The sequence below is a fragment of the Sceloporus occidentalis genome, unplaced genomic scaffold, assembly GCF_023333645.1.
Source record: "Sceloporus occidentalis isolate IW3139 unplaced genomic scaffold, rSceOcc1.0.p SCAF_30, whole genome shotgun sequence".
Taxonomy (NCBI): domain Eukaryota; kingdom Metazoa; phylum Chordata; class Lepidosauria; order Squamata; family Phrynosomatidae; genus Sceloporus; species Sceloporus occidentalis.
This window is the reverse complement of record NW_028317010.1, coordinates 10,474,943-10,547,031: the sequence shown is the minus strand read 5'-3', so window position 1 is coordinate 10,547,031 and position 72,089 is coordinate 10,474,943. Positions and strand designations below refer to the sequence as shown.

Below are 72,089 nucleotides of genomic sequence, written 5' to 3'. Positions count from 1 at the left end.
GGGAGGGGGGAGGAGGCAGAGTGGAGTATGGGAGGGGGGAGGAGGCAGAGTGGAGTATGGGGGTATAATGAATTTCAGAGAGGTGCAGGGCATTTATGGGGGGACGGAGTGGCATATCAGGGTGCACAGTGGCATATAGGGAGTAATAAGGCATAAATGGGGGCTAATGGCATATTGGAAGTTATGAGGCATATCAGGGGGCACAGTGGCATAAGGCATATCGATATTAGGCATATCAGGGGGGCATAAGACATATCTGGGGGTAAAAGGTATATCAGGGGGCTCAGTTGATATCACTGGCTTATAAGGAGTATAAGGCATATCGGGGGCACAGTGGCATATCAGGGGGCACAGTGGAATCTCTGGCATATAGGAGGTATAAGGCATATATGGGGGAAGAGTGGCAAGCTGGGGGTCAGATGTGCAGTTTGGTAAATAAAAATATAAACAAGGCTTTTTTCTCATAGCTTTTATTAAATATGAAAAATAGTTATCATATGAATTAATATTTACTAATAACTTTGTATTAAAACCTAGTTTGAGAAACACTGAGAGGCCATTACAATAAAGAGATGAAAGTGTAAATTGTACGTTTTTTATTACATTATTTGAACCCCTTAACGACCTTTGCCGGTTCAGGACCGTCACGGAAAAACAGTCAATTAACGACCTTTGACGGTCCTGAACCGTCAAAAAATTAAATAAGCTTAGGAAGTGATCAACGATCACTTTCTTCGCTTAAACGGCATTGCTGTAATGCCTCGATGTCGAGGCATTCAGTAACGCCGAGATCGGCATCGGGGGCCATGCCTGGCCCCTCCCTGGGGCGTCAACAGCCGCCATACAATGTATGGTGGCGGACGCCCGTTTTAAAAGTGTTTAGGAGGCGATCAACGATCACCTCCTAAACTTAAATGGTGTCGCTGGAATGCCTCGATCAGGAGGCATCCAGCGACACCAAACACTTACCTCAAGACGGGCTGTGACCGCTCCGTAGAGCGGTCACAGCCGCCACTGCCGGTGATCTTCACCATCAGCAATGTGGCAGCCGCCCTGTAAAAAAAACAATCAAGTTTTAAAAGTTCGCTAGACGGTCTCCAGACCCTCTAGTGAACTCTGGCTCCACTTGCAGGTTGAATACAGGTACTGCATTTAACCATGCAAGTCAATAGAGCCCAGCTTTCTAATCACAATGTGATTAGTAAAATATTCAAAAAATAAAAAAAAAATGGAAATTTAAAAAAAAAAAATGTGCTAACATTTAAAAATAATTATGCAGTGATGTCACTAGAGGAATCATCCCGTACCAGCAAAATGTGTAAAAAAAATATTAAAAAAAAGTATTAAAAGAAATAAAACAGTTTATCAAAAATCTCAACAAAGAGTTAAAATAAAAGCACTTCAAATACCCAAGGGGTGTCTAATATAAAATGTGGCATTTTAAATCTCACACGACAAACCCATGCATGTGGGGTATCACCGCACTCAGGAGATGTTCCTGAACACACATTGGGGTGTTGTTTGACAGTGACATATACCAGCACCTGTATATCTATAACTAAAGTACAATTTGTGTGAAAATAAAAATAAAAAAAATTACTATTACAAAGTTTGACAGTGTGGTTGTATAATGGGTGCAAGGAAAGGGTTAAAATAACAGCATTTGAAATACCCTGGGGTGTCTAGTTTTCAAAAATATATGGTTTGTGGGGTTAAATTGAGTTAACCGGATTCAAAGATATTCCAAAGAGGAGATGGAGGCAGAATGACCAGATGCTAAGTCTGTGTTGCCTCAAAAGTAGCCCTTTACCAGCCAAACAATCTGACAAACCCATGCATGTGGGGTATCTCTGTACTCAGAAGATGTTCCTGAACACACATTGGGGGGGTGTTTGACAGTGACATATACCAGAACCTGTATATCTATAACTAAAGTACAATTTGTGTGAAAAAAAATAAAAAGAATTACTATTACAAAGTTTGACAGTGTGGCTGTATAATTGGTGCATGGAAAGGGTTAAAATAACAGCATTTGAAATACCCTGGGGTGTCTAGTTTTCAAAAATATATGGTTTGAATGGGTTAAATTGAGTTAACCGGCTTCAAAGATGTTCCAAAGAGGAGATGGAGGCAGACTGACCAGATTTGTTAAAGGTTTGGAAATCATAAAACGCTGCTTGTATTTATTGCCCTATAACTTACAAAAAACAGCAAAAAAACATAAAAAAAATTGGGTATTTCTAAACTCAGGACAAGTAGTAAAATCTATTTAGCTAGTTTTTTTACTTTTTTTTAGGTGAGTAAAATATTTTTCAAATAAGTCATAAAATGTTTTTTTTCAATTTTTCACCAGGTTTTTTTTCAATTTTTTTATAGTAAATCTGATATGATCAAAATATATGGTATCTGAAGCCCATCTTGTCCTTAAAAAAACAATATATAATTTATGTGGGTACACTAAATGGGTGAGGAGAAAATTACAGCTGAACACAAGCATCACAAAAGTATTAAAACCGCCTCGGTCCCACAGGGTACAAAAAGAAAAAATGAGCCCGGTACTTAAGGGGTTAAATTAAAAAAAATTGCATTTTTTTATTCGATTAATCGGCCAACTAATCGATTATTAAAATAATCGTTAGTTGCAGCCATAATATAATATATATATATATATATATATATATATATATATATATATATATATATATATATATATATATATATATAAAAATCGTGGCCTATATAAAAAAAATCACTTTCACCCGTGTAAACATTAACATGTAGCGCATCTTTAAATCTGTTGTCCACCATAGCAAACTTACATCTCTTTCCTGGTTAAAGGGGCAAATTTTCATACCTTACTCGCATGATGTACACCATGTTAAATTTCTATACCAATTTATTGTAAACTGCTTCATCTTAATACCAGCAGCTTATGGTTTCGAGTATTACAGTTCAGGGAATCCATCGTTTATTTGGTGGTGAGCTTGCACAGTCCGCTTGCTGTTTGAATGGACAGAATCCCAGTAACAAATGTCCTTAACAGTGAAACCCATTCTGACTAGGGAATGATGAACTGTGCAGGTACCTAATGTTTCATTTTTTTTTTTTTTTTAACAGCTCAATTATGAGTGGTTCCTACAACAACTTCTTCAGGATGTTTGATAGAAACACCCGTCGGGATATCACATTGGAAGCCTCACGAGAAAGCAGCAAACCGCGTGCCATCTTAAAGCCACGTAAAGTGTGTACAGGTGGTAAGAGGAAGAAGGATGAAATCAACGTTGACAGCCTAGACTTCAACAAAAAGATTCTACATACAGCATGGCATCCTAAGGAGAACATAATAGCTGTTGCCGCCACCAATAATTTGTATATATTTCAGGACAAAGTTAATTAAAGATGGCTTTTTTTGAGGACAAAGTCTTGTTCTTGCATAGTTAAGCCTAGTTGTTTACCTGTAAAAGATCAGGCCATGTTGTCCTCCCAGTAAAGACCACATGAATGCACTTCCCCCATGTAGAAAGAGGAAAGCTGACCTGGATTTCATTTCATGGTAGAGCTCTGTCTTCAGTAAGGAGGAAGGGAGGGCACAAGGTTCACTTCCCAAAATGAAAGCCCGCTAGATGCAGAAGTGATGGACATCGTTCATAAAAGACCAGTGCTCAATATGTATTTAACTCCGAGCTTCCTTTCCGGTTCATAGACCAAAAATTCTACACCCGAAGACAGACTATCAATGTGATTTCTCTTTCTGCTGTACTGTTTGGGCCTTTGAAAAACAATTTTCTTTATGCCTGTAACATTCCTCTTCTGGCCTTCAGTTAGGCTTAGGTGTTTGTACATTTGAGCACTTAGGTAGAACACAAGTTGGGTCAGACAGGTTTTTTCCATGTATATTTACTCTCTGTATCTATACACACCCTCCGGTGTAAACCACTTAATAAAAATAACCAAGTATAAAAAGTGTTTTTAAATCTGAAAGTACGTATTCAGTCTTTTCATTCTTTTTTTTTTATTGCATGTAGCTGAACATTGTGAGACTTAGTTTGTTGAAGACACATCCAGGCTGTGTATATCCATGCAGTATGATTCCTCTTTCCTCCAAATTTGCCATTTATTAAATTCCGCAACTATTCCAGGCATGAGCTCAAATCTGTGGCCTAATTGATCTAAATATATATTCTCAGACAGGGATTTTACACAGTATTATGTTGAGACGTTTCAATTTTTACCTACATATTTGTTGACAGACTATACCATATGTGCATTATTTTTTTACATTTTTCTAGATTAATTTTTTTAAATACCTGTTTTTGCAACTCATATCCAGCATTTCTTAGTTATTTTTAATTAGATTATGCCAAACCCTCATTCCCCCCCCACACACTTTTTTGTGAACGTTTCACTACTTAATGAACAAATAGGTTTAACTACATGCAGCTGCTTAACACTGAGCATCAGTTTCCTAAAGCTAAGTAGGGATTGTGAGCATTAGTTGTAGGAAGCGTAGACACCTGCCAAGTGGGATTGATTGATTGCAAGAATTCTTTGTGCCTCATTGATGACATCAAATGTGTTGACTTTTTTTTTTTTTAAGGAATCTGGTCAATTATGGTAATTCTGACAGTAATATGCAAGAACAAAATGTGTACCTCATCCTTAATGTCAATAGTGCCGCTATTGTTCACAATAGGCCTAGCTCAAAATAAATTCCTTTTGTAGAACCTCAAACGTTTAAAGGAAATTAAAAAAAATAAATAAAAACCTAAACTATTACTGTATATTAGTTGTGACACTATTTCCAGAAGCGGAGTTGTGGAAAGTGTTGGCCATAAATCTAAAGATCTGGCCACAGACACAAATTCAAAACAGACCTTATACAACAGGATTGTATATATTTGTTCAGTTATTTTGACCAAAAAAAAGTTTAATAAATTTTAAATGTTTACCTGAAGTTTAATTGTGTAGCTTGATAAATGTATTTCCAAGTTATTGTGTTACGTTGTGTGGACATAAAAAAAAAAAAAAATCAAGAGGACCTGGTTTTGTAGTGATAGACCTGTCTCCTTTATGGTTATTACCAGTATGATCCATATGACATGGAGTGCATCTTTAGAGGAAGAATGTTTATTAACCATTTCAACAAGGATACAATGCCTCATGCCTTTACTTTTGATGAACGATCAAGTGTTGCGTGACAAATCTTTCCAAGTTTTTAACTGTGTCCCCTTAGAGTGCACCAGTAAGTTATTAAAGCCTGTGGCAAAAAGCACATTAGAATGTACTGGTAAATCCTCACGTTGTTGTTGGACAGCCTGGACCTTTTCCGTCAGCAGAAGCCAGCATCGTGCGTATTGAGCACCGGTACATCAGGCCATTGGGCATTCCCTGCTGGCTGGTGTCACTGCTGACACCCACTGGAGGACATGAGAGCCTCAGAGGAGATCCTGCTGGGCTATCCCGCTGCTCCCCCTGCTGGCTGATTGCACATAGTGTAGCTATAAAGCCTTGCTTGCTGATCAGCAGGATCAGCACAAATATCAGGAGGAAGAGAGAGAGTTTCTCCCCTTTCAAAAATGAAAGAAAATGAATAAAATTGATAGGGAGCCCAGTGATGTCACCGACATAAAAAAATGTAAGATTCACAGAAGGGATCTCAAGCCACAATGCACGGGGAACAGTGCAAAAAAAAAAAAAGTACTATTAAAGGGCACTATGTAAACTATGGATTTGGCCCTCGGACAGAAAAACAAATACGACTAATCAGATGTTGCTAAACATTGGGATCGTTTAGTTACGGCCCTTATAGTATAGAGGAAAACTTAAGCGCAATTGCAAAACATTTTTCTGTTATCTATTCCCGAATTGTTTATATGGTTTTAAAAGAAGGCCTTACTTCTGAACGTTATATAAAATTTGTGCAGGTTGATCAAACATGGAAAAGGGGGATCAAGGTTTAGCAAACATTATAAAAGTGACAAAAAAAAAACAAATGGGTCCTTAGGTTACCAAACAACCCCAGGCCTGAAGGGGTTAATGCCGCCCCACCTTTATGTTAGTAGTATAACCGTACTTCTGTACATCTGTCTTTCCATTTTGCTACTGGGGACATTTATTTGAATCGCATGCATGCACTAAATGTATTTCATTTCTGTGTCAATACAGCGTTTACAAGAGATCTCAACTTTTAAATGCATTGACAATAATTTTTATGCTTTTTTGTGCAAAGCAAAGATGACGGCACCTATTTTTTCCCCATTTATGCTCACTGTTCTGTAATGAAGGAGGTATTAAAAAAAAACCAAACAAACCCTATTTTCACCCCAAATAATATAATTACAATATAATGCATGTTGTGCCCCCAAAAACCCATAAGCGTACACAATGTATTTCTATTAAATGAGTAAACAACACTTTCAGCATTCGTTTTAAAAACGTTTATTTCAGAGATGTACATAGATAACGTTTATTGTGTACTTGCAATAATCACTGCTAGGTTAGATCACAACATGAGGAACTTAAACATTAAAAACTTAACAATGACATAAATACAGGTATTACAAGAAAACACAAGCTTAATACATTCTTACAAATGACTTTGGCTTTAACAAGGAATCATTTCTTAATCATAAGGATGTTTAATTACTTTATGTACAGTGATCAATAATTTAAGGTGAAGTTTACAGTTAAGCTGCAAATTAAATATAAATAGCTGGATTCATGTGCAAATGTTTAAATATCCAATACATTGTAATTTGGGCTTTTGCCATTGGTTAAAGGGATATATTATATATATATATATATATATATATATATATATATATATATATATATATATATATATATATATATATAATATAGCAGTAAGACTGCTTTAGGAAAATGGGAAATCTGAACATTCTTTCACGTTCGGTTGCTTAAACCTGTTCGGCAATTGTATACAATGTACATGATATAATTATAACAAGTGAATCTGGCACAATATTGGAAATTATATATATATATATATATATATATACGACAAAATATCTAAAGCATGGGAAAAGGCAGCGTGTTTCTTTTTTTTTGCTGTAAAAATTTGGATTCCAAACAGCACTTGGAATAATAAAAAGTAACTGAAACATCCTTTTTTTAGGTTTTTAGGGTTCCATAACTTTTGTGTAATCCTTTTTTCAGATTTCGCACCTTGCTTGACGTTTGACTGGTTTTCACTCCCTCCCTGTAAATAAAAGGTGCTGTATTTTCCGTAACAGCGATTAGATAAGTACTTAAATGCTTTGACAAATTAACTTGGTGAATTACGCTGAGCATTTAAGCAACATTTCCAGATCTTATCTTTAGGTCCTTTAAGATGTTTCCGTTACTCTGTGTTATTAATGCCCCCAAATCATGTGACAAATAGTGAAAAATAATAATTAAAAAAATTCAAACTATAGGGGAGTCTTGTAAAGATCAAGAATAACAGCAGACGTTTTAATTTTTATCATATTACACCCTGTGTGGTTATTACAAAGAGTGTACGTTTCACCCCATTTAGATCTTTTTTCCCTGGGGTTTTCACAGAAGCCGTGTAGGCAAAATGCAAGTATTGTACTGGCCCAGATATAATCCACTTCTAGTTACAGTCTGCACACTTAAATTTGGAGGTATTTAGGAAAACAAATATTGATATGCTAAAAAGGTGCTAATAGATTTCACATTCTTTTTTGATGAAGGGTAAATATGGAAAAAGGCTAACCCTTTTTCAGGCCAAAATAGTATGTTCCGCAATGGAATGGCCAGAAACAATAAAAGTACATTTTCTGCATTCAAATTTAACAAAATGTGTAGGTTTGGAGATACCCACCGTATTGCAACACCCCAAACTAATGTCCCTCAAGTCATAAGCAAAAACAGCTTTTATTATTATTTTTTAAAAAAAGTCAAACTGGAAAAAGTCCAAAATGGAAGCTGGAGAACCAGGACTGGGCTCCAGCTCTGAGACATAATTAAGTATGCAGAGTGATGAAGGTATGGATGTTAGCCATTAAGGGATGAGTAATGCTGGGTCTTCTGTTATCCGATTTTCCAATTTCTAACACTAAAAAGGGTACTACATAAATGACAACTTTTTTGGGGGGGGGGGGGTTGTGGTGGTTTGACACCATGATGTTGTTAAAGGCTTTGTATGGGCCAATTCTGCCCTGATAAACCCAACGCTAGGTTGATGAAACTTAGTTTTTCTTTTTGTTCATGCCGTGCCATTTACTTATGTATTATCTACTTAGTGTTAGATATTAGGGACTGGGTTTTAGATGCGATGGGTTCAAGCTGCATGCTTAGTTGGGCAGCAATGCCCGCAGCTTTACTTAAGGTCACTAGTGATAGAATTTGCTCCTAATCTATTCTGGACTTTGTAGGTCTTTTCATTTCTTCTTTTTTAACTATAATCAATAAAAGATATATTTTATACTAACCATATATTTTGTTGGGACATCTTATTCTTGGTAATTTTTTAATATTATATTTAGCGTTTGGCACCAAACCTTTGAACATGCATTAAATAACAATTGCTCTGACATATGGTAAGGTGTATCTCAAGAGATAATCTCTTTAATACTAGTGCAGGAACCTCCTTCAGCGTTGAAGTTCTGGGACATCTTTTGAACACCACTACATTATTATTTTTAACCAATGCCAATTATATTTACATACATCGGACTAAATGACAACAATAAAATAGTATTTTATTGTTCTGTAAAATAAAGTTCTCCAACACAAAGAAGCCAAGAACAATCTCAGAAGTGACACTTCACAGCAGCAAAGTATAACCATAGGCCAGTTAACATACCATGAGTTCCAGAATTACTTCTTCATATTATTTTTAAAGCATGCACAGTCAAATAACGTATTAAAACTTGCCTTTGCAGGAAGCTATGGTATTTCACAGTAGAGGAAAATGCATTCTATACACTCACTGATCTGAGCAAAAATGGTGTCTTAATTCTAGAGGTTGACAGCCATCTATACGCTTAAACTTTATGAACAATATTCATTTGCAGAGCGAAAGGAAGGTGTAATGTTTCTCACTACAAGAACTGTGCTTCTGTAATCTCACCATTTTTTCACGCTCAAAGCTTTTTCTGCTTTCTCGACCTAAAACGTGCCAGTGGAGGTTGTCAGACGTCTTCCAATAAAAACCCTTTAAAAATAAAAGCACAAGCGCATATTGTACAGTTTAACATAGATTTGTCAACAGGTTTGAAATTTGTTGCACCTCCTTTTTGTAACACTATAGTATACATAATAATTATTCTGGATTGTAGCAGTTCTTTGATGTGGTTACATGGCACCAGGGATGGAACCAACACTTTTCCCTGTGAGTTATAGAGGGGCTTGCAGTTTGGCCCGATCATTTTTAATGCTCTATATTCAAAACGTAATGACTGGACAGAGCCATTCGAAGGATTACAGTAACGGATACCACCAAACATGGCCAACATTGTCAGAGGTGGATGCCTACAAGTTCTATATTTCTCTCTCTCTTCAACCTGGCAGTGGAAACTCCTTCACTTGGACACCAGGTTCCAGCTGCATGGACTGTAATGGACCATACCATTTCACCCGAGATATGCATTTCATGTGCCAATATGAACAAAGTTTATGATGAGTGATCAACAAAAATAGTTTATTGTAAGCGAACATACTACTCAGAGGGCCATATGCAGAATATGTAAAGATTGTGTTTGACTTTTAACATATATTGCTTTTTAATGTCAAATGCAGGGCTTCTAGCAAATATTTAACTAATAATGTGTGTCTGGAAAATAAGATATACAGCCTTTCTCTCTGCTTGTCCCAACATAACCTGAACAGGCAAAGACTACCAGAGGGTACTTAAGGACAAATGTTGAGAAACACTACGTACCAGAATATCCATGTCTGATCACATGTGATTATAAATAATGTGCAAGTTGCTACAGGGCCGCTAATAGTCTGGCATCATCTAAATGTACAATAATTGGAGGACCAGTGAGCCCACAACAGGCTAAGTGTGGGCTCCCATTCCACCATCCATTCTAACATAAGCACCTGAAGAAGTAATATAGAATACACTGAAAGAACGCCCTGTACGATCCTTATTGGTAATGAAATTTCAATTTACTTTACTCTCATGTAATCAATATTATGGTGCATAAAACAGTATTATACACAATATACACACAAAGCATGCTTTGGGTAACTATGTTTTGCATATTTAATACACTTATACAGGAATAGAGCAACTGCACACATAAAAAAATACTGTTTTTATACAGGCAACTATGCCTATATAATTATCATTCTTTAACAGCTACATTCTTTTTCCCTTTTGTTGAACATATTTTTTCTTTTGCTTTTGTTAAAACCAACAAAGCCTTTTGACATTTATAATAATATGAAGTCATATTTTGATCAAATGATTTGTTTATATAGACACAAAGCGTTGAAGCTGGATGAAGGTTCCCTAATTATGGTCATTATTCGTACAATAACTTTATTAAAACTATTTAACAATATAGAGAATGTTTAGTTACGTTAGACAGGTGGATCACTCAGAAGAGTTAATTTCCATAAATTATAGTATATAGATTGAGAATAATTTCACTTTTCATCATGTATTTTGTTCCCCTATTTTTAGTTACTTACCCCAATCCGATAGCGAGCAGATGGGAAAGAAGCAAAGATGGGAGAAAAACCTTTAAAAACTCAGCTGAAAAAATCCCACCTTTCTTCATGACGCTTGTGTTCCTCATGCTTAGAGCTGAGCTACGCTTTGGATGTTTGAAAATAAATTCTCTATTGGGAAAAATATATATATATTTAACAATGTGAAAAACCAAAACCTACCATAACTACAAACATAATGAGAAGTAATCTTACTTAGGAGGGATATTTTCAGGTCTGCTAGACCAGTCCCATATCCAGTCTGAATTCTTTTTTAATATATTTTCTAGCTCCTTCCGTCGTTCTATGTAGTCTTCTTCTGACTGCGGAAAAAAAAGAAACATTAAATTGTGAACGTTTGTGACACATTCTGAAAAAAAAAAAAACCACAACAAACAACACGAGGGGAAGAAATAGAACAATTGGGAGGTAAGGATAAAGGAATAAGTTTGATTGCCAACAAAATTAACAATAATTCTTATAAAATACCATAAATAGCAGTAGTTATAGGGCTTCAAATACTATAAACTATAGAAACTTGACTACTTGTGCTTGACGAACTTGGCTGTCATAGCTGTGTTTTCAAGGGTCAGTAGGAAAGAACAAAAGAAAGGATTTTAAAAAACACAGGACATTTTTTTTTTTTTTTTTTTTGCATTATTACGGCTAAATAGCCCTCCTAAAAAGGGCTTATTTTCTCTATGGTCCTGGGACCCTACAGCCCACTTAGTATCTCAGTCCTCGGACCCGGCAGCTGAGTAAGTATCCCAAACGTTACATTGTGACTCAGAGCATAAGATCTGGGATCAAATATTTACTCCTAAAGAACACTTTTCTCTCAAGCGCTGGTTTTGATCAGCACCCAGTCAGAATATTCCTCTGCTTATCATGCGTGGAAGGGATGTTGTTACACAAAAGGATACAGAATCTGCTATAACAGGGGCGTCCAACATGCCGCCCGCGTGAGATCGGCAGCCAGGATCACAAGAGCCCTGCTGCTTACTTGTGGGAGGGGCTATTCTCTGCTCCAGCTGCTTCCTCTGTGGGGAGAACGAGGGAGGCCGCGCCCCCTGCTGAAGTCTGTGAGCGGCATCGAGAGCTGTAGAGCAGGTAAGGGGGTGGGGAAGGTTGTGTGAATGAGTATGTCTGATTGAGGGAATGAATCTGTGAATGAATGAATTTGTGTGTGTAAGTGCTGGAACCTAGGCATGATGGGACTGTGATTGCTGTTAACAATCCCACTCCTATCATGCCAAGTCAGCCAGTACATGCTGAAACCTGGCTAGCTGCCCCCCTTGTGTATTGATGCTGCCAGCAGTATGGGGTCTGCACTTACAGCCACCCTGTACCAGCATGTACTGGCTGATTTGGGATGATAGGAGTGGGATTGCTAACAGCTAACAGCAATCACAGTCCCATCATGCCTAGGTTCCAGCATTTACTGGTTGCCTGGGTATAAAAAGAGTGTGTTTGCTGTTAGCAATCACACTCCTATCATGCCAAGTCATATTGTTGATTTTTTTGTCCAATTGTGGTGTGTTACTTTTAATAAAAGTGTGGTTACACACTAAAATTGGAAAAAAATACAATGCCCAGCCAACCAGTACATGCTGGAATCTGGGTATGCCTGAGATTGCTGTTAACAATCATAATATATAATTTGTTGTACAATTTTGGTGTGTAACTTACTTTTATTAAAAGTGTGTGTGGGGGGTCATTTTCAGTTTCGGCTAAGTGAACCCTGAATTTTCGGTTTTGGTCCAGAATTTTCATTTTAGTGCATCGCTAAAATAAATAGAACTATTTTATTTTTACTTATACAGAATCCTGCATTTGTAGGCCCGGAAATCCCAGAAATCAGTGAGAGGAAAAGTAAAGGTTTTGTGTCATTTACTTTTTTTTAATCTGCATATCTTATTAAAGGCCATATTTTCTCACAGTGAAAAATGAGTGCGGCCCGCGTACGTATACAATTCTGATGAAGTGGCCCACTGCAGAAAAAACTTGGACACCCCTGTGCTATAAGCTTCACCTAAGTGATTTATCATTATCATGCATTAAGTTATGTATCAGTCTGACTGTCAAACTTATTTTCTGAAACTTTAAGTACCCTAAAGGCACTACAAAAAAAATACGTTCACTACTACTACTAATTCGCTACAGGATTACAAAACCAAAATTTACCTGAGAACTGCTCTTTTCTTTGCTGCTTTGGTCACTTTCAACTGATCTCTGGATACTCTGCGGTGTCTGAGACCGAGGAGGACTTTATTGGTTGAAAAAGTTAAAACAAGGAATTGAAAAGTTTATACTTGTCCATCAACTTTTCATTTCTACAACTTACATAGTTACATACATGTAACTCTGTGCAATATGTGCATTTTTGAGTCCAGCCTAGGAGAATTTTTCTCACTTGATATCTGCTTCTATTCAGTAATATCATGGATACATTCACACAGACAAAATGTAGGAATGTGAAAAAATTGCTCTGTTGGCAAAATATTTTAAGTAACGATTTGCTCTATGTTACGGTGTGTGTAGCTTGTCTTTTGGATTTGACCACACAGGCCAGCCTTTGCTCCTCACTAGCATCAATGAGCCTTTTCCTTCCTTGGACCACTTTTGATAGGTACTGACCACTGCAGATCGGGAACAGCCCGCAAGAGCCTATTTTTCCTGGACAAAATGTTAACTTGCTGCCTAATATATCCCACCCATACATACATATACATATATATATATATATATATATATATATATATATATATATATATATATATATACACATACACACACACATCATGTGAAAAAAGTACACCTTCTTTGAATCACCTGTTCCTTAGTAGGTCTAAAAATTAGGTAAATACAACATATGATATATTACACCATATCATGATTTATTCAACAAAAATAAAGCCAAAACGTAGAGGCCATGTGTGAAAAAAGTACACCCTATGATTCAATAGCTTGTAAAACCAACTTTAGCAGCAATAACTTGACATAGTAATTTTCTGTATGACTTTATCAGTCTCTCATATCGTTGTGGAGGAATTTCTTTACAGCATTGCTTCAAATCATTGAGGTTTGTGGGCATTTCTTTACGCACAGCTCTCTCAAGGTCCCACCACAGCACTTCAATTGGGGTGAGGTCAACTGGGCCTTTGCAACACCTTAATTATTTTCTTTTTTTCAGCCACCCTGTTGTAGATTTGCTGGTGTGCGTGGGATCATGTTTCATGTTTCTGTTCCATGACTCAATTTCAGCCAAGACAGAATCTAGAATATTTTGGTATACAGAGGAGTTCATGGTTGACTCAATAACTGCAAGGTTCCCAGGTCCTTTGGCTACAAAACAAGCCCAAATCATTACACCTTCACCAAACATCTCCACTTTGATCTCGTCTGTCCATTGTTTCAGAAGTCTTGTGGTTTGTTCAGATACAACTTTGCAAACCGAAGCCGTGCTGCTGTGTTCTTTTTAGAGAGAAGATGCTTTCTCCTGGCAACCATTCCAAACAAACCCTATACAGTCTTTTTCCAGTTGTACTGTCATGAACTTTTGCATTCAACATGCTAACACTTGCTATGATCGATTAATCAAAGGCATTTGAATAGCAGCACCTTCTGCTACTTAGTATCTTAATTCCTATGGAAGCAGTGAGGATGTACACAATTTTTTCTATGCATGGCTTCTCCATTCTGGCTTTATTTTTGTTGAATAAATCATGATATGGTGTAATATGTCATGTGTTGCAATAGTTACCTAATTTTTACATGCTAAGGGGCAGGTGATTGTTGTTATGTCTTGATATGTAAAACCATAGAATTCAAAGAGGGTGTACTTTTTAACACGACTGTGTGATATATACCGTATTGCCCGAATATAGGCCGCACTTTCCCCCCACACTTTAAGTCTTTAAAGTGGGGGTGCGGCGTATATTCGGGGTCTGGCGCCCGATGCATGTCCCCGCAGCGGTGCAGGGGACCCATATCCTACTCTCTGATACGCTGAGACAGCCTCCCCTGCCAGCACTTCCCACAGGGGGAGTGCCGACACGGGAGATTGTCTAAACGCATCGCGCAGACGTTCACCAGTCTGGTGGGTGGGTGGGGACAGAGTGGCAGCATATCTCGGGGGGGGGGTAGAGTGGCAGCATATCTCGGAGGGGGGATAGAGTGGCAGCATATCTCGGGGGGGTACATCTTCGGGACAGCGTGGCAGCATATCTTGGGGGGGGCAGAAACTTTTTTCTTTAAAAAAGCACCTAACTTTTAGGCTGCGGCCTATATTCGGGTGCGGCCTATATCCGAGCCAATACGGTATATATACACAAATAACGTTTCATCACAACACCCCAAAAAAACCTTTATACATATAAAAATCTTCACATTATATATGATCTCCTTTGATTTGTTACTTTCCTTTTTCCTCTCAATCTTACTTTGTCATGCATGATAGTAGCAGTGGTAATAATAATCAGAATAATAATAAACAATGCTGCATTATAGCCCATTATGGCCCATATACATATAATATATGGTGGCAATATAACAACTTTAAAATATCCAGGGAGATTTTACATACCTATCACAGTGGGAACTTTCTCTAGAGCTACTTCTTCCGGATTCATGTTGTGCGTCGAGTAAAATTTTTTCCATATCGCCGTTGTGAATGGAAATTGAAGCAGGCCCCGGCTCTTGACCCGGGAGCTGCATGGAGGCTCCATTCCCATTACCGCTGAAGTGCAGTTCTACCCAAGACCCTGCTGGCCAAATAACAAGCAAATTCATATATATCTCTAATAATATTATTCAAGAACAAAAGAATAGAAAGTACAATAAGGAATGTACTATACAATGCACCATATGCATGTACGTGTTATGTTGCTGCTTATAGATTCTGGAAACAAAGGTTACTTAAGTGCAGTTTCCTGGTAAACATTAGGTGCTTTATTATTAACCTGCAAACCCATGATGTTATTTACTTAGGACAAAGAGAACTCGCTTCACGTCATTAAGCCGCATACTTTGTACAGTCATCTTGGGTGTACCAGTCCGACTAAATGTATGTCGAAATTGCCTTCCAGTCACATGACTTTCATCTCCATTTCAAACCAAGACAACAGAACAAAAGTGGAGTTAAAAATAGAAATACAAGATGACCTGCGCTGTCCTCGAAAGTATAATCAGAAAAAAAGAAACTGTAAACAAGAACTAGTTGTTTTTTTGCGGTGGTTATCTCTATCTTCGCAGTTCTGTTCATTTTAGAAATTCAAGCTTTGTGTTTACTGAAATATGCAGATTTGAGAGAGATCCGCATGCTGGTGGACAAACATATTTATGCAATAGTATCAGCAGAGCGAGCCAAGTAGAATAACGGACTGTTGTCGACATTTCCATTAAGCAGTGTTGTAATAAAAATAAAACGTTTCACAATAGGCACGCAGAGTGCTGTCATCTGCTCAAACCTCGAAACATCACAAAAGTGCCGCACAAAAATATTATGAAAACAATGACATCATTCCACATTATTCTTAATTGCCCGGTGGCTTGGACTCCGCTTCCTGCTGGGCATGACAGAGTAATAAAGTAACGAATGAGGTCCACAGTAAGTGGATGCTTAAAACAATCACTGCCAACACAGTCAGAGCCAATAGGAACTAAACTCAACTCCAAAACACAGCAGCCAACACTAGAAAGGACTGTGAGTCCTGTCTCCTCCGAGAACATCCTGTCCTACGACGTAACTTTAGGATCCACAAGCGAGCATGTCCTCCAAATAGGGATTTTCCAGCTTTGGTTCAGGGAGCTGTATACAGAATGTGTGGATAATCACGATACGTGTTTAAAGATTTAGTAATCTCTAAAACCAGAAGGTCTGAAGCTTCGTAATGAAGTTTTACTTTACTGAGAGGGTGGCAGATAAGTGAACCAGCCTCCCAGCAGAAGTGGTAGGGGCTAATACAGTGAGAGAATTTAAGCATGGATGAAATAGGCATAAAACTATCATGAAAGACGAGACCAAGGACCGAGTCTTGGCATCAGGAAAAATGGGCAGACTACTGATTCTTATCTGCCGTTACGTTCTATGTTTTGTTTGCTCGCAAATATGACATCATATTAAATACTAGCGGGATGAGTCCGGACGGCCTATATTATAATAAAGTAAACAAACATGTGATATGTCAGATGGCTTTACTTTCTGATTACGGTCGCTCCAATTAACGCGGGTCTTCCATCTTTGTTAAAAGCCGACATGTCTATGCACAACACAGACAAGTCTTTGGGATTGATCAGGTTTGCTACACCCTGTTTGAGGCTGATGCTGCCCCCCCCCCCAGCAGAGGAGGTGCAGATTAACATATACATGTTCCTTTTAAACCATCGGCAGCTAAACCTCAGCCCATGTGACACGGGGAGAGTAAGGCATGTTCAGACATACCCTGACTAGATTCACTTCATCATCCTATTTAAATCCAATTCGTGATGTCACAACTGCATATTGCATGTATGTCTCCAATAATATTTATAGACCTTTTAACTTTTTGTAGCTCAGCGTTCTAATAATTATTCCTTTATTTAGTCTGTAAAACCCCCCTTTTCCCCAAATACCACATTCGAGGGTCAACATTACTAATTATCATTTATAGTTTTATATAGTGCCATCATATTCCGCAACGCTGTACAATGGGTAAACAGGACATAACTCTGTAACATAACAGCCTGACTTACAGAAATAAGAGGAGGGTGAGGAGCTTACAATCTAGAGATTTTCTATACATTTATTATTAGTTTATAGACCCAAACTATAAATTAATGGCAATTAACTAAATTAATGACAAGTATAGTAAAGTTCACGATTACCTGTCCATCGCCTTACAATCACGCATACAATCGTTTTATTCCTTAGATGGAGAATGAGGATTCTCATGGAATCCCAAATGCCGTTACGACAGTGAATCGCGGTCGCGCATGCACACTTCTACAACACAAACAAACCCTCCTTAGAATAACTCTAGCGGTCAAAGCCAACGTGTCTGTTATAATTAGAGCCGTCACTTGCCCCGTAAATATTTATTGTGATGATAACAACATCAACAAACAGATGATCAGAATATTTTTCCATAATTTTTTTTTTTTTTTTTAACCCTTGATACATCTCCATTATATGCACCCGGCCAGCAATACTCTACTAAAACTCACTTGGCTTTAAAATGAATAGAATCATAAAAAAAGACCCCATTGTACAGCGCAGCAGCATATGATGGCACTATATAAAACAATAAATAATAACAATGTTTGTCTCACAGTTTCCGCACAATATTACATTTTTACCACTGTATTTTTGTTATAGTTTTTAGGCCTCTGTCCTACTGTAATAAACTGCTCTGCAGCCTTACTTTAGATTCTGCTGAAATACAATACTACAAAGTAACTTCACACTTTTTAAACTAAAAAAAAGTGGACAAAACAGACCAAAGGAACTCCTTTGCTGTGTAGCACACGGACCGCACAATAGGCACGCCGCAGGTCCATAACTGCAAATCACGCTGATTATCTGCTGGCCAGGGCCTGATGGGAGTTGGAGGAATTCACAATGGAAACATTTGGCAGCTGATGCCGCATTAAGAGTCCAGATAGACGTCACAACTCATACATCTAACCGACGCCGCGCATGGAGAGCTAATAATAGCTCCATAATAAATAACCCCTAAACGACTGGTGACATGCTTCACTTGTATTTAGAATATCACTGAGCTTTTTGTCTCTAGTTACACAATCCCATGCGCAGCAACATAGTATACAGTATTCATAAATAAAAAATAAAACACTGTAACAATAGATCATGTTTATCAAACAAACCCAACTTTCCCGTCTATATCTCCCGCATTCAGTCCTATTACCTTTAGAATCAGGATTTCTGAACAGACTTTTGGGGGCAAATCACCATGGAAACCAACATTTACTTGCATGTTTTTTTTTTTAATATTGCACTTAGAGTTTAACACATATGACGACATAGGATACGGAGTGAGTACTACCAATCCTACTATGCCCAGCCAGCATTAGGAATTGCGGATTACACTTGCATGGCGGGTGGCGCTAACCGCAGCTTCAATTATTGTAATAGTATTGCGAGGGCCAGTTTGATCTCGGGGCCGGGGGTGGAAGAGCAATGCTTAGAGTATCCTTGAGGCTATAAAAGGGTTAACAAAGCTGATGTCACCGGTGAAGTCACACTCAGTCTGGTGACTGCGAATAACACTATGATGGGCTGACTCCCTGCTGGGGCGGCTGTGCTTTCTATGTAAACAAAGCCTGGGAAACGCAATCACACCGATGTAGCCAACAACTGCCCCGGATCCTCTAACAAACACCGTAGGCCGACCACGGGTCACCAAACCCGCACACAAAACCATTAGGGGCTATTCACTAACAGCTCATGGCTCTTCTCACCACCTTAACTGTGCTTAGGGAGGGCTAACCTCACGCTGCTTGCAGAACATCACCAGAGCTGGCCTTTCCAAGGCATTCGAAATAAGACTTTTTCCTCTCTGCTAGCCACCTACACCTCGCTCCTTAGTGAATAAACCCCTTTTCTACCTTAAGTACATACCGTTTGGGGGGGGGGTATGGCACTGTCACAGAGATCATGGCAGGAGTATCCCAGTTACGCCTTTTCACCCTACACACAACATTAGGACCATTCGGTCTATGCTTTTCCTGATAAAGTCTCAGACCTTAATCAGTCCTTGGTCTATTAATAGTCAGGATAGCCATATGCCTACCCCATGCATGTTAACATTCCTGTCTGTGTTTGCCTCTGCTGGAAGGCTGTTCCATTTACCCACCACCCTCTAAGTAAAAGAAAACATTACATGAAATCCTGTGACCCTCTAGTTTTAGATTATGATCTCTTCTCCCTCTTTCATCTCTTTCATCTCTTTCCTCTCTCCCCAGGAACGCGTGTAGAGATCCCTTACCCTGTAAGTGTTCATCCTGCAGGTTTTCTGCTGTCTCCATTGTGCTTTCCCTGTTTGCTCAGCAAGCTGTCACAAACACACAGCAACAGCAGCTGCCTTTATCACTGGACTTGTTATTGTTATTGCTCTAAGCTCCAGCGATGACGTTGCTCACGTAGCCGCCCTCTGATTGGCCAGCAGCGCATTCCTCCCCACTGTGATAAAAAAGGCACGGTTCCAGAAAGGCCGCTCCGCCTGCCGGGATAGGCTGCCTCCGGGCTACGTGCAGCGAGCACGAGCTGTGTGTGTCAAGTCGTTAATGATTGGCTGCTGATAAGAAGCTTATGATTGGTTAAAAGTCTCCTGCTGCACGTTAGTTCGTTAGATCTTGGAATCCGCTTCTTGTGCGCTTGAAAGCCTTGTCTGTATTTTAAAGGTTAATTCATTCGGTTTAAGTAAACATTCTAAATTGATAAATTATCGGCCGCATTGTTAATGTTTCCAAATAGAACACAATCACAGCCCGGATCTCGTTCTGTATTCTCGGTAAATGAATCAGAGTTCGTGGTTAGGTGAACCCCGTTGGCTCAGGTTATAATACGTCTAAACATGACGTGGAAGTGCCCATCGTGCCAGCAAACGTCAGATCTACTGAATAACAAGGAGCTCCGTGTTTCCATTACTCTGCTGCCGTGTTTACGTGATCGTTGGCACACCAGCGTTATAATGTCAAAGGCCGCTCTGGGTAAATGTCTGTACTTGTGCCAGTCAACGGGGAGGGGGAGCTACAACAGGGGGCTACTTGGAAGGCTTCATCAGGGAGAGCTAGCATTGGCTTTAAGTAAACAGGGGCTTTAAAGCATTGGGACATCACATGTCACCCAAACAGCACTGACAGCGTCAAACATATACATTGCACTGATTTGTTTGCATTAGCCCATATAGTGAGGCATTGTGTGCATATGATCCCCCACTGTATGGACCTATGATTATGATTGTTATGAAGCAAGCACTTGTTTTCTGATCGGTTGGTACAATGTGTAGATATTTAATTAAACGGTAGGGAAAGTGCACGTAGCGGATCGCCGGTTTCTGTCACTTGCCCTGGAAACTCACTGATTTTAATGTGGAATTGGAGAAATCCAATTGTTCCTGCCCGTCCCTGTCAACAACTACTGACATCGTGGAATAGTGAATAAACAGACGCTGTTACATCATGACAGTTTTACAACAGAGAGACAGATCCAGAATCCGCTCAGTACTGATTGTTGCTGTACTTTGTACTAGTAGTAATTAGGGTTCATAGATGACAGCAATTTGGTCACCGATGATGTCATGCCACTACTTTGTCCACACAACATAGTGAGGTGTAATGCCATGTCCAGCTCTGTCCACTTTCCATGCATGTATCGTGACATTATATCCATACCTGGGAACTCTACAGGCTCCACAGACTCTATGACCCTGAGTCTCAGGGTTTGTGCCCAAATCTCAGGGTCTCTTGGTTGAAAGAACACATTCTAACAGGGTCTGGAACCGATTCCTTATTCTACACTGCTGTGATCATACGTAAGGCTCCTAATCGGTGCTTTTGCTGTCAGTATGTTACCTTTGATATTCCTTCTTGAATGCGAGTGACTCAAGTGCCTTTAAATAACAAGGAGTCAAGGTTTCAGTGAAGACCGCTATTACAGGCGCTTGGTGAGTAACCATGTAGAATCTTCTCGATCGGCTATTAAAAGGGTTAATATTTCAAAAAGTCTTAGGGTCAGCTCATTTAGAAAGTCCCCTGGTATAATTTCATCTTTACGTCACTAAAATCAAATTGGGCTACCTGCTTTTTACAGACACCATCTGAATGCACACTTTATTGGTATATATATATATATATATATATATTTTAAAATATAGGCTCACATGGCAGTAAAGCAAAACCGATTCCAGGCATTGATGTTTTCAGTTAGGGATTACTTTAAAATGCCTGTTACACAGAAAGTAGAGTGTTGGCAATGTCTTTTGCACAATAACACACAGCTTACTAAAATTGCTTAAATATGTAGGGTATATTGTGGCAAATAATAAATATTCACAAAACAAATCACAATTATTTTATTATTTTTACAGTTACAGGCGTAGCAGAAGTGGTGGATGACAATACTTTGAAATAATTTAAAACACACCTTTCACATTGGGTTACTTTAAACTACGTGGGTTTTTTTGTACGTAAAAGTCCAAATTTCTGCTAATGTAAAGTTTTGCATCGTTACCATACCTGGGAACGCTGTGGGTTTTGCCTGGAGACTCCAAGTGAAGGTCTGCTTCTCTGGGTCACTACGGGGAACTCTGGGTTATCGGAGCGGTGTTGTGGCATGCCCCATTCCCCGCGTACTTCCCCCCCAACAATGGTGTGTGTCCCACGACGTAAGCGGGACCGCCCACTGATGTCAGGGGGATCGCACACTGATGTCTTTGGGATCCCACAATGAGGTCAGTGGGATCGCACAATGATGTCAGAGGGATAGCACAATGATGTCAGCTGGACCTCACACTGATGTCAGGGGGATCGCACAATGTCAGCAGGATCGCACACTGATGTCATCGGGATCCCACAATGATGTCAGGGGGATCGTGCACTGATGTCAGCGGGATAGCACAGTGATGTCGGCGGGACCTCCTACCAGCATTCCAGTATCTGGTAGCCAGGAAGTTCTCAGGAATGGACATAACAATTAGTGCATAACATAACAATCTGACTTACTGAACAAAGAGGTAAGGAGAGTCTACTTTTTCATGGCTATATTGCTTCCCAAGAGCTGCATCAGTGGAAGCTTGAAAATTCCACTCTAGTTATTATTATTTATTGTTTTATATAGCGCCATCGTATTCCATAGTGCTGTACAATGGGTAGACAGGACAGGAGTAATTTACATCGCTAGGGATAGCAGAAAACAACCAGTCAGCCCTTATAGTCTGCCTTTTTAAATGCCTTTTAGTTCTTTAAAATAGCTCTATGCAGATCACAAGCTTTCTGGGATTCTTTTGCTGGATCACTCTGTACTGCTTTCACTTGGAATCTCTTCCAGGTATTCACTACTTATTGCTGCGAAGCAGAAATGTGTACTAGAGAAAAGAATCTGTTGCATGTTGAATCTGTTCACGCTATATATTCACGGGGCATCAATTGCTTAATAGGATCAGACAATTGGAGACTGACAAATAAAATCAAGATTTCATGAAGGTCTCACTTGATGGGATTGACTTAGAAATGCCACATTAACTGTTTTCAGACAATTAAACAGAAATGTGGATAATTTTTTGCTCATTTATATCTAAAAAAAATAAAATGGGGACATGACTGCCCCTTTTAAGAGTCACTTTTAAGGTGGAGGGGGGCATAAAAAAACTACACTGCGTATCTGACTAAGGAACTGGAAGTCTACAGATGACAAACTGTTCTGTACAGCAGCAATTTCCAAAACACCCTCCAGAGTCTGGATTCAAACTCCTATTATCCTCAGGCAGATTGGGAGTCCCAATGCAATAATGGCAGTTAACACATGTGATTATGAAAGGAGTGAATCCAGTGATACAGGCATCATGTTATGTCCACTGTACTGCAGCTTCCCCACACAGTATTAGGTATGGATGAGACCTCTGCCTAACATCTTGCCTGTGGCTTCCTTGCCCGGTTCTCTGGCTGCAGATGAGGAGGCTTTGCCATTTATAAGTGTTCATTTGATGACGTGTTAGCACTGGGATCTGGCTGCAGTGACACTGCAATGTCTGATAGGAGGGCGATGAATGCTAGCAATGAGCTCATTCTCCCAGGAGGGAGCTGGACCACAGAGCATCACTGGGAAACTGCATCTTCCCTGTGCAAAGCCATCCCCAGCATCCTCTCTCCCTCTCGCCTGACTCCTCACTTTGTAGGCGTGTGTATGGTGAGCATTTTTTTCTCCCTTTACATTTTTTTTAACCTGCTTTCCTGGATTGATTTAATGATTCCAATCTCAGCATTGGCTCTAGACCCAAAATAGGATCTGCACACAAATCACCCCCCCAGGCGGAATGGAATTGTTTCTATGTAGTGGGGTTTGCACAGAGAATGATGAAATCTCTTTAGATCTGCTAGGAAGAGCCTGCTGCTTGTAGAATGAATGGTGCTGCAAGCCAGGGATGGGGCTGCTCTCAGATAATGCAGTGTGCCTTATGAAGGATCAGGCATGCAAGGTTAGTCATTTCTATTTTTATTTGTTTTACATGCTTTACATTACATTACATTTCGGTTCTGCAAACCTTGTGCCCTGACTGTTAAAATACATTTCCTTCCATTCTGTTGCATGGCGCAGGCCTCTTCTGCTGTTCTGTGATTATCTGGTGGAAGTCTGCAGCTGTTCCACCCATCTGCATCTCTCTGTGCAGCAACAATTTCAAAATGCATCCTAAAAAAACCTTTGAGGGTCAAAAAGGGAATGCAAAGGAATGTGTCGCTCCGCCTCGTGGTGTTTAAAGGGTTAAAGCTTACGTTTTATTTCGATTAACTTATGACCTGATTTATCTACACTAAACACAGAATATCCTGTCTTCCATTGAATCATATGTTGGATATATTAGAATATAGGTAGTTATTTCCCTATCAATCGACTAAGATAAAGCATTATATATAATGAATAAAGAACCTTTGGCAGTCCAGCTGCTGTTGATTACAACTCACATCATGCTTAGACAATCAAAAGAGTTCCAGTACCATCCATATCATTCTCTGTCTTGCTTATAATTGATAACAATTTGGGTGTGTTAGTAAAAAGGAAATGCTATTTTTGCCTTTATTGTTAGATCTGTTATGCCATGGTAAGGGCCATATATTAAATACAGTGGTTGTCATGATACACGTATGATACACCTATGCATGTGTGGGATGAATGGATTACCCATTGTGCAGCGCTACGGAATTTGATGGCGGTATATAAAACAATAAATAATAATGTAGTAAAGAATACGTTTCCTGCCTGCGTCTTGATTTGCTGTAAACGTGAAGAGATGCTGGCTGGCATCATTATTTTGATATATGTGCAGATGTGATTCATATGACCTATGATACGTGTATTCATCTCATTCACTTACATGATGTAGATGTATTTTATCCAGTGCTACAAAGTTGCAAGAGAAAATATTGTGGGGGGAAAAAACCCAAAATATTATCCAGTATTCCAAAATATGAGACAAATCAGACATTTAAAAAAAGTAATTTTAAAACAAATAATCTGCTTGGTTGGATGTGGAATACACAGACATTAAAATATGCAATTTGTGTTATTTATCATATATTAAAGGGGACGTGCCATGGAAACAAATATTTTTCTCCTTGATCACAAAATACACGCTGTATACAGTAATTTAGGTTAGCGTTAATGTTTTTGATTGATGTTATGCAAAACCTAGGACTGTTATATAAAAAAAAAGAAAGCTGTACAATATTTTTGAAATATTAATCTGATGCTAATAATGATATCATTCGGTGGGGGTTCTGTTTTAAATCCAAGCTTTGTTTCCTAAAGGTAGGACAATGAGACCCTCTGGACTTAATAGTCACAAAACTAATTATTCGAATGCATGCAACTGGTTGTGCTGCATAACTTTGTTTGTATTTGGTTGCATTTGGTTGTATGCAAATGAGCATGAGTATACACACACACATATATATATATATATATATATATATATATATATATACATTAAAAAAATATTATGCATTCTCGGGTGACCAAACAGCATTTTGTATGCACCTATATAAGATTTCCCATAAGATTATTGCACACTAGTGAATATATATAAGTATATATATATATATATATATATATATATATATAAAAGTATATATATAATTAGGCAGTTAGTGACCTGGGTTGAGCACCACGTTTTGGGTAGCCATTTGAATTGAGCACAAGAACACTGGCAAAAGCTGGATCTAAACAGGAACAGGTAGACATGCCGAAAACTCATGTCCGCACAAGGTAGGCTGAGAACATGAAAAATTTCTAAGAATGAAGTATCATGAAAGCAGAGCAGAAGATATGGCAGTAGGATAAAGGCATAATGATGATGAGCAAGTGCAGGAGGACACATGCAGCCCAAACAAGTACAAGTGGCAGGCACATGGAAAATACAATGAGCATGAAGCCACGCACAGCAAAACCCAAGGACAAGCCACAAGGGGCAAATTACAGAAAACCAGGAATTGTCTAGCACAGGGAGAAGCGATGACTTCATAATGTCAAACGCAACACAAACTGCAGGTGATCTGCTAATAACACAGTTAATGAGCTGGAAGATCACAGATTATATAACTATACTGTCAGACATCACACTACACTACATTTTATTTTAATTCTTAACAAATCATTGAAGTAAAGTTTACTTATGTTAAATTGAAGGTTTGCACTGTTGTTATCTTAAGAGATCACTTGGTGCCATGTGGTTTTTTGGTGCTCCTGTGAGACGAGCCGGGCACCGGCATTACAGAATTGTGTAAGGCTGGCTTGGTCCTTTCAGGAGAAACATGGCCTTCATAGTTAAAGTGAGTTCAAATGTTTTAACTCATCTCCAAACATTCAAATTACTAATTAAAGACCTTGGGTTCCAGGTGATACATAGCACTTTAGCCTTTAGGTTGTAAGGGACATAACCGTAACTTAATGAATAAAACACATGACAACACATTTTGGATAAAACAGGACGTGGTCTTTTATTTAGTTCACCAACAAAACAATAACCGAAAAGCGCTACGGAATTTGATGGCGCTATATAAAACAATAAATAATAATAATAACGATTATATACACAAGCTCTTGGCCTATACCCAGAGCACCTAAACTCAATTTAAGCCCCTTGCCAACCGCCCTATAAGCCAGAAGGCATCACTTCACAGTTCACCTCTTGTGTCATAGGGTAACTTTACCTATGAATCCAGAATGTTAATTTAAGTTTATGTACGAAGACTGCTTAACATCTAGTTTGAGGGAATGGAAATATGCAGAGAAGACATTGGAGTTTCCTAGGATATATTATACAGATTTGAAAAGCCTTGGTGGATGTGGACAGCTGTTTGGATCTTTGAGCATTGGAGCCTTGAATGAGCCACGTGTGAACGATCTTTATAGCCTCTGCACTCGATCTAGTGGTTGAGCGACGATTCGGGTTTAATTTCCCAGAAATAATTATTTAATTATGTAACATTTTGCCTAACTATTAATTTTGCCAGGATCACATAACTGACATTTGATATAAAATCAGGCAATCGATAGGCTGTCATCATCGAAACGGCAAAATCTTCTTAAAATATCTGTTTTGTTACGCGATTAAACTTTCAAAGTAAAATAACAGACCTATTGCGGTTAATTTGCTTGCTAGTGCAGGGTTCTTTACATTTTGGGTCGTGGCGCAATACTAGGTCATGGGATGCCTGTAATGCGTTCCGCCACAGCGCTAACACTACTCTCACTGTAGTGAGCACTGCACTGTACAAAAGCTTTAAACACTGGAATTGCTGTTATAAAGAATGCCCTGGGTAGTGAAATACAAATAAGGAACAGATTGACTATTGTCTTCTAAATGTGTTTAATGGCCTTGCTTCATGGCCAAAAGTTATCTGCCTCCCCCTGTAAGCGCTCAGATATGAGTCTATGTGATATTAAGCAACTTGGATACTGTAAAAAAAGATTTAATGACTGCTATGCTAGAGTACAATGAATGTTTTAGAATTGTCGCAGAACACGATTTACATTTTAGTGCAGTGACCTTTCTACTGGGGTGGTTTTTTTATATTCAAAGCATTAAATGTGTTCTTGATCTTAACCCCTTCAATCCCAGGGGTTTTTGGTACCTCAAAGCCCAGAGCAATTTTGCCATTTTTGGGGTATGTCGGTTTAGCGATGATTCTCTTTTCCTGTGAATAGTGTACCCATATAAACTATATATTGTTTTTTCAAGGAGAGATAGAGCTTTCGTTTGATACCATAGTGTGATGATTAGGTGAAAATTTAGAATGAGAAATTTAGTAAAAACTAGCGAAGATTAGAAAAATAACCTAATAATCCTAAAGTGATGGAAAATCCCCTCCAAGTTTATTAATTCAGGTGTCCTGATTTCAGAAATACCTAATTTATATAGATTTTCCAGACTTTCCCAGCACTAGGGAGCATACTATAAGGTGTACAATTTTGTATAATTTTTATGCCTATGGCTTAACGGGTTTGGGGGTTGTGAACGGGGGCAGACAGGTTATACTGGCTAGATGTTATGCTAGGGCAATGGGAAGTAAGGTTTTTTAATAATTTTTTTATTATCTTTTTTTATATCTTTTTTTTAAATTTATTTTTAATTTTATTTTTTTTATTTTTTTTTATTTTTTATATATTATTTTTACACAGAAATGGTTAGAGGTCCTCCTAGGGACCTCCTGAACATGCCAGTGATGTCACAATGACATCACAGCTCACATTATAATTTTTTTTTGTATTATATATATCATTATTTTAATGATTTATTTAATATAATTTTTTAAATGAATTAACTTTTTTTTTTTTCTGCTTTTCTCTTTCAGGACGGGAGGGGGAGTGAGAGAGATGGTTCTCCCCTCCCCGCGATCCCCCTGCACCGATCACACTGTGATCTCTATGCAGGTCCTCACAGACCTGCATAGAGATCGCAGCGTCTCTGTGCCTCATCGGAGGGCAGGATATCCCCGCAGCTGACGTAACCCAGAAGGGAATGCCCGATCGTGCGTTTGCAACTGCGCGATCGTGCACTTTTAACTGTAACAGCTTACCGGCTTTCATGCCGGAAGCTGTTACGGGAGATCGGGCAGCAGAAAGCCGGCGATGCCGGCTTCTGCTGCCAGGGGGGAGTCCAGGCTGTCAAACGACAGCCTGGTCTCCCGTGCAGCGGCAGGGATGTGTCCCTGACGCTGCACGAAGGGCTGGACGTACCGGGACGTCCATAGGGGTTTCTTTGTGGGCGTTTTTTGGACGTCCCCGTACGTCTATAGGGGAATGAAGGGGTTATAACAAAGGGGATGCACAGAGACATCACTGCTTGTTGGCAGAAAGTCAGCATTCCCATATAATGCATAAAATGTAGTTCATTCGACTCCAGTGACCTCATCAGTGCATACGAATAAAGCAGATCAATGGCAATAATGCTACTGTGCTGGAGGTACAGTCGAGTAAGATCACTAGGCACGGACCGGCTGTTGGGCACACTGCGCATGCACCCTCGGGTAAATCCACTTGGGTGGCTGATAAAATCCTTTGGTGCAATGGGGCCTGCTGGATACATAATACTTTCTAGATATTAATGCTACTATGTTAGCATATGACATCAAATTCCGGCACTCCAACTGAGCACATTCCTCCATAGCATTAATGGATGATGGTGCGTTGGGGCTAACTACTGGTGCTGCCCAAGCTTAAGCCTAGGGCAGCGTCACTGATAACACACCAAGTGAAGACAGGATTTGGACGATTTATTATTAGAGAAAATCAGAAGAATAGTATTCCCTATTATTTATTAACAGTGACTTAATACCCAGGTTTACTATAACCCTAATACAGGGCTTGACAAATTTGTTGTGAATCTAGGCGCCAGCTAAAAAAGTTAGGAGCCAGGATTTTTTTTTAAACTAACAGTTGGTCAGAAGTAATCTGATCATCATCAGCCCACTTACTAAACTCACAGCATTTGACCTGGAAGCACCCTGGACTTTCAGGTCAGTGCTGGTTTTTGTTGTTTTTTTTTTATTTTTTTTTTTTTGATAACGCTTTCAATGGTGATGTTCCATTGGAGCACAGCATTGACTAATATTTAGTCCCCACAAGCTTGTGGGGACAAATGTTACCCCCTGCAATGCCACAAATGTGTCATACACAATTGTGGAATTGAAGGGGTTAACGCTGCACAGACAAAATATGAGTTCTTGTAACAGATACACACCAATCAGCCGTAACATTATGACCACGTACATCAATGAGCTTTGGCCGCACTTGACCCTGTCGCCGGTTCACTGCTTTTCCTTCCTTGGACCACTTTTGATCAAATTTGGCCCATGTCAAAGTAACTTAGATCCTTACGCTTGCCAATTTTTCCTGCTTCTAACACAAAAACTTTGAGGACGAAACTTGCCGCCCAATATATCCCACCTACTGACAGGTGCCATAATAACAAGATTATCAGTGTTATTGCCTTCACTTGTCGGTGGACATAATGTTAAGGCTGACCGGTTTATATATGTAAAAAAATATGGACAGAATGGCTTTTTTTAGTTTAAAATTCTGTTTCTATTATGGCACTTTTTCTATATCAATGTATCCCCTAAATAGACTCGAAGGCAACGCTCCTAAGTTGCCAGAAAAGATGCAAATTACATTTCCCCCCCTTCAAGCAATCTTTAAATGTGACTACAGTGATTTCCAAATTAGTATCCTTTTTTGCAATTAAATAATTATTATGCCTTGCTGCACATCACTTATTCAAACACATTAATTTAGTTTTAATTGACAAAATGGAAAATAACTGTTTTTCTGGAACCACGGCTTGTTCTGTGTCACAAAACACCATAATTAAATGGAAATGTGTGCAACCTGGTAGCCAATCCGTTGTTCGTCTAAGACCAATATAGTTTCATGTATTTATACTGTTTTAGAAAACGGAAACTGATTTTTATCTAAAACTTAGATTTTTCCATGTGTTCCCTTTTTTTGTTCATTTTTGATGGGTTGAGGACATTATGTTATTAATTGATAGTCATAGCAATGCGATAAGCCACATCTGTATGGTAGAAAATCTTTATCTGTCTGTGTTGCGATCGCTTCTTCAGCGGCCTCTAACAGAAATGGGTCAGAGATTTAGTCTATTGAGATTTATTCCACCGTGAACGATCAACAACGTAGCAATTAATGGTCAAAGTGCCATGGGAGGTCACGCATTGCTTCTCAATAATTGACGCTGCGGCACACCAGGAGTTAATCGTTGCTCACAGTGTGATAACTACCGGTCATTAAATAGTCTTCTGATTTTATACTGTATAGGGAAATTGTATACTCACAGCAGGGGAACTGATAAACTGTGGGGCAGATTTAATACAAGAAATAAACTGACAGATGCCACCGTTATGTAACGCTACGTCATCGTGTAAATGCAGGACACGCAGTTTAACAAATCTTGCTAATGCAAATGGAATTACTTGATAACGACACTGAAAAAACTATTTTCTCTAATGCCTTCGATAGCATTCAATAAATTACTTTCTGCAAACCTTTTAAAGGGGAAATAAACATCATTTCAATGTAAATATGTAACGGAAAGCATTATTGGGTAGTTCTAATATTGTTTTGTACATGAATCATTGGGCCTACAAGCTTGCGTTCAAGTACTAACAAGATAAGAACATATCAACTCAACCACAGGTCATTGTGAGACACCTAGTAGACTATGCCTGCTCTGGACAGAGGGAGAGAGACATCATCAATGGACACAAAAAAATCACAAATAATAATAAATAAATAGCATATTTGACTAGCTGTGATTGTAAGCTACCAAACATTTTGTTACTGAGTAGAAGGTGCATTAAAAGTACCTATAGCTTGGACTTTTGGTTTATCAATGAGCGAGATTGTGTTGAAGGTTAATTAGCTTAAATGATGGAAGGTCTATGGCAGAATTGGATATAACTCCCAATGCATGATCAGTGTCCTTCTCTTCCTTCCTCTCCTCCTATGCTTAGAAAAGCCGCCTCAACCAATTAGTAACAATCAGAAGACAGGAGATAACTTAATGTGCAGAAATAATTATGCCAGTTTTGAGAACATGACGTTAAGGTGGCTGCATCCATGGTATAAGTAATAAATGATTGTCGTCCTAGATCTGACGTAAGGCAGTGTCCGTAGCTCCCATCTATGGCCTACTATGCGCAGGAAGTAATTCTCCTCTGCTGCGATCTTCTTCTGCAGAGAGGTAAAATATGTTACGGGGTCTCTATAATATAAATGTGCCAGTTCCACAGGAGATCTGTGATGTACCCAAACAATAGGGAGGCACCAAGCAAAGTAGACCAGAGACCTCTTGCCCAGGCCCAGCTGGCCTAGGCGAGAACGCTCTACCACATGGTATGGTATCTGGTGGGGTTTATCTTAATCTGTAAGCACCATTGCACAGGTTTATTTAGTGTATACTTATAATGAAGGATTTTTTAAAAGTGATAGATGAGCTTTTCAGTACAATAAAGAATTCAAGATATGGAATTAACTTGCAATAGATGTTGTGTTCCTTTAACGTCAATAGTTTCTAAGAATGCTTTGATTATGTGTAAGGCTGTAACAGCTATAGTGAATTATACTATTGATCAAACAATAAACTTGATTGTTACTTTACCAATTAAGGATGAGATCTCCCTGAGAAGTTACTGGAATTGCCCCATTTAAGCTTGTTTGCCTTTCTCAAAATCAATTGCAAAGGCTAGAGTATGTAGACCCTAGAGCAATCTTGTCTAACGTTCAGAATATATTAGATTAAAGTACTGTGCCACTTGGCAGGGATATATTTATATCCCTACTGTCCCTAGGCATGAAAGCTACAGCTTCACTCTCTCTTTCAGAAAATGTTAAATATATCATAGATCAAATATTCAAGATAAATATTTTTGATTGATATGAATTACAAGTCCATAACTTGGCTTCCTTGCAGTGGTCACAGTATTGTTTTCCCTCTGTACACTCGCATGCATTCACCTGAAACTTGCAAAATTTAAAGTTGCATGAACTCACAAACAACTCTCATATTGGTAACTATACATGCGACCTCTGAATCTGGTCAGCTGAGTCAACCTTTAGATCAGTTGACCACTTCACCACTGAACTTCTATGCTATCAGAATGTGTCATCTTTTATGGAATGTAGGAGCTGGGAAACCTAAACTATGTTACGTATTCCTCACTTAAATTGGTATAGCCAAATAATGCTAAGATGCTTGCCTGCTGCTCGCATAGCTTTGAAGGATTTATACATCATACAATTGATTAACATTAGGATGTGTGATGGAAGCTAAGGTTCATAAAAAGCTTAATGCTAAAGGGAGAATTATACATTGTCATCATATATGTGTTTGTTACTGTTTGTGACTGGAACAATATTATATTCCACATTCATCCCAGTCCTCTTCCCTGTGTGATAATTTAGCAGCATAGGCTACCCCCTTCAGTGTGATTCCCCCCCCCCCCACACACACACACACTGCTCACAGACACACACACACACACACACACACTGCTCACACAAAGAACCTTCAGGAATGTTAATTGCTTCTCTCTCAATATAAAAAGGGTTGACTAGAAAATCTGCAGCAGGGCTTGGAGGTGAGAATTTCAGGTTGGATCTTCTAGCTGTTGTGTATCACCGTTGATCAGTTTTGTCCCGGTCCCCTCCAGGCCTAGCCCCGTATGTTGTGATTGGCTCTCTACTCCCCTTCATCCCTTTGATTGATTCCTCACCTGAAATCTTCACTTGCCTGGTTATCTATGTTAATATCTTTTACTGCTGGTCTCTGTGTATAAATGTGGAGGAAATTCCTTTGCAAAAAGCTATACTGGTGGCTCAGGACTATCCAGTACACTGGGAAGCAGCAGCAGGGGAAGACTAGCAATGATGGCCAGGGAACCGGCAGTCCTGCAGGGGTCCAGTAGCTCACTCCCATGGGTACCGTCACATTATGCTAAGATCTCATTTTTCTTTGAGATCTATTATGATTTTTTTTTTTGTTAATTAGGTCTAGCATACACAGACAAGCCCATGATAAGGACCTGTAGTGTATGAAAAGTCAGAAAATGATGCAAGACGTTGACACAATACCGTACCAAGGACAAGCATAAGATCCATGGTGTTGGAAAAGTAGAACAGTGAAGCCAGAGGTGTGAGCGATAATGAATGACATAACTACAGCTACGATCTAGGTATATCAATGACTGAGCCAACACACCAAAAATTAAGAGCAATGTTTCAATGAACTATATATTCGTGTGTTAAGCTCACAATAGTACCAAACACTTATAACCCCCATCCCCTCGGCATATCATGTTACCAATATTAACTCCAAGAGTATATTAATACAAAATTTGACTAAATACATAAGATTAATTTAACATTCTTTTGATATGTCTTTATTGATAAGGAATGGAATTTAAAGTACCGTAATAGTCCGACCTAGGTTAGGATGTTGGAATAAAATAATTAAATTGATGAGGGCAATGGCAGCAAATTACATGTATGCTAGCTTAACATAATGTTTAGCTACAGTTACTGCCATTTATTAGTATTTATTAAAGCATATCCAGTTCATGTACTTAAGTACGCTTCCTACTTTATGTAGTGATAGCTGGGGGAGGTTGAAAACAAGGCAGAAGTCTACCCACAATTACTAATGAACATATGCACTGATTTACATGCAGTAAAATGCATACGAAATGGCTTCAAAAAACTCTATTCTCTTTGGGGGCTTATTTCCAGTTTCTGGTTACGGTTATACTGCCACAATACAAATACATAAAGATTCTCCTTCCATACAGTATTGGTATAATTAATCTATAATTGCTTCCGGCAATAATATTCTTCAGTTTGTATTTATGAGACACCAAACAAAATGTTCTTGTTTTATTACACACATCCTGACAATTATCCAGCATTCCTTAATGATGAGAGCTGCTTCGTTAGATGAATTGGCCATCTGCAATAGGACCCGAGCCTTCAGCTTCATGCCTGGAACTCAGAATGAATTTAATGTTCGGTACATAGTAGTGAATGAGATATGATTCTGTTTAACCTGCATCTTGTCTAACATGCTTAAATGGAAACTTACAAAATGGCAAACCTTCCATTCAAACGGCCAGTGGGACATTTTTGTTTAAAGGGGCAAAATTAGACATGAGGCTAATGGGCTATAAAAAGACTTTTGGTTGATATCTATTTATATAACTGAGGAAAATGGTTTTTTCACACAATTTATTGCTGTCTAGAAACAAATTAGGGCTATTTAAGTGTCCCTGACACCCCTACTATGTTTGCTTTACTATGGATTCTTCATAAAAATGGAGTGCTAAAAGTTGCAGTCCTGCTGCAGCAACTGCCCTCATCCATGGTCCTAAATTCCTTGCCACTGATTGGCTGCTTGAAGCTCCTATTAAAATCAATGATAGCACCTTCCACACATGCGCATTATTCAGAACCCCCTCCGTAGTGTTCACTGCAGAATCCCCCCATGAATTATCAAAACATGAACATTTAAAGGGATGGTGCAGCTGCCATATGCATTAACATGTGTATGGTGGCTGGAGCGTTCCTTTAAGGCTGTAGGACACTCCGATCCAGCAAACACTATACGCTCCAACAAAAGAGGAACATTAGTTCTCCAAGGAGGGACCGTCCCTCCCAAAGTGTGCAGTACAACAGACATGCTAATTATATAAATAAAAGGCTACCACCATGTTTAGCCTTTTCTGTTTCTTAATTTTAGCTATTCAGAAGAAATCAAAGCTTGTCAGTTTTCCCACAGAGCAGACAAAATGTTATGGTGGCTCTAGACAACACACAGCCCTCAGTCCTTCGACTGGAAAGAACCCTGAAAAAAATGTGGAGAGACCCACGCGTACAGATACAGTATCTAAAATTATCGGTACATCGTGCCACAGAGAGAACAAATGAACCTTTAAAGAGTTCTTCGGTTTATTCTGCTGGATTTGACACATTTATAACTAAATACAATATTAAAACATCATTCCTAGCAAACCTTTCTCAACGTTTTATTTAGTTGAATCGTGTAACATTTTGCCTTTATTACTACAAAAACTGAAAAAAATCTTACATTTCTGTAGTTTTTATGTGTTTGGAAGCTTATGAGGAATAAGAATAAAATGATATATTTACTAGAGTTTATTGTCTTAGTGTGGAACTATGGAGGGACAGTCGCTCCTTGGGACCCGAACATCTCACTCTTCCCTCCCCTAATTTATGTAAATACAATATATTACTATTGTTATAATTATTATTATTTTTAATAATAATAATAATCATATTTTTGTTTGTTTTAAATGCATTGCTCAGTATAAACAGCTTTCAATAGATCACATAAAAGCCCTAGCCGTACCTGTAGCTTCTCCCCCCTAAAATAAAGTGTCCTTACTGTACTATAATAATCAGTGTTTCAAATATATAAATGCAGTTTGGGAGAGATGCCAGTCTAAAGAACTGAACATCTGTTTGCCGCACCTTTGTGCAACCACATTTAGTGCTTTGTAGGTAAAGTAGTGTGTGTATTCTCTAGTGGCTCCTCGTCAGTCACTTGACGCTTAATATCAATGTGCTAGAAACCACATTTGTTGACATTTCTGTCTGGTTTGTCAGCTAACATGGTTAGGAAGCAACACATACAAATTACATTGATTGTTCAGAAGGTCGTTAGATCAGCAGGAAGCAGAGTTAATGCTGTAGCTGATTAATAATTAACAGGGGTTTGCATTAGGTGTTCCAACTGAAATAGGACAGAAAGTGGTGAAAGGTAAAGCTTTGTGATAAGTGCAAAGGGGTTAAATTCCAAGCTGTATAGCAGGGAGCAAGCCTAATTGACTTTTTTTTTTATCATTATTTTTTTTTATTACGTACAAAAAACATACACACGTACAAGTTTAATTGACTATTTTTAGGGTATGTGCTAGATCCCAATTTCTGAGAGAATCAGAGACATACGTTGGTGTATTAGGTCTTTTCCATTTTGCAATCCCCCATAGAACCCCCCTTAAATGTTTTTTCTCCTTTCCCCACCTCCCAACTAAATACCGAGCAGAAGATGCATTCGGCTGAACACATACCCCCCCCCCCTTGTTAAATACTTACTTTCAGTTAGCTCCAGAAGGGGAGTCCACTGGTCATGGTGTTCTGTTCAGACCCTGTGTGTATGTGTGAAAAGTGCTGTCAATAGGAGCACCTTTCTGACACTGATTGGCAGCTTCAAGCAGCCAATCAGTGGCAATAATAGTAAGAACTTGGGGGAGGAGGCCTGCTGCTGCCGCAGAACTCTTGTGTGTTAGCCAAGTGCTTTATTATTATGTTTTTTTCTTTATGAAAGGATGCAGATTATAATTCTCCTTTCAAATTAAAATGTTCCTTTAAGGTTGGTAGTGCCATCTTTGGTTCGCTGACTTGAATAAAGGAAGGGAGGCCCCATTGTACAGCACTATGGAATATGATGGCGCTATATAATACTATAAATAATAATAACAAAATGAATCCATCCCCGCCCCCATTCTTACACCACCCATGTGTAAAAGCAAGTAATAGAATCTGCATCTATTAAATCTGAAGGCAGCTGAACACGTTTTTACAGGCAATTAGTCTGACTCGGCTGTTTAGCCCAGTGCAGCCTGTAGATTCAGAGATAAGACAGGTAAGCCATCTGTTCCATATGGTTGAGCTGTAACTGGGGTTTGAAATTACTTTTTGAAAACAATTTCATTTTTAGAAGCAAGCAAGTTTTAAAAAAATTTATGAAAAGGGGTTTTTCATCTAGTGCCAAGGTACCTAGTCCAGACTATAGGATTATAATTATTTAAAACACATCCAAGTCCAACTCTTTCCTCAAGAGCCATAATCATGATAAAGTTATACATTTCTTCTTAATTTAATTTACAGTTAATCATCTCTTACTAAGCAGCGTGCTGAATTTTACCCTAAAGGCTAATGAGTCTTTAGCCCCAAGGTTGAAAAACATAATTGACTGTAAAAACTGTCCATTTCTGTTCTTTTATGTGATAGAAACATTTAACTTAAGTACAAGAGGGAAGTTATTTCCGAGGAGAAACATTAGAGGCCATAGCCTTAAATTGGAGGGTCAGATTTTTAGATGTAATGTAAGGAAGTTTTACTTTACTGAGAGGGTAGTAGATAAATGGAACAGCCTCCCATCAGAAGTGGAGGAGGCTCATACAATGAGGGAATATAAACATGCATGGGTAAGCATAAAGCTATCCAGAATCTAAGACAAGACCAAGGTCTGAGTCTCTACACCAGGAAAAATGCGCAGGCTAGACGGGCCAAATGGTTCTTATCTGTTGACACATTCAATGTTTCCATGTTTACTCTTATTTTCCTGTTAATGGCAAATAGTAATGCTGCATTTTAAAGAAAGACAGGTTATTGTAAGCGTATAATAGCTTGTAATGGTTTTGGACTGATAAGAGCAGACACTTTGCATTAATGCTATTATGTACAATCAAGGCTATATTAACATTAGGTCATTAAAACAGTAGTTATAAGATTGTAGTGACAGTCAGTCTGCAGGTATCATATAACACAATACCCATCTGGTGAGCTTTTTAAGTGTATGTTGCACTGATACCATTTCATAATGGCTGTTCGTTTACACGTGCCTTTTGGTGGTTTATATTCAGTCACATATGGCTTAATTTAAAATATTCAGCATTTCACCCCTCTGTAAGATAGTAATCTTGCAAACATTACTAGTATTGTGTTCTATGAATGTATAGCACAGGTGTCATTCTCCATCTGCAGTATGTCGTTTTACATTTTGGCTTGCCATGAGCTGAACCAGGTGTTGACCCTATTCCCAGGTTGCCGTAGCTGAATATATATATATATATATATATATATATATATATATATATATATAATGTGGATTCTGGTTTCCTTACACACTACCAGAACTTCATTTGAACTTCATCTAAACATCCAATGTTTGTCTAATTGCTGTTATTACCTTTGATGTTTTACTGGGGTTATTGGTTTCCCTAAATTTATTTGTTCTGTCCCTGGGTTATCTCTCTACCTCTCTGCATTTCTCACCTCCAGACCTATTATTTACGACACCCCACTCAACCCCCCACCTCTCTAATACTATCACTTGTTTTAAAGTTGTAACCTCTATCATGTTGATCAGTATTGCTTCAGACCTGATGAAGGGAGGATAACTCTCGAAAGCTTGTCTTTTAAATATTAATATATATATATATATATATAATGCACTTGATTGATATTTATTTAATCATTTTTAGAGTTGAAAATATTACTATATTTCAATTCCCAAGTCCCTTGCCAATTGAACCTTAATTTTAAAATGGTAAATTCCAGTATAATTTGTTTACATTTTGAAAGGAACGCATATCAGGCATATAGAGCTGAGATTATTCAATAATCTCATGTAGGGGCTTGGTTTCACCTATGTATAGCAGAGAATTTCATATATATTGTATAAATGGTATCACACTGCTGGATTTGAATGTGAATGAGCTGTGGCACACTGTTCTGTGGTCTACTTCTAGGTCAGGGAATGAAGTTTGGGAAGAGAAAGAGATGATGAATGCAGTGGAAAGAGTGAGCTACAGACCTAATTCAAATCGCTGTTTTGATATCACAAACAAACCAGTATCTTTTTTGGGGCAAACAGGGGAAGCTGTTAAAACACATTTGTGTTTTTCCCTGTAGACCTTCATGGCTCCTCAACAAGCACCCGACCTTAATCCACATGGGACATCAAGAACCTAAATCCCTCTGATACTCATGGATAACCCAAAACAATTTAATCTAGCATCTTTTATTTTAAAAAACCAACCTGATCATACAGAATTGTACTGGCTTTGTAGATTACTGATATTAATCAGGTTTACCCGATTATAAGATTTGATAGTTTTCATCAATTTCAACCTTTAATAAATGTACTACATCAAAGTGACATTAGTAATATTTTATGTTAAACAAAATTATTTTATTTTACATAACCTCCTTTATACGTGAAACATTTGAATTCCTATCAATTGTTGGGAAGGTTTAATAATCACATGCTTTTTACTATAGCCATGAACTTTCTGTTAAATATATATATATATATATATATATATATAAATAATTAGAGGAAGGCAAAGAGGGATAAACGTTCAAGATGTATTAAGTAGGTATTCCTTTATTATGCTGGTGTGTTTGTTCAAAATTTATTTGAAGGATTAGCCCCAAAACGCCATTCAGGTCACAATGTTTCATCTTGTCACTGTCCTGGAGTTTGGAGAACTTCACGGAACATTCAGTTGTTTTTATTACAATTTTGGATGTACCATGAGTATTATACTTTGACTTTTTTACGTTAGTCTTGTAAATCCAATATAAATGTATTTTAGTGTATGTACTAGGAATAATTCTTGCCTGAAGGACAAGTTGGGTTCTTACTGCACAACAATGCAGTCTTCATAGGTCATGACCCAAATCCCTTCTTTTTAATATGAAAATTACAAAATTTACAGTAAAATGGGGTATCTGTTAAAACGGCATGTTCACCATATTTAACAAATATTTCTTCTTTCTATAGATAAATAGAAAAATGTAGAAAGAAAACAAGAGGAACTCTAACGCAGGGAGGTTCTCTCTCTCTCTCCGATCGGGACTGTACCCGGGACTCTCCACCTCACAATGTCAAAGAAGGGTTCAAGCAGTAGAGCTAAGGGAGATAAACCGGATGCCTTCGCTTCGTTACAAGCTGCAAATGAAGATCTAAGAGCAAAACTTACGGATATCCAAATAGAGCTCCAACAGGAAAAGAGTAAGGTGGGCATTCGCTACATAACTGTGTTACCTGCAAGGGAGTATCACAAAAAAGGGTACCCTCTGTTATAACAGTGCAACAATTTGTATTTGTATTATTTCCTCCAGAATTTACCCCGTAGTTAGCTTTATGGGGCTGTTTGTTGCCACAACTGAAATCCTCTATACAATACTGGTTCTTTTTAGAAAGCACACTAATTACTGTTTTTTAATGCATGTCTGTTATCCTCGGGGTACCCTATGTAAAATGGGCAACTGTTCATATAGTGTTAAAATTGTATTATCGGTATGGAAGAAAAATGCTATGATGTCGGAATAAGTCATTTACTCACAGCTATAACTAAACTAATGTAATTGTGGCTTTAACTGCAGATCACAATTAATGTATAAGATAGCTGTGTGGTCCTTTTAAATAATTGTTTGATGCCCATCTACAAATGCATGGGGTGTTCTCCATATGTACTGGCCTCTTCCCTTACAAAAAATTACTGCAGTTTTTCTGAAGTAATACTGCAGTTTTTTGGACATGAAAAAACTGCAATACTGCACTTTTACTGCAGTATTACTGCACATTTACTGCAGTTTTACTGCATTTGTACTTCACTGTACTGCAGTTATTTTTGTACGGAAGTACAAATGCAATAAAGCTGCAGTACACTGAAGTACAACTGTAGGTTTGCAGTATAAAAAAAAAGTGCAGTAAATGTGCAGTAAAACTGCAGTACAGTGAAGTACAAATGCAGTAAATGTGCAGTAAAAGTGCACTAAAAGTGCAGTATTGCAGTTTTTTCATGTCCAAAAAACTGCAGTATTACTTCAGAAAAACTGCAGTAATTTTTTGTAAGGGAAGAGGCCAGTACATATGGAGAACACCCCATGCATTTGTAGATGGGCATCAAACAATTATTTAAAAGGACCACACAGCTATCTTATACATTAAGGACCATATAATAGCCGGAGTGTTAACCATATCAAGGGGCTAAACAAAATAAATGATACAAACCCAGTATAGTTGGTTTAATCTCTTCAGTGCTGGTACATACACCTCCTTTTGTTACAAAAACAACAGTTAAAAGAAGATCTTGCAGAACAGATTTTTAGGGAGAAGAACAAATCATGAAAGATGTTGGTTGTATTTTAGGACTTTCAAAAATACATAAAATAGTTCCCTAATAATTGTTCTGAGCTTTTTAAGCAGACAGTCTATTTTTTAAGCTAAATCACAAACTGTACTTTTTCAACTGCTGTTAACACCAACTAAGGTGTACACTGCTAACGGCTTCAAACCCCAGGTGTTTGTATTGTGTGCTGTGCTTATTGTGTTATTTTTTGCCTGAAAAGCACATTATTGCATGTTTGGTTGATCTGTGGGGGATTGTTCCCACATTACCCAAAAATATGTTGCACTTAAATACTATTTACCTATAATATTGTATTAAGCGCTGCGTAAATTGTTGGCGCTATATAACTAAAAGATAATAATAATATAAAAATAATATTTAATTATAATATTTATTGGAATAATAAATACAAAATAAATACAAAGGCAGTGACTTCCACAAACCACATTTGCGTATTTTTTTTTTTTTATTTATTTTTTTTTTTTATACCTGTCAGTTCATCATTAGAGTAAATCTACACTAAACGTGCATATGTGATACAGATGTATTTTTATGCTAGCATAATGAGCCCTTTCAATTGTTACTCTTTCAAGGAGCCACAATGGTTTAATCAGCAGGGATTATTCACGTGTTCAGAGCTGCCTGCTATTAAACCCGGTTAAAATGATTTTGTAAATTGAGTTGTACAGTATTTCCAGTTCCCGATAAGTGTTGATCTCCGTGCCCTGGAGCAAAGACACCTTGATAAATATTTGAAATTGTGTCTTTTTAAAAATGCCCTATTCTTAACTTTTCGTAGTAGAATTCCGCAGGCATATTACTTTTTCCAACTAAATAAACTCTAGTAAGTATACATAAGGATACAAGGAAGGAAGTTATTTAAAGATCTCTTTAAAATAATGTCAGGTGCCACTAATCTTTTCATTATGATTTACGTACAGAAAAATCAGTAAATACTGGTTGAAGCCAATGGTTCATGAGGTTGAGTTTATAACAAAAGCCAAATACTAAATGTTTGTTAAGACATTATATTTAGTAAGGGTAGATAACCCGCCATGTCATTATTAAAGTACGTCTTAAAAATGTCTCCTATTTAGAATAATGGCTCAATTTTACTTACACAAAGGTGGTCCAAGAGAAAGAATATAAAACTAAGCTTTTATATGACATTTTAAATAGTAGTAATAACATTGCCCGTAAAATCATGTGTAAAATGGAAGTTCATTGACCACTTAAATTCCTGTCTCTATGTTAAGAATGCTGTAAAACATTATAAGGTTCATCAGCCCAACCCAGTCTTTGATAAGGACAGTCTGACATTGTATGCTATGTGATGGCCTGCCTATAAAACCATCATGGATATAATGGGACGCTGGCCAGATATTATATTCATTGTACAGCGCTACGGAATTTGATGGCGCTATATAAAACAATAAATAATAATAATAATAATAAAGGGGCTTAATACTTGCTTGTGTTTCGTTATAGTGGGACCATTGAGGTCTTGTCCTTAAAATGCCCTCAAATATCTTTATTTATGTTTTACTGAATTCTTGCTCGTATTATGGATAGGCTATGAAGTTCTCCAGCTGTTGTTGAACCATAGCTTTTATGGTTTTCAATCACCCATTCATTGGCAAGGTGTAACTGAGGATATGTAGTCCTAAAACTGCTGGGGAACATCACATTGGCTACCTTAGAATTGTATCTTCTCCTCTTTCTGTTACAAAATGCAGTTGATTCAAGATCTCGCAATATAGATTTTTCAAACGTCCGTAGAGGAACATTGAGAGTCATTCAAAATCTACCAGAAAATAGGTGGCAATTAAGCAATACAAGTTCAGTAACAGAGAGAAGCTTCATTTTCTGGAGATCCATTATTAGGTGGCATGCAACACACAAACTCATTCTTCTGATAAAAGCTTAGTATGGAAGAAACATAAGGTTTGCAAGAGTAGGACTCTCTTCTTCTGTACCTGTATGTCTTAAGTCTGATCAGGTTATTGTTTATTTTAATGCTGTTCTTAATTTTGTATTCTTGACCCACTATAATAGCACTAAGGAATTGCCTATAAACAAAAGTAATAATAATAATACTTTACAACATTTCAAATGGCCAAAGGGACACTTAGGTTTAGGGGTATTGCGCGGAGAGAGTTGGCCAGAGGTTTATCAAGACTTTCTATGGTCATTTGTTACTTATTGATTGAATCTATGAATGGAGTTCAAATTATATTTTTTTCGTTATTTTCATAGGTCAGCAAACTAGAACGAGAAAAAAATCAAGAAATAAAGCAAATCCGGGAACACGAGCAGCATAAAAACATAGTTATTGTAACAGATCTAAAGGCCAAACTTCATGAGGAGAAAATGAAGGAACTTCAGGCTGTCCGAGAAGCCCTGTTGAGACAGCATGAACTGGAGCTGCTACGCGTTATCAAAATCAAGGATAACGAGAATCAAAGACTACAAGCTGTTGTGAATGCTTTACGGGATGGGGCGCCGGAAAAAGTGAAAACTGTCCTGTGCAACGAGGCGAAAGAGGAAGCCAAAAAGAGTTTTGAGTTTGAAAAAATCAAGATGCAGCAAGAGATTTTTGAACTGAAAGGTGCAAAAAAACAGGTAGAAGAGGCCTTGACTGTGGTCGTTCAAGCAGACAAGATGAAAGCAGCCGAAATACGGAGTGTATTTCACCTACACCAGGAAGAAATCACCAAAATAAAGAGGGAATGTGAGAAAGAAATACGTAGACTGGTATGTGTGGCTACAAATAGCTTTCTTAAAGAATAATTAATGTAGGGTTATGAATACCCCAACAGGGCAATTAGTGTTGGCATACTTTGTTGCAGATGCGTTACTAACACCTTTAAGTTTCTCAGTGTGTCTAAATCTACACTATCCATGAAAGAGCAGTCTGGCCAAAGCTAATGACAGAACTTGGCCAAAGAGGTTCATCATTATCTAAACGCCTAAGCATCTTTAAAGATTTTTTTTGCATTAAAAAAAAGAAACATGCAAACAAAAGCTGCTCATGTATTGCCATCTGAAAATACTTTTCTTAAATTATCATATATGGATTGTTTTCCATACTTAGATGTTTTAATAGCTGGACAGAATCTAAAGGTAGCCCCGGCATATGACTAAACCAACAGTCGGGATGTGCTGTTTTTAGTTTATTTGCCAAATTGTGCTGGTTTAAAATCAAAATTGAACCTGCAAATCACTAACCCCCAACAAAGCCAGAAGCAACAAAGAACATCTGCTTAAATGCATACAACAAATATTAACTGTAAAATATATACAAGGCCTGTTGTAAAAACCATTCCATTCATCACTCTATAAGAACAATTCCCTTTGTAGGTTTATGAAACGCAGGAAAACAAGCTTTCTAAACACGAATTCTTCCTCGTAAAAGTACCCATCTTAAAGCATTAGGAAAAGGTTATGTTTTCTCCTGCATTGTGCTTGTGAAATGTTAAGCAAATGTGGGTGTTTGCATTCTTAGTAGACGTTATGGAAACAAAAAAATAAAGCAGCTGATCATCCAACAGAGGTAAGTATGTGAAATATATTTGTTTTTTGTACATTTTTAATGGACTTGTTGGTATTTTGTTGGCCCGTTTTTCTATATATATTTCAACCAAGCGTGTTCCAAGGCTTTCTATTTCATTTAGGCCAGATATAGAGTGATTAAACGCCAATAGAGTGTATAAAACTGTGTCTAGATTGGCCAAATGTCTAAAGGGATACTCCCTATATTTGATAACATATAAAAATGCTAAATGTTGCTACAGATTTTTCTCCATATTTTAAATTGAGATCTTAAAAGATACCTACAGGCCCAAATTAACACCCTTAAGCAAAAGTGCATGAGTGGTTAATTATAATTAGACATTTGGACAACAGAACATGTTTATTATTATTATTTTTATTATCTTTTATTTATATAGCGCAAACAGTTTACACAGCGCTTAATACAATACATATATTCAAGGGGTATGACAAGACGACAGACTAAGACAAACCGATACTTTAGATGGAGAGAGCCCGGCTCGCAAGCTTACAATCTTGAGGGAATGGGGTGACAAACATAAGGCTCATGGTTGGTTGCAGATTTGTGGTTGATTGATTCTGTTACACGTGGTCTAAGACCTAAGAAAGCTGACATAAAGTGTTGTTCTCTGCCAAACATGGACACGCTAGTAGATAAACATAAGGGAAATATTGGATTTGATCATCATGTGTAAATGTTTATTCCTATGAAAACTTATAGTGCCACAATAATGAGTGAAATAATATACTTTATGATACAAGTAATTCCATGACCAACTGTATTAACATAATTAAGTCTATTACCTGTTACTGTTTTCTTCCCAATTAAATCTGGTCGATACTAATGAAAAACAATAGTAGAATAAAACATTAATTATTGGTAATGAAGAGCTGTAATTTAAAAAACATATAATTGGCGATTGATATTGTGTATCTGTAAACGATATGTAAGACGCTGAGTTTGTGGCTCCTGGGGGACTGGAAATGGGTAACTACTGTCACCGGGCATTAAAGGATTGGAAAAACAGATGTACTTCCATGTCAGATCTGTTAACAAAGCTTATTCCGTTTTACATTTCTTTATCTGGTTATTAAAAGAGCAGATCCACCCACACAAGTATAATAGGAAAACTACTATAATATCATTGAATCATCTGGCCACCATCATTTAGTTTGTCATAAATTGTTTTGCAATCCATCAGATATGTTTTCATCCATTCTCATCCATGGTACCTCCATCTACTCTGATGAATATTTGATATACATAGTCATTGGGATGTATCCCTTTACTCTGTCCATGTCCTGCTCAGATATGACTTCATTTTATACTAATCCAGAAGAGGAATGGATGACTTGGATCAGAATGTCCTCGCATGCAAAGTTAAGTAAATTAATTATAGACAAAAAATACAGAAATCCATTTGGGGAAAAAAAAGAAGAACATACAGTATTTGTACAAATGGTTGTGTTTTTTTGTTTTATTTTCCAGCTCTCTGAGCAGAAGAAAGCTCTTAAAAAGAATATGCAAAGTAGACGGGTGAGACCTAATTCTCTATTATTGCCATTATTTGAAGAGATTGTTATTTTCTCAACTGGTGATATTTTATCATGGTACTTCTATTATTGCCACTATTGGAATTTTTAGTGAGGAACACCTCTATTGAGTTTCAATCATTTATTTATTTTCCTTCTCCTAGGAAGTGGTTTATGCTTTTTAACAATACCACTATTATGGGGTCTGTTCACTAAAAGGTTAAGTTTCACAAAGTCTCATGCAGTAACCAGTGAAGCAGCTCATATTCATTGATACCCATTCTGTAGTAAAGTTGAGTGCCTGCAACAGAGTTTTCTAAAGTTGCAGATGAGTTCATGGAAGTTGACTTCCAACTCGCATTCCCTTGATCATGACTTTCAAAATAAGACCCAACATAAATCAAATTGTTTAAATAAACAACAAAAACAGGGGTCCCTAAGGTCTTCACTTGAACCCTGTGCTTGTGGGCTTGGGAGGCTAATTATGTGCCATTAGGCAGGCAAGAGCCCTTATTAGAACCCACCCTCCGTATCCTATCTTACTAGGAACAGGATGTGTAGTGTAAGGGGGCATAAGTTGGCCCTATGTCACTCTAAGGTCATATAATGAGTCTCCATAAAGACGCCCGATCCTTTGCTCCGTGGAGTTTCTGGGGACCCCTGTTTCTTCCCTGTTTTTTAATGTATTTAAAGAGTTTGGGGGTTCAGTGCAAATTTCCCCTGCCTCAAACTCTATTTTCTAAATGTATGCTCATGATCTCCTGTTAAGAGGTACATGAATAATAGTTGTTATTATTTTAAAGATCACTGGTGACTTACATCACTATTTTATTTATTTCCCTAGTGATATCTGTTGATGATGTTTTGCTATAACACCAAATAGCTAACCTTGTGTGGCCAGGTCAAGAAGAAATAAACTGAAGTTTGGATCGTTTTCTTTTAACTTTATAAAATGTATAAAAATGTATCTTTTTAAATAAAAAAAGTGTTTGTGTGTGTTCTTGCTTCTTTTGGCTGTTACATGACCTTCACAGTCTAACATAAACTTACAATGCTGCAACGTCTGTATCCCATTATATTTTCTGGTTGTGGTCTGAGCGTTGTACGACAGGAGCTACAACTGAAATGCTACATCTTTTTCTTCTTCTACCGCTGCAACCAGCCTATAGCTTGCTATAAATCAGAAAGCAGGGTATACACACGCGACAAAGCACGGACACAAGCAAGAAAAGGGTGTGTCCATAATATCATTTCTGCACACCAAACCTGCAACCATATTCATGGCATGTAATCTTCACCCTTTTCCATATGAGGCTAAATGTTTAAATTACATGTGGCTTCTTTAAGAACATGCTATTATACAGTAGCTACTAAAGATGGAGGATAATATCTCCAAATCCTGGTACAAATCTACCATGAGGTTCATCTTCTCAACTGAATCTCCCAGTGCAAGAATGAAAACAGAAGATAAGAAGGTAGTCCTCGTTTATGCGCCAAGATTACCAATTACCTTGTCTTGTTTAGAAGTCTGTAGTTATGTCCAAGAAAAGAACAAACTGGTCAGTGTTATGTTGTTAATCAGGCACTTTTTAATTTGAGAATCCTGAGAATATTGTTTGCTACCTTACAAAAAATGCATGTTGTATTTAATTAAATAGCAAGGATTAGGGGCTAAAGCTTGCAATTTGCATGGCTCTCTGTGAGTTGCCCTTGTTTGCAGTAAAGCCATTCTGATCCTTGCCTTTAAATGCATCTGCCAACTTGTTTTAATTATTTTGGTTTGCATTGTGTTTTAAATTGAACATAATAAAGGGATTTGAACTCCTTCTCTGTATTTTTTTTTATTATTTGAACCCCTAAAATAAGATGGTTTAGCAGGTTGATATAACCAATTGCTTCAGATAAGGTGAATGAGAAAGCCTTTTGTGTGAGTGACTGCTGGCCTGAAAATAATTCAATAAACCTTCTGCAATGTACCTACTTACTTAGCTACCTACATTGCTGCACAATCATGTGTCTGCTATTAACGTTTTCCAGATTTCCTAGCTAGACAAAAAAGACAAACTACTACAAAAATTCCCTGAACTGCACTATAATAACAGATATTTTGGTGTTGTTTTGGTAATGAGATGTAACTAGTGGGAATTTCTTAAGGTTTATTTGGCAGGTTAATTTCATCTTAGTTTTCATTATAAATGTGTATGGTTTCAACCCTATGCTGTTTTCAGCATGTATTTGTGGGGCGTTTCATCAGCACTGTTGGTGCATTTCATAAGTGATGTTGTGTTTCGTTATCGATGTTGGGATGTTTCGTTAGCATTGTTGGGACGTTTTGTTAGCACTTGCAGTGTGTTTCATTAGCGCTTGCATGGCGTCTTATTTACACTTCCAGGGCGTCGTTTATGCTTTTAGCTGCATCTTGTCTAGTCTCTCACCTCCCTGGGCATTATATCGAGATCTGCTGCAGCTCTACTCCCTTCATGGCAGGAAGGGGGAGCTCATTAAGTGGAGGAAGGGGGCTACTTGAGGTGAAGGTATTCGGAGCTGCTTTACTCATTTCATGTGCGGGAGGTGCTCGTTTAGGGAAATCTATCCAGGGCTGCTCAGAAGCTCTACTGTGCAGGGAGGTAACGCAGCCTTTATTAATGAATCCTACATTCAGCATTGGTTAATTTCTTTGGCTCCTCTTCCACCTACGAAGGGTAGAACATTTGTTCATGTTTTACCCCACCCCAAATACTATTAGGTAGCAGACCTTTTGGTGCATTTGTCATTCTTTGAAGAACGCCCAAGAAGATGAAGGCTCAAATATTTTTTTCACTAAAATGGAGAGTTTGTAGAAGAAAAGTGCTTTCAACTCTCTGACTTCACCATATATTATGAATGTCCAACCCGAGTGAGCTTCTACTGCAGGAAGAGCTTGGCTGCCCCTCTATAATGCATAATTGCATCAGCAGAAAGTATCTTCAGACACTTAATAATGCATTATACAGTGAATAGTGAAGTGAGGTAGCTGAAACCACAACTCTCCTGAAAACTCTTTGAGTATAGCTTATGGTTTAAATATGTATGAATTTTATTTACATAAAATAAACAAATTTTTACATACATTTTACCACCATAGTTGGTAGGCATGATCATCAATTTCCAGCCATTTTGCAGTGATACCAAAAGACTCTGATATATGTGTTTGTGGTTTCAGCGCTATGAGCGGCTGTATCATATTGAGGATGGTACAAAATTATATTGAATACAATTCCCTAACTAAGGTACATCACTCGTATAGTGTGAATAAGTGTGTAGGACACAGACTCATCAGTGGTATAAACCAGCTTCAGTAGTATATTTAGCTACACCTTGGGCATTCTTTTCAGATACTATTTGAGTTTCATATAAATATTCTTCAGAGAGCCTTACATGGACAATGTAAAAATCAACGTTTTACCTGGGGGATATTTCACAGCAGTAGGTATAAAACTAAAATTGATCACCGAGATGTATTGGTACTCAATCACAATACAACAGGGTAAATGTTTTTTAACTTCAATCCCAGGGGTTTTTGGTACCTCAAAGCCCAGAGCAATTTTGCCATTTTTGGAGTATGACGGTTTAGCGATGATTCTCTTTTCCTGTGAATAGTTTACCCATGTAAACTATATATTGTTTTTTCAAGGAGAGATAGAGCTTTCGTTTGATACCATAGTTGGATGATTAGCTGAAAATTTAGAATGAGAAATTTAGTAAAAACTAGCGAAGATTAGAAAATTAAACTAATTTTTTTTTACATTTTCCCTCTGAATCCTCACAAAATTAGGTAAAGTGATGGAAAATCCCCTCCAAGCTTATCAATTCAGGTGTCCTGATTTCAGAAATACCTAATTTATATAGATTTTCCATACTTTCCCAGCACCAGGGAGCATAATATAAGGTGTACAATTTTGTATAATTTTTATACCTATGGCTTAACGGGTTTGGGGGTTGTGAACGGGGGCAGAAGGGTTATACTGGCTAGATGTTATGCTAGGGCAATGGGATGTAAGGTTTTTTAATAATTTTTTTATTATCTTTTTTTATATATTTTTTTTGATTTAAATTTTTTTACATTTTTTTTTATTTTTTATATATTATTTTTACACAGAAATAGTTAGAGGTCCTCCTAGGGACCTCCTGAACATGCCAGTGATGTCACAATGACATCACAGCTCACATTATAATTTTTTTTTGTATTATATATATTATTATTTTAATGATTTATTTAATATAATTTTTTAAATGAATTAACTTTTTTTTTTTTTCTGCTTTTCTCTTTCAGGACGGGAGGGGGAGTGAGAGAGATGGTTTCTCACTCCCCTCCCTGCGATCCCCCTGCACCGATCACACTGTGATCTCTATGCAGGTCCTCACAGACCTGCATAGAGATCGCAGCGTCTCTGTGCCTCATCGGAGGGCAGGATATCCCCGCAGGGCAGTGACGCAACCCGGAAGGGAATGCCCGATCGCCGTTTGCAACTGCACGATCGCGCGATCGGGCACTTTCAACCGTAACAGCTTACCGGCTTTCATGCCAGAAGCTGTTAAGGGAGATCGGGCAGCAGAAAGCCGGCGATGCCGGCTTCTGCTGCCAGGGGGGAGCTGCACGAAGGGCTGGACGTACCGGGACGTCCATAGGGGTTTCTTTGTGGGCGTTTTTTGGACGTCGCGGTACGTCTATAGGGGATTGAAGGGGTTAAAGGCCCAAACCCCCTAATTATCACAAGTCGTGTTTCAGCAGCAAATGAGCAATCAAAATGGAATAGTTTGGTTAACAGAACAATGGTTATGCCCTTATTTATTTGGACAAAAAATTGTAAGTTCCACCTAAAAGCAACTCTTATTTGTAAATGAGTATACGGCTAATCACGCTTGTGTCATTGTATAGAATCTCTTCGATCAGATCACTTGTCACATTCATATGTTTTATGCCTAATCTCTAAACTTCCAGGAGCTCAGTAGACAGATAAAGCAATGAGAAACCTTTATTAATCTCTCACACTGGCAGGTGAGTCAGGTCCATGAAGCTGCAGATAAATGGATATTGGGCAGCTAGTCCAGTAATGTTGATCCTGCTTTTCTGAAGAATACATTTTGAACTCGTTATTATAGCCTTTTTGATGCTGGAGGCCTGTCAGTTTATACACAGTACTATGCCCCATGCATCTTTATAATATCCATACAGGCACCTAAAGGATGAAATATATCATTGTTAAGCTATTGACTGCAATAAAAACAGTTCATCACGTTTCTGGTGGGTCAGCCCTTTGACTATCAAAGCACTTTTTATGTCTTAAGTGAACTACCGAATGAAACCATAATTGAAGCATTAAACACTTTTACTTTCCTATCATTTTTAATTTATTATTTAAGTTACTTAGATTTCTTTTTTTCCCAATGTTTCCATCTGTCTTTGCCGAAGGCATAGCAAGAGCATTTCATGCAAATGTTCTCTTGTTTTCCATGATCCATCAGTGGAGATTGCATTGAATTTCTGCTGTCATCATAAGCAGGCTGTTACAATTCTCTCTTATATCTGTTTCTATGCTCTTACTGTAATTTGAATTGTTTTTGTTTTTGATTTAAGCACATTAATCTAATATTTATTAGGTATATTTTCCCTATATTTACCAATACGAGCAACCAAATAGTTGATAGGACCCACTAAGGGAATCTTTACACATTTGTGTAGGACCCTGCAAGTGACACACTACCCCAAGAGAGACACAGTACCCCAAGAGACAGCAGATCTACTACCTTAGACCCAAGGGAAATTGAGGGATGTTGTTATTCCTTTAATCTGAAATGTAATTATTTATAATAGCATAAATTGGAGTAATTGGGACATGCTAAAACCACACTCCAGCCTCTAATACCTATAGGAAGTATGCTTACCACGACCAACGGTGATACTGATGCTACGTACGAGTGATATGTGTTTTGTTCTCATTGTAGATGGATGAAATAAAATTAAAAGACAGAGCAGTCTACGTGCTGGAGAAAGAGTTAGGGGTTCAAGCCGGGCATGCTCAGAGACTGCAACTTCAAAAAGAGGCTCTAGATGGGCAACTTATCCAGTTCAAAGAGTCTGATCGGCATCTGAGTAGCCCAAAGCGGGAACTTCCTTATGCAAGTGGTGCAGGAGAAGCTTCAGATCATTCTGGAAGCCCTGTAAGAATTTTAAAGTAGTCTTTGCTTGAAAACCTAAAATCACTTAAGAAAACACCTTTCGCAGAAATGTACAGCCCTAAATGTCTATCGAGTCAGAATGCTTGAAAAGTTTGCCATTATACCCAGGTTGACTTACTGTATATTTTTGAAATATGTTTCTTTTAAGTCCCAATTTAGACTTTTTTTATTTTGCATATTTATTCTTGCCAATGCTATTTGTGTGATACCAGTAAACATATTTTTAATCTGTAACGGCCAAAACATACAGTCTAAATTTGTGTTTTTTAACATTGTATATGTGCTCTTCACTGTGATTTGATATTATCTGCACCATAGATTCTGATAGAGTCCCAACTATAGCCCCCTAACTCCCTAGCCTGATTGTAGGGTTAAAATATATGATGAAACAAGTTTTACAGTTGTCACCCATACCATCTATGCAGTCATGGAGCCTGGAAGACTTCCCCATTGGGCATGGGGATGGAATGATGGTTAATTAAGTATACCACACACAGGGTGGGGGAAGACGAGGGACTGTTACATTGTGCCTCGTTAGGAGGTCCCGGGGACTGCCATTTATCTTCACACCCCCTGTGACTCTCCTACAGTTAAGTGCTCTCAAACATGTAATTCAGGAGTACCTGCTCTAATTAAAAACTATGGCTAAAATACCCAAATGTAGTCCAAATTACAAAATGTCATGAATTCTTGAATTAGTGTTATTTATTTTTAATTGCCTGGGAAATATGTAAATAAATGTGTCAGCAGGATGTTACAGGCAGCAGGATCCATATTTAGAAATATTGTGTGACTATCACAATAACGTGAAACATGAAAAAGACCTTTAAAGTATAATGACTTATACTATACAACACTTTCTGCATTCTGTTTCTTTATTGGCTTTCTAAAAATGGGGCTGTATCTATTACTCTACTGGGGTTTTCCTTATTTTTCGACCCTCATTGAGATTTAATTTGTAGTGACTGGATCTGTCATATTTTTTATTGGCAATAAAACAACCTGAGTCGCCTCTCCTGCACCAGATGCATAATAAAATTGGGAATATTTATTGTATTTAAATTCAGAGCACATTATTGATTTTGGTGGGTTGAGACGGATGTATATGTAAAATGAAGCAAAACCAGTTATAGTTGTAAACCAGTAATTTTATGGTATTTGTAGGGCACGATGTTATTGTAATAAGTCTATCGGGGTTAAGTACCAATGGGTGCTGTATCCTACTGGGGTTGGATACAGAGTAGCGAAGGTTTTATGCGATTATGTCATGCTAGTATAACATATTCCATTATAATACATAATTAATTCTTTGTCTTGTGGAGTGTATTTCACTCACTGGAATAAATAAACTCGACAGTATAACTCAGAGCATCCTAGTGAATTCAGATGATACAATGTTTCAGATTGTCACTGCTTTGGAATTATTTCCAGAGGAGATTTTCTGATGGACCACCTGAGGTTCCCCACCTGGGTTATTTAATGGACAAACTTCAGTTGAAAGAAACCATTGTCTTTCCAGGCACCCTTTGCCAAAGGACTGACTGATTATACAGCTAAAGTTTGATGAATACTGAGCAGAATCTATCAGCATCCATCAGATCTTGATGTCCATGGGGCATGATTAAATATGGTATCACCCACCACCTTAATAAGTCACTTTATATACAGTTTATGCCAGGGGTGTCCAACCTTCGGCCATCCAGCTGCTGCAGGACTACATCTCCCATAATGCTCTTTCAGCTAAGGGGCTGGCTGAGGAGTATGGGATATGTAGTCCTGCAGCAGCTGGAGGACCACAGGTAGGACACCCCTGGTTTATGCAATGTTCCTGTTGATGATTATGCTTTGACATCAGATAGACATTACCTATGTACTCTCGGGCATGTTCTATATTTGCTTTCAAGGTTCCCCCAATATAAGTGATTTTAATGGGATATTTAATGGTTACTCAAGGCCTCTGTGCTCTTTGCTTACCTTTAATGCACAGTTATTTGCAGTTGATCTTTGTTTCAGGAACAGCAGTTGGATGAAAAGGATGCACGTCGATTCCAACTAAAAATAGCTGAATTAAGTGCAATTATACGTAAACTAGAAGACCGCAATGCTTTATTATCTGAGGAAAGAAATGAACTGGTAAGTTATTGGAGAACACAATAAGAATTACATTAGATGGGTATGCACATATTTGAAACACTGGTGGACCAATGACCTATCTTGTATGGGAAAGTGTGAACCTAAATGCCCTGGAGTATACAACATTGCTCCGTAGTACTGGAAATAACTTGAAACTCGGGACTCTAACAACACGTAAGAGAATTCCCCAGTAGGTATCGATCAAAATATACTGTTGCCAGACTTTAAAACTACATTGTCAGTTGTTAGTATTAGCAGGTTTTCAGCTTTTCAAAGTAGACCATGTTTTCCTTACTTACTTGGTATAATTGATAAGCTTATCGTTTTACTGTCCACTGATTCTTCATTGCAGAATTTGGATGACCCGCAACAGTAACAACAGTATTCCATTTGAAATTAAAAGGCCAACCTATTGATACTCTACTGATTTTTCCATTCTAGCTGAAAAGGCTGAGAGAGGCAGAAAGCCAGTATAAACCTATTTTGGACAAGAATAAACGACTCAGTCGAAAAAATGAAGAGATGTCTCATTGTTTACGTAAAATGGAAAACAAACTAAAGTTTTTAACACATGAGAATATAGAAATGGTGAGTATGCATCTATGCATCTATTCGTTGTACATATTGTATTCTCAAATGGACCTCTGGTGTTACCAAAGGAGGACTCAGTACCACATGATGTCATATACTTGATTTACCTGTTTTAGATGTCTTCCTTTTATATAGAGGCAAAAAGTTGGCACAATCAGGAGACCGAGCTCCCTGAATGATCTAGACCAAAGTCGAGAAGAGAGAGAAATTGACTTCCTTAGACTTCAGATAAATGAACAACAAATTATCATTGATGAACTTTCTAAGGTGAGGAAAGACACAGATCACACTGGATAGGAAATTGATAAAGTTCAGATATATGGACTGATTAGAAAGATCATTGGTTGATTCCCTATTGCTTATTCCACCAATTAAAATGTGACCAATTTGATTTAGGATTGTCCTGCTTTACCTTGGTGACCCAAACTTCTCCCAGCTGCTGTTGATTGTTATAGATTGTTATAGAGAATTGTTACATAAATGATGAACTTAAAGTGTAGGACCAAGCATTAGCAAATGACATCTGGTTCTTGATGTTGATGAACTATTTCAGTATTGTGTGAGAAACATTTTAATCTAGAATTAGTGTAGATGGCATATAGCTACCAGAATTATATTCAGTAGTGTTGAAACATAGAATTAATGTTTGTGGATTGAGTAACCTAATTGTAAGTCATATTTCCTAGACTCTGGAAACAGCAGGCTACGTGAAGAGTGTAATAGTAAGTAATCATTCAGTGTAATCTTCTTAATTATTTTTAGGATTTACATGACATGAAACTAGTTCTTCTAGATTTACTCTCATACATTGAGGATCATACCAATGTCTTCATGAAGTCCTTATGAAGGAGATCACCCTATGTGCTATTAGCACAATTACCAGGACTATTTGTTATACTACGAGCTGATTTTGGAAAATTTGATATGTTTGTCTACAAAAACCTCCCTCTGCTGTTTTGTAATGAGTCTAAAAGGAATTAAATGTAATTGTCTCAGAAATGCTTTGGGAGGGGACATCCATTTTTTAACATTTTGTTAGGTATCAGTATAACAAAGCATAGACGGTCTCTATTAAGCCCCTGCACCCAGTTCCAGCTGTTGTTAGGTATCTTTCCATCCTTCCTGCTTTTCCTTTAGAGTCTTACCTCTATTTCTAGAGCCCCAAGCAAGCTTTGTCTCCAGAGAGCTGATGATGCTTGTAGGGCTGCAACTAACGATTATTTTAATAATCGATTAGTTGGCCGATTATTTTTTCGATTAATCGATTAATCGGATAAAAAAAAACAATATGCAAATTTTTAGTTTATTTAAAATAATTTAATGAACTGGATGTTAAAAAACAACTTAAAATTTACATTAACATTCTTATTTTGTTATGATGTAATAAAAAAACAATATTTTCAAAGTACAAAAACCCAAACACAATATTTATGAAACAAAATAACCCCAAACATTCTGAAAAGAGGTGGACTATTACTGTTCAAGAAACTTTGCCCCAGCCCTGGCACTGTGCACCCAGAACTTTGCACCCAGCACTTTGCACCCAGCACTTTGCACCCAGCACTTTGCACCCAGCACTTTGCCCCACCCCTGGCACTTTGCACCCGGCACTTTGCACCCAGCCCTGGCACTTTGCACCCGGCACTTTGCCCCAGCCCTGGCACTTTGCACCCAGAACTTTGCACCCAGCCCTGGCACTTTGCACCCAGCCCTGGCACTTTGCACCCGGCACTTTGCACCCAGCACTTTGCACCCAGCACTCAGCACTTTGCACCCAGCCCTGGCACTTTGCACCCAGCACTTTGCCCCACCCCTGGCACTTTGCACCCGGCCCTGGCACTTTGCACCCGGCCCTGGCACTTTGCACCCAGCACTTTGCACCCAGCCCTGGCACTTTGCACCCGGCACTTTGCCCCACCCCTGGCAGTTTGCACCCGGCACTTTGCACCCAGCCCTGGCACTTTGCACCCAGCACTTTGCACCCAGCCCTGGCACTTTGCACCCAGAACTTTGCACCCAGCCCTGGCACTTTGCACCCAGCCCTGGCACTTTGCACCCAGCCCTGGCACTTTGCACCCAGCCCTGCCCCCACACTCACACCCTGCACCCACACTCACACCCTGCACCCACCCTGCCCTGCACCCACACTCACACCCTGCCCTGCATCCACACCCCCACTCTGCCCTGCACCCAGTCTCCCACTCTGCCCTGCACCCCCACCCCCACCCTGCCCTGCACGCAGTCTCCTGCCCTGCCCCCACACTCACACCCTGAACTGCATCCCCACCCCCACTCTGCCCTGCACTCAGTCTCCTACCCTGGCCTGCCCCCCCACCCCCACTCTGCCCTGCATCCCCTGAAACCCCACCCCCATCCCCGCGAATCGCTCTGTGCGAACGGAGCCACTCGCACAGAGCGATTCGCACAGACATGAAGAATACTTACCTCCGGAACGCGTCACATCCGTCACGGAACTAAAAGAAGGCGGAGAGTGCAGTAGCGGAAGCGGGGAACGCTCGCGGAGGTAAGTAAAAGGAGCCAACAACGAATCGATCACTCGATTAATCGATAACGGAAATCGTCGACAACGATTTCCGTTATCGATTATTATCGATTTTATCGATTCGTTGTTTCAGCCCTAGATGCTTGCCACACAAACTCAACGACCTATGCAACTAAATCTATGGCCGCTATGTGAGGGCCGGTACTGGTTATAGCCAACATGTAGAGAAAGAAAAGCGTTGTAAGAATAGGCCATACATTAGAAGATTCAAGTATTTATATAAATGATATAGAATTTTCAGATGACGGTCTGGAACATCTTAACTTTATGTTCAAAAAACCTAAACAATATTCCGTTTTGTACCCTAATAAAACATCCCTTTATGCACTCTTGGATTTTAAGTGTAAAACACTTTCCCGAAAATGACATTTAATATGCATTTAACCTTTTTTTTCCTTCTGAAGGACCGAGAAAAGCTTTTAAGGTTTAGGAAGCAAAGGAAAAAAATGACAAAACTCCCAAAGGTAAAATATTTTGGATTATCTAATTGCTTGCACTTTATGTTCAGAACAAATGATTGTGATTTAGGGACAAATCTAGCCTTTCCAGAGTTTAAATCACCAGCTGCAGATGCAGCAGTGTGCTGCAATATCCATTTTTTTTTTTGCAAGCTTTCCAACAGTCACTTTACAAAAACGTACTTACTTATATGAAGAGTAATATGCTTTCTTTTAAGATTTCATTTTCTTATGGAACGTGTATTTTCGAGTGGTCCAATAAGACTGAAGAAATATTTTATAACTTAAAGCTTAAGTTATATGTGCTCCACCCATCACTCAGCCTTAATATCCCCCCCATTACTACACCTTATTAGAACAAGGGCAAGCCTAGTGTTAGTGACCCACTCACTCTACCACTGTACACTTACATAAACATTATTTATCCTGCTCCCCCTCCCACCATACACTGACCCACAAAGTCATGATAACATCATGCACTGACACACGCACACATGCTAACTCCAAATACTAACACACATACACTCATGCTAACATGCACTTAACACCATAATGTAATAGACACACACATGCTAAATTAAGCGCAACAAAAATACCAGGGCCCCTTCGAGGTGTACATTTGGGACCCCCAAGCTCCTCTTACACACACACACACACACACACACAGTAATATACTAAGATACTTACACACACATACAGTGACACATTTTCACACACACAGTATTATACATACCCACAGTAACATACTTATGCACACTGACCATACTAGACTATGCTATAGACACATATACTAACATACACACACATACAATAACATATTTACACACACTGACATACTTGCACACATGTACTAACATACACGCACATACAGCAACATACTTACATACACTAACATATTCACTTAAACTTACACACACATCCTACCTTTGTAAGCTCAGGAGGTGGTAGGCCGATGCCAACTCTTCTGCTCACTCAGGGTTCTCACACACTATGTCTGAGTGCCGGCAAATTATGTCATCGGGGGGGGTGTTGGAGTTAGTGGAGCTGGGGCCCGGGGGCCTCCTTTGGACAGGTGGCTAAGCAGGGAGTTCTGGCCTCCCTGCTCTCTCAGGCCTGATGGTGACTCTGTTTGTATGTATGTACTATATATATATGCCATTAGGAAACATTCAGTACCTGAATCCTGCAAGAAAAATGTATTAATTTGCATATATTTACTTATCACCAGCCTGTGGTGGAGACATTCTTTGGTTATGATGAAGAAGCTTCATTAGACTCCGACGGTTCTTCAATCTCTTATCAAACTGATAGAACAGATCGCACACCTTGTACTCCTGATGAGGATGTGGAGGAGGTACAGTACTGACCCCAAATAATGCGGCACCTTTAACACCCCACTGACTCTCAGAGGTTAAAATAAAAAAGATATTCCAGTTTATCATGTAAAACAATTTTTGAAATGAAATACATTTTATAATAACAGGGTTAAATTTAGATTCTTGGTCTACTAAACATTTGTTTTGTTGGAGACAATGTTGAGATGGATATAATAACAGGAGATTAATTCAACTCATCAGAATGCTCACTATTGTTGTTATTCTTTACTATTTTTTCCCATTGCATTTTGTGCCTTTGAGTAAAACTGGATGGTAACATTCAACTTTGTGGGATATCATTTTCTGTACCTCATTTTTTTTCCCTGACATTGAGGTTTGGAGTGAGGTGTATAGATACTACCAAAAAATTTAATATTCGGACAACAAAACACTTGTCATCAAGGGTCAAGTTTATATATATATATATATATATATATACACTGATCAACCATAACATTATGACCACCGACAGGTGAAGTGAATGACACTGATAATCTTGCTATCATGGCACCTGTCAGTGGGGGGATATATTAGGCAGCAAGTGAACATTCCGTCTTCAAAGTTGATGCGTTAGAAGCCGGAAAAATGTGTCAGAGCATCTCCAAAACTGCAGCTCTTGTGGGGTGTTCCCAGTGTGCAGTGGTCAGTACCTATCAAAAGTGGTCCAAGGAAAAGCGGTGAACTGGCGGCAGGGTCATGGGCAGCTAAGGCTCATTGATGCACGTAGGGGGCAAAGTTCTGGTCAAATCCAACAGACGAGCTACTGTAGCCCAAATTACTGAAAAAGTTAATGGTGGTTCTGATAGAAAGGTGTCAGAACACACAGTGTTTGTTGCGTATGCAGCTGCGTAGCCGCAGATCAGTAAGAGTGCCCTTGTTGACCCCTGTCCACCAACAATAGGCACGTGAGCATAAGAACTGGACCATGGAGCAATGGAAGAAGGTGGCCTAGTCTGATGAATCACATTTTCTTTTACATCATGTGGATGGATGAGTGCGTCGCTTTCCTGGTGATCACATGAGGCCCCACCTCGCAACATACAGGACTTAAAGGATCTGCTGCTAACGTCTTGGTGCCAGATACCACAGCACACCTTCAGAGGTCTAGTGGAGTTCATGCTTCGATGGGTCAGGGCTGTTTTGGCGGCAAAAGGGAGACCTACACAATATTAGGCAGGTGCTCATAATGTTATGGCTGATCAGTGTGTATCACCATTATCACATCTTAGCAAAAACTAAGTCTGAAGCCACATACTTGTTTTCAATACTTCTGTCTGGGTGTGGCAGGGTATGGCTAAAGAAGAAACAGAGCTCAGATTTCGTCAATTGACCATGGAATATCAAGCTCTACAACGTGCATATGCACTTCTACAAGAACAAGTTGGAGGAACGTTAGATGCTGAACGGGAAGTCAAGGTGTGGATTTATTAAATATTCTCCCCACTTGTTTTCTTGCTAATAATCCTCTGAAGATCACCTTCCACCCTTTGTTGTACCTCTAATGTTGCTATTTTATCACATGGGCAACATTTGTTGGTTAGTGGACTTAAGTGGAATTAAGTATAGTAATCATTTCAGAAAAACATAAGATATCAACCCACATTTTCACTGCTTTGACCTAATTCTCTGACTAACCAGGTTGTAAGGCATTTTATTTTACAAAAGAACAAGGTCTGAGACATGAACACTTACAATGAGTTCAGTTTTTCCTGGCATATTGAAAACTTTTTTCTGTGATGCATACCAGACACGGGAACAGCTGCAAGCAGATATATATAGATATCAAACAAGAATAGAGGATCTGGAAAAGGCAATGTCAGAACAAGGCCAGGTAAGAAATTTCTCCTCTTCCTGTCTCTGAATTGGGGCTATGCTGTGAAATTTAGGAATGTGTCATTTTTGTTTGTACATGTGCTTTGCGTAAGTCTTAGATGGGTGACTAATAAGTTATAACTAGAAGAAAAATAAGATGTGGGCCAATGTTGCTACCCAGACGAAACACTTTGAAAACCTTATATAAAAAGAGCATTATAATTAAATAAATGATTTTGGAAAATTTTGATCTATGGGTTACACCATATGTTATATCAGAATAAGGTAGGTTTTTAATTCAAATACATGAAATGCAAGCTCCGTCCATGTCATTGCTAAATTGTAGCCAAATGTCGGGGCAACGGTCTCTTCCAGGTTGCTCAGGCATAAAATGTGGAGCGCCCCATTCCAACAACGAAACTAAATAGTAACCAAGGGCTGGCACTCCTTCAAAGATGAGATGAACAGATGATGTATCATTAAAGCTTATAGTTGATCTTTTATTTGGGTTTGTAAGAAATTGTATATCAAACACAAAATAACAAACATACCGATAGAACATTGTGAAAAAAGGCTTTTTAATGCAGAAAAGATGCGAACCAAGCAGGGGGCGGTTGAGGTTGGGCCGAGGGCAGTACGAAAGGTAAATACTAGGGCTGCAACTAACGATTATTTTAATAATCGATTAGTTGGCCGATTATTTTTTCGATTAATCGATTAATCGGATAAAAAAAAACAATATGCAAATTTTTCGTTTATTTAAAATAATTTAATGAACTGGATGTTAAAAAACAACTTAAAATTTACATTAACATTCTTATTTTGTTATGATGTAATAAAAAACCAATATTTTCAAAGTACAAGAACCCAAACACAATATTTATGAAACAAAATAACCCCAAACATTCTGAAAAGAGGTGGACTATTACTGTTCAAGAAACTTTGCCCCAGCCCTGGCACTTGGACCCAGCACTTTGCACCCAGCACTTTGCACCCAGCACTTTGCACCCAGCACTTTGCACCCAGCACTTTGAACCCAGCCCTGGCACTTTGCACCCAGCACTTTGCCCTGGCACTTTGCACCCAGCACTTTGCACCCAGCACTTTGCACCCAGCACTCAGCACTTTGCCCCAGCCCTGGCACTTTGCACCCAGCACTTTGCACCCAGCCCTGGCACTTTGCACCCAGCACTCAGCACTTTGCCCCAGCCCTGGCACTTTGCACCCAGCGCTTTGCACCCAGAACTTTGCACCCAGCCCTTTGCACCCGGCACTTTGCCCCAGCCCTGGCACTTTGCACCCAGCACTTTGCACCCAGCCCTGGCACTTTGCACCCAGCACTTTGCACTGTGCCCCTGCACCCAGTCTCCAACTCTGCCCTGCACCCAGCCCTTCCCCCACACTCACACCCTGCACCCACTCTGCCCTGCACCCACACTCACACCCTGCCCTGCATCCAGCCCTGCCCCCACACTCACACCCTGCCCCCACACTCACACCCTGCACCCACTCTGCCCTGCACCCACACTCACACCATGCCCTGCATCCAGCCCTGCCCCCACACTCACACCCTGCCCCCACACTCACACCCTGCACCCACTCTGCCCTGCACCCACACTCACACCCTGCCCTGCATCCCCACCCCCACTCTGCCCTGCACCCAGTCTCCCACTCTGCCCTGCACCCACACTCACACCCTGCATCCCCACCCCCACTCTTCCCTGCACCCAGTCTCCTGCCCTGCCCCCACACTCACACCCTGCCCTGCATCCCCACCCCCACTCTGCCCTGCACTCAGTCTCCTACCCTGGCCTGCCCCCCCACCCCCACTCTGCCCTGCGAACCGCTCTGTGCGAATGGAGCCACTCTGCCCTGCGAACCGCTCTGTGCGAATGGAGCCACTCGCACAGAGCGATTCGCACAGACATGAAGAATACTTACCTCCGGAACGCGTCACATCCGTCACGCAACTAAAAGAAGGCGGAGACTGCAGAGCATGTAGCAGAAGCGGGGAACGCTCGCGGAGGTAAGTAAAAGGAGCCGAGTGCTCCAACAACGAATCGATCACTCGATTAATCGATAACGGAAATCGTCGACAACGATTTCCGTTATCGATTATTATCGATTTTATCGATTCGTTGTTTCAGCCCTAGTAAATACATCGTTGTTTAGAGTGAGTAATTAAGATTTCTGTTCCAAAATACAGTTTTGTCCAGCTACAAGCATGACATTTAAAAGAAGCCTAAATCACATTTTTGGTGCTGGCAATTATTTTTCCCAAATCACCTTTTTTAAAGGACATGAAATGGATTGAAGAAAAACAGGCCCTATACAAACGAAATCAGGAACTCTTAGAAAAGGTAAGCGGACCATCCATATGGTTTGTAACAAGAAGCATGATATGATCAGAATGCTAAGAATATAAACATTAGCCGATCTGCCATTTTCTTCCTTTCTTTGAAGTTTAAGTAACATATATCAACAAAGAAACTTTTTTTTTTGGTAACAACCCATCAGTGTTTGTTTTTATGTCACATGGCAATTACGTGTTCCAGGCAAAAAATGATTTATGATACACACACTTACACACACACATGGTCTAATACGCTCATATTAACATACACATTCACTATAATACACTCACTCACTATAACACACAGTCATACTTCACAGCCGTACCTGAAGCTGTTTACATGCTGAGCAAACAACCTCACTATTTTTGTATTTTTATTCTTCTTTCACCTCTTTCCACCTTTTTCCCTTTCCTCTTTTTTTTTTAAAGTTACTTAATATAATTACTAGTCTAGCTTCCGCCCTTTACAGATCAAGCAGATGGAAGTAGATGAAGCAAAGCTCCGACATGATATTCAAGATGTTAAAGACCAGAATGAGCTCCTGGAGTTCAGGATCCTAGAGCTAGAAGTAGGTCTCACCTGGAAACCTTCTGATTTTGCATAGTGTTATCTTTCCATTGTGTGCACTGCCTCCTCATATAGCGATCCTGGATATACAGGTAGCTCTATTTGTGGTCTAACTACAAATCCCATAATCCATGATTATCTGAGAATTGTTGAGGATGTACTTTGTGGAAGAATACACAGCGGCTGATTAGCTACTGTACCTCTTCTCCCCTGTTTGCCTTTACATGTTCTACTTCCGATTTCCACATATTCAGTGATGTCTCTTTCTGTTTTTAGGAGCGAGAGAGAAGATCACCAGCCATCAATTTCCACCACATTCCATTTATAGAAGGAAAGAGTCCACTGCAAGTATATTGTGAAGCTGAAGGTGTCACAGTGAGTATGCATCTCTTTGTGGTTGACTTTTGCAATTAACACAATAATCTTAATGTTTACAGTACCTTCACGTCATGTAAAACTAACTTTATACTTTCCTGTCTAGGACATCATTGTTTCTGAGTTGATGAAAAAACTTGACATCCTAGGGGATAACGCCGTAAGTGTATGTTCCTTTTCTAAATTGTGCATGTTTTGTTGTTTAATTTATCTCCCTGGCATCTCCAAATGTGCCCCATGCACAGATTTAAGGGGCAGATTGGCCACGGTTTATTACAGTTCAGATTTCTGACATATTACAATCTGCCTCTGTCGTCCTCGTCTCCAAATACATCATTATGCTCCCGTACTGACCTTCTGTTCAGACTAGTATTGCTTTATGATTCACAAAAGTGTTTTCCATCTGGCTCTTTTTAATTGAGAATTTGTAATTTGGCTTGTTAATCCACATATTTTTAGTTCCGAAATGAAATGTATATGTGTTTATTGACTTGTTGGGCATCATTAACTGTTTGCGCTACATAAATGTGATACGCAAAGAGTATTATACCAGTTTTTCTTATTCTTTTTCATATTTTATCATATTAATTTAATATACACGTTTCACACAATTATCAACGAGCTGTAAATAAATAGAAAATCTTTATTTTAAATATGTTATTCTTTAAAAATTGCAATTTATAAAAGATTACTAGAATTATTTTTTTCCTTGTTTTTCTGATAGATATACAAAGTTGTTTTATCATACAAAGATATTTAGTTAAACCAAAAATTAAGATTTAGCTAAATGATATAAAAAACGTGGATAGAGGTTTTTTTTATTGCTTTCTCATCTGCTTTGTACTTTATTTTTTCATAAAGCGCACTACATATTGGTAGGAATAGCGTACTAACCGTTGGTATGTACCTTTTGTCGCAGAACTTGACAAATGAAGAACAAGTTGTTGTTATACAAGCAAGAACAGTCCTAAATTTGGCTGAAAAGGTAAAAGAGTATGCTTTATGCGTAAATATTAGGTGAATGGTACATAAAGGCCAGTTTTGCCATTGTGTACACTGCGCTGTATGAAACTACTATTTTTAAGGTTTTAAAACATATGTTAAGCTTTATTGCTTTCTTACCCCCTTTCTTGTCCCTGCAAATTTGGTGTGAAAAAATCGAGAGATTAATACAGAGAGGGAATTTAAACAATTTATGTGATAGTCATAAGACTATTCTTAATATATATATGTGAGGGCAACCAAATTGGAGCCCAAAAGCCCAGAGTCCAGGGAGTATATATATATATAGTCCAAAACCCTCAAGGTCCAGGCAATGACAAATGCTCCTTGTGCATAAGAGTCCAAGGCATGCATCCCACTAGGGGTATTTCCAGTATAATGTTGTTACTGACAGATGCCAAGGTGGAGATGCTGCCTGTGACACAAATTGTCATTTGACAGGTGTCACCAGCCAGAAGAAAAATGAGTAGACTAGATCGGGTAAATTGTTCCTATTTTATGTAAAATTTCTGGCTTTCTATGTATAAAAAGTTACTTCTAAGTGTCCTAAAATAGGAGAACATGAGTATTATATGAGAGACAGAACATTAACTACAGGGGGCTGACTCATGCAAAACTTAACCAAGAAATGAATTTTTGTGCTGCTTGGCTGTTGTCTGCTGAGCTTTGCTCTGGAAACATGTTCTCCGGTACCTACAAACAGTGTGTTTTTTGGGATCTTCATAAATAGAAGTGGATGAATCAGTTTATTCTCTTGTGTAGTTGTACTGGGTTGCTGGAGAACGGACATTAAGAAGCCGCTCAATGGACATCAACAAACGTCATTAGCAAATGCAATCAAGATCATTAGATACATGTAATTTCCAGGTTGAGTAAAGCATAGCAGCAGAGTTATCTCTGTTCCTTTTATCAAATATATTATATACATATTTTGAATGATAACATTTCATGTTTGATTAAGTAAAGTTAATAACGCTATTATTTATAATGCAATAATTTATAAATATAGTTTTTTCTCATTTACATTATTTCAGTGGCTCCAGCAAATAGAGGTGACAGAATCTGCCCTGCAGCAAAAGATGGTTGACATTGAAAATGAGAAAGTAAGAATAAGACATTCAATCCGATGTATAGAGGTCAAAGTGAGAACTCCCACAATGAAAATGATGTTTAAACTTCTTTGTTTCAAAGGATTTGTTCACTAGGCAGAAAGGGTATTTAGACGAAGAGTTGGACTTCCGGAAGAAATCCTTGGATCAGGCTCATAAGGTAAAACCTTAAATTATGTCTTTTTTGTTTTTTTTTAGTTTTTAATGAAACACAAGCTTGTAATTGTTAATTTTTGGAGAGCATCCAGATCGGGAGGAACGAGTAACTCGTCTTTTAGGATGCTGGAGGATCATCATTTGTAGATGCCTGTGATCTACCTCTCTAGACTTTAAATTGAATTATATTAAAAATAAATTGATATATTCAATTTTTCCTTCTATCAAGCATATCTTGGAACTGGAGGCTATGTTATATGACATCCTGCAGCAAGAGGCTGGAGCCAAGATGTCTCAAATACTTTCAGAAGAAGAAAGAGACAAGTTAAAGTGTGCAGTAGAACAGTGGAAAAGACAGGTAATGAGTGAGCTGCGGGAAAGAGATGCCCAGATCTTACGGGAGAGAATGGAGCTGATTCAACATGCACAACAGGTAACTACTGACTATGGAAAGACCTTCAGGAATTACAGGAAAATATAAACGTTCAACAAAATATCCCCTGAATTTAGGATGAAAGCTATGTTAAATTCACATGAATTGTAGTCCACTAACTAATTTTATGATCCATCTTATGCATGTGAAGGTCTTTGGAGTTGTTGATGAATTGAAATTCTTAGCTCTTGTGCAGACTCCCAAAACACAATAGTTTTGCAAATTTGTAAATTATAAAAGGATTATTGACTGTTCATGCCATTTTCCCCTTTCTCTCTTAATATTCACTTTATGTTAAGACTTATTTTGTATTTTGTTTTGCAGAGGATAAAAGAGTTAGAAGAAAGAATAGAATTTCAAAAGAGACAGATTAAAGAGCTAGAAGAGAAGGTAACACATGTTTTTGTCATGTTCTGCTTGTATATGTGTACAGAGAGTTTGATGATCGCAGGCAAAATATCATTTTGGGAAATAAACTGCCAGTAGTTTTTACATCAAAGTCATAAAATATGGGAAAAAATAATAAAATAGAAAATATTAACTTGAAAAAAGGTGAATGAAAAAAGAAGTTACAATTAAGTATCTTCTACTCAGTGACATAGTCTTACCTAGGCCAACTAGCCCTAGGATGGCAAGTCTAGAGGGTGGCTGCCTGTCTGCCGCTTAACAGTGAGCCAAAGATCACTGATCTCCTCAACCAGCCCATAACATTATAGAGGGCTGTGCCACGGTATCATAGTTCTCCATAGTTTCCTTCCATGGATCCTCAAGAGGTAGAGCGTGGGTCTACGGCATCATAATCATGGTGCTCAACATTCAAAATAGCGTTGTGAAGGTTCAGCTGATGGTGCTGAAGGTAAATACGTCAATGCTGGTACTTTTTGATCAGGTTAAACAGACGTGTGTCAGTAGGCACCTGTGCCATGTGGCAGATGGAGAGATTAGGGGATCTGCTTTGGGGCCACAGCGTTGTGGATGGGAAGGAGAGAAGGGTGTCTGTGTTATTGTTGGCAGCGCATCTTCATTGTCCCTGGGCAGCCATGAGATGTGAAGCATCAGGTTGCCATATCCCTATTCCGTGATGTATTGTGCAGTCTCAGGGAAGTACTAATTTTTAGTGCTTTCATTTTTTTTTAAATTGTTACCTTCTGAATGGAAGTGTGAAGCAGTACAAGTTTTAATAATGTTTTCGTCTTTTTTTTTTTTCTCCCTTCATTTTTAGTTTCTATTTTTGTTTTTATTTTTCTCGTTAGCTTTTATACTTTGGTCATAGATCATCTGCACAGTATCCAGGGTAAGTTTTTTGTAATTGGAGTAACTTTGTACAACTGAGTTATGCGTTTTATTCCTTTATCTCTTTATCATATACATCATTATTCAGCTTTTCCATGTATTCTCCCATTTACCATTTATTAATTGTGACAAAGTGGGTCTAGAAGTACCTGTAAACAGAAAGTGTGATTTCTAATTGACAGCTAACATGCCAGGGTAGGCTACTCGGAGCTCCCACGCACACATTTCTGGGGGTGGATAGCTTAAGGAAGGGGTGGAACTAGTTACATGTGGCAATGGAGCTAGTTGCGCATAGGGTGGTACTAGCGCCAGACAGCATTTAGTGCGGGCAGTGGAGGAAACTGACTTGAAGACCCAGGAAAGCATAGTTTTACCTGGAGACTCTGGGTCAAACCGGAAAAGTTCCCAGTTATGAATAAAAAAAAGGTTTATATACTTCCATAACACAATTACTTAACTGAGGCTGTCCTGCTTACAGGGTAATACCGTCATCACCCAAGGCCCCAAGCTTTTTATAGGAGTCCACCCAACAAATAGTCTCTATTAATAAGTACTCCTGACTTAAATCATCTGTGTCACAGCTGTCAGCGTAGAAAACGTGAGAAAAACCAGTATAGGGAATAGGATAGTGAATGGTAGGAATAATCAACCTTATTGACTTTCCTTGTGTATCTGGAACCACAGCTGCAACCCTTAAGCAACACTCTCCGGGTGTTGAAGTAATACAGCAAAAAGTCCACTAGGGGGCGCTCGTGTGTTCCATTCAATGAAAAATAAAACAGAGAAAAAAAAAAAAAAAAAAAAATATAGTGTAGGAGTAAAACAGTGTGTAATGCCCTGCGTATCGCAGATTTCCCACTCACAGTGTGTTGATGGGGTTCAGTGCGTCGTAGAGATGGCCTTGAGGTCCATATACAGGGATATATACCGAGGAAACAAACCAGAAAAGAATCCAATAGTGTATTATGTATATAGCGCTAAATACGCAACAAGTGGAGATATACTTACACTTAAATAAGTGTCAAGATGCCCGTAATTTCTGGCGATGATCTGGTCACATCCGTGTATTCTTCTGGTTTGAGGGGTCCAATAGTTGGATACCAATGTGTGTGTGGTGTATAGAAACCGCCACTATCCACATAGAAGGTATGTAAAGAGAAATATTTATTCTTAATTAGCAGCCTGAGATGAGATGGATCCAGCTGGCTGCTAATTAAGAATAAATATTTCTCTTTACATACCTTCTATGTGGATAGTGGCGGTTTCTATACACCACACACACATTGGTATCCAACTATTGGACCCCTCAAACCAGAAGAATACACGGATGTGACCAGATCATCGCCAGAAATTACGGGCATCTTGACACTTATTTAAGTGTAAGTATATCTCCACTTGTTGCGTATTTAGCGCTATATACATAATACACTATTGGATTCTTTTCTGGTTTGTTTCCTCGGTATATATCCCTGTATATGGACCTCAAGGCCATCTCTACGACGCACTGAACCCCATCAACACACTGTGAGTGGGAAATCTGCGATACGCAGGGCATTACACACTGTTTTACTCCTACACTATATTTTTATTTTTTTTTTTTCTCTGTTTTATTTTTCATTGAATGGAACACACGAGCGCCCCCTAGTGGACTTTTCACAGCTGTCAGCATCAGAAAATTCATTTATGCAAACTAGTTGTAGCTTGTGCTGTTTGTTTTTCAATCAATGTAATTATTTTGGGAGTTTTTTTCATTAACATCAATGCTTATGGAAATATATTTATTGTGTTCGCACTAGGGTTTAAGAACTAAAATATCTGGGCCCATCATTTCCCAAGAGATGACCTTGATTAACGTAACCTAATAAATTTTATATATAGGTTGACATATTTCTTTAAAACATTATGTACATCATGTCACACTTATCTCATACCTTTCATTGTTTGATGGAACTCTAGGCATTTGTGTAAACTACCTATATATATTGTTCTTTAACATATTATTGTTTTAGCCTGTATAGGACTTTGAAGCCACATCTGCAGAGGACTAACTATATGGTAATTCAAATGGACATGTATTATGACAAAAAGGCCAAAAACCCTATATTTTTATTGACTTTATTGACCACTTGAGGTGCTCTGCTGGAATTTGCAGCAATTTGTGTGTACTACAGATGTTAAGAATAACTCATATTTAAGAGCTTTTCATAGTAAAGAAAAGAGACTTTCTACTAATTCAGAACAAATGGATTTATTTTGGTTTCCTGCTAAGCAGGTAGTCAACTGCTTCTATAAAGAAGTTCACCTTTATCACATGCTTGTGTACAACATTAATCATCATCCCCATGCACAGATGAAAATCGAAGAAAATATTAATGATAACTTTGGGGGGAAAAGCCTAAAAGCCCCAACCGACTGGGCTACAGAGCCCCCGTTAATGCTCATCAGAGGGTAATCATTTTATCATTTGATTTTTTCCCCCCTGGATTCTGCGAAGCTACAGCTTTTAGCAGTGTTTAAATGGAATTCATTCATACGTATTAAAGCTGCTTAATTGACACAAGACGACAAACCAAAAATTACAAGGTGGAATATGATGTCAAAAAATGAAATATGAAATGCGACAGGAGAAAGCACAAGCAACGAAAGAGAACACTTTATAAAATCAGAAGAATTTAAAATCTATTCTGCTAATATGAAGATGTCAAAGGAAGCACATGCTGAAATAGTAACCAAAATGTAAAAGAATGAGGAGGACAATGCGCCAAATCTCTGTGTTATAAAGTAAACGGACCAATTCTTCCTTAACAATGCACCCTGTCTGATTAGTAGATGAAAAGATCTCAGAAACCTTTATTTTTTTCATGTTTCGGTATACACACTTCAGTATGCAAGGTAAGTTATGTTATTTTTTATGTGTTTTAGACTCATTCAATAGATCATTCAATAGTCAATATTTTTTTCTAAAATAATTTATCATCACATGCTATAGGTTTATTATAATTGATAAAAAAGAATAATTCATTTAAAAAGTGTACATTCATAACGTCCCTTTAAGTGCGCATTCTCAGCCACAACAGCTTATGCATGTTTATGATCCATCAGGGCCGTGGGTCCTCAGGTACCCTGTGCAAAGTCTACAAGAATGCCAAAA

The 72,089-nt window shown here is 38.5% G+C and overlaps 3 protein-coding genes across 20 annotated transcripts in view; 2 read left to right on the top strand and 1 right to left on the bottom strand.

Moving 5' to 3' along the window:
- LOC149299038 (serine/threonine-protein phosphatase 2A 55 kDa regulatory subunit B delta isoform-like) overlaps positions 1-3,397 on the top strand; it is a 7,199-nt gene extending 3,802 nt beyond the window's left edge. The window contains exon 5 of the mRNA XM_089486728.1: positions 3,118-3,397. Within this exon, the coding sequence (XP_089342854.1) occupies positions 3,118-3,397 (280 nt within the window). The remainder of the gene's footprint in view (positions 1-3,117) is intronic.
- A 5,738-nt stretch (positions 3,398-9,135) lies between these two features.
- LOC149299037 (BCL2/adenovirus E1B 19 kDa protein-interacting protein 3-like) lies at positions 9,136-19,710 on the bottom strand. The gene is made up of 6 exons (XM_089486941.1): positions 19,671-19,710; positions 15,272-15,449; positions 12,871-12,952; positions 10,903-11,009; positions 10,669-10,818; positions 9,136-9,181 (listed from the first exon to the last, which is right to left on the bottom strand). The coding sequence occupies exons 1-6, from the start codon at positions 19,708-19,710 to the stop codon at positions 9,136-9,138; spliced, it is 603 nt and encodes a 200-aa protein (XP_089343067.1).
- Positions 19,711-40,159: 20,449 nt separating this feature from the next.
- Positions 40,160-68,918, top strand: LOC149299036 (janus kinase and microtubule-interacting protein 3-like). 18 transcript variants are annotated; one of them, XM_089486727.1, is made up of 21 exons: positions 40,160-40,294; positions 43,669-44,166; positions 54,730-54,849; positions 55,291-55,437; positions 55,576-55,707; positions 56,127-56,162; positions 58,408-58,467; positions 59,690-59,815; position 59,945; positions 61,213-61,253; positions 61,585-61,668; positions 63,947-64,009; positions 64,473-64,571; positions 64,847-64,945; positions 65,052-65,111; positions 65,865-65,930; positions 66,982-67,050; positions 67,139-67,216; positions 67,442-67,645; positions 67,970-68,035; positions 68,868-68,918. In XM_089486727.1, exons 1-21 carry the CDS (start codon positions 40,160-40,162, stop codon positions 68,916-68,918), a joined length of 2,235 nt encoding a protein of 744 aa, XP_089342853.1. The 18 variants fall into 18 exon arrangements, with proteins under 18 accessions (XP_089342853.1, XP_089342842.1, XP_089342841.1 ...); XM_089486716.1 differs by lacking the exon at position 59,945 and adding an exon at positions 52,483-52,698 and having other exon boundaries at positions 54,739-54,849; positions 61,125-61,253; positions 65,052-65,105; XM_089486715.1 differs by lacking the exon at position 59,945 and adding an exon at positions 52,483-52,698 and having other exon boundaries at positions 54,736-54,849; positions 61,125-61,247.
- Positions 68,919-72,089: the final 3,171 nt, after the last annotated feature.

Bases quoted from the DNA above. Each gene is read 5' to 3' on its own strand.
- LOC149299037 (XM_089486941.1), bottom strand. From the start codon at position 19,710: ATGGAGACAGCAGAAAACCTGCAGGATGAACACTTACAGG. The intron at 10,819-10,902 runs GTAAGATTACTT...TTTTCCCAATAG, and splicing joins CCTGAAAATATCCCTCCTAA to AGAATTTATTTTCAAACATC. The intron at 9,182-10,668 runs GTAAGTAACTAA...TTATTTTTAAAG, and splicing joins CTGCTCGCTATCGGATTGGG to GGTTTTTATTGGAAGACGTC.
- LOC149299036 (XM_089486708.1), top strand. From the start codon at position 40,160: ATGTCAAAGAAGGGTTCAAGCAGTAGAGCTAAGGGAGATAAACCGGAT. The intron at 61,669-63,946 runs GTAAGAAATTTC...CCTTTTTTAAAG, and splicing joins CAATGTCAGAACAAGGCCAG to GACATGAAATGGATTGAAGA. The intron at 68,036-68,867 runs GTAACACATGTT...CTTCATTTTTAG, and splicing joins TTAAAGAGCTAGAAGAGAAG to TTTCTATTTTTGTTTTTATT.